This window comes from Triticum aestivum, chromosome 1D, assembly GCF_018294505.1.
Source record: "Triticum aestivum cultivar Chinese Spring chromosome 1D, IWGSC CS RefSeq v2.1, whole genome shotgun sequence".
NCBI classification, from domain to species: domain Eukaryota; kingdom Viridiplantae; phylum Streptophyta; class Magnoliopsida; order Poales; family Poaceae; genus Triticum; species Triticum aestivum.
Genome location: NC_057796.1, coordinates 426,480,064 through 426,552,152, shown reverse-complemented (window position 1 = coordinate 426,552,152; position 72,089 = coordinate 426,480,064).

Below are 72,089 nucleotides of genomic sequence, written 5' to 3'. Positions count from 1 at the left end.
TTCTCTGTTTCACCTCATCCCTCTCTCGATGTATGTGTCGAGTCTCAGCTCAAGAGATACCCAACGTCGCATTCCGTGAGTTGTTTGTCAGTTGCTCGATCTTTGAGAAGATCGATTCTTCTAGATTTCCCCTTTCTTCTCGTTGTCATGTTGGATGGAGTTCTCAAAGCAAGACGTCGGGACAAAGATGATGATCGAATCAATGTTCTTATGAAGTGCAACCTGGATCATGAAGATCGTGTTAGCTTTGTGTACCCTCTGTCTTCTTACCTCACGTCTTGAATCTTGGGACGAGATTCTTGTTTAGTGGGGGTGAGCTGTCACAGCCCCAGATCAGCCCTTGTTTGACTTTGCTTGTTCCTCATGTCATCATGTTTAATTTTCAAAGAAACTTGAAATGGGGATGTTGAAACCCTAGCACCAAATGCATTCAACTAGGTTCAAATAAACAATATTTTCAATGAACCCAAATGCCCTTTAGAAAAGTTCATGATTTTTGTTAAAGGTGAAAACCTCTGCCAAAAATGATGCACCTATTTCTAGGCCATCCTGGATTTTTGAATTAAATCTTATTGTATTTGACTTTTGGGCATTTAAATGCTATAAATAATTTAAATATTCAAATAATGTTGGAACTATTTTTGGGCCACTGAAATAATTCAGCAAGTGTCCATGAATATTTTCAGGATTTTAGGAAATGCCTTGGTATTTTTCCTAAGCTCAAAACAGAGGCAAATAATTAGAAAACAAAAACAAATTAGAAAACAGAAGAGAGTGAGAGCTTACCTGGGCCTTACCTGCTGCCCAAGTGGCTAGGCGAGCCCACCACTGTGGCGGCCCAGCCCAGCTAGCCCCCCTGTCGTCTTCCTCCCTGGACAGAAGGACGAGCGCGTGCTCGCCGCACGCTGGCCACGCGCCAGCCACCTCCTGCTTACCTGCTCGCCGCTGGAGGCACCCGAGGGCGCCACGCACTCCCGTCAACCCCTCGCTTCTCTCCCTCACTCGCTGCTCTCTCTCCCGACCTCTTCCCCCTCCTCTGCTCCCTCTTCCTCTCTGCCCGAGTGGAGCTCGTCGACGCCGCTCGCCGTTGCCGTGGCCACCGAGCCCCCCTCGCCTAGATACGATGCCCAGCAGCTCCACCGCTTCATCCTCGACCCCCACACCGAGCCGCGCGACGCCGGACGCCCCACAACGCCGCCTTTGCCCTCGTCTTCAACCTCAGGCACCGGAGATCGCCACCGCCGATTCGACACCTCCGAGCCGTCCCCGAGCGCGCTAAGCATCCCTACAGCCTCTATGTGAGCTCCTACGCCGTTTCCCTCTTACCCCGACGCCGTTCACGACCTGTAGCCGTTGATTCCGCGCTGACCGAACCCCGCCGTCGCCGCGCTCGTCGCCGGTGCTGCTCCGGTGACCATTTGGCCCCGGGCATGCGTCCATCATACTCACCGCACCACGTAGACGTCGTAGGTGCTAAACGCACATCGCCACGGCCACCGCAACCGCGTCCCCGCTCTCTGCCGACTCCGGCCGCCGCAAAGCTCGTCACCGGCGCCACTCCGGCCACTCCCCGGCCGCGCCACCCCCACGGTTGGATGCGGACGAGCGTCCGCATCCCGTAGCTGTGCTCCGCGCGCCAAACGGCGCCCCGTGGGGCAAACCCGTGGCTCGCCGCCGCGTCTGGGCTCGCCGGCGGCTAAACGCCGGCGAGTTGACCCCAGTTTGACTTCCCCTGAGTCACTGACGTGTGGGCCCATGCTCTTAACTAAACTAGATTAGTATTAGTTTAGCGCTAGTTAATCTGGATTAGTTAGGTTAGTCACTGACAGGCAGGTCCCACGGGTCAGGTTTGACCCTGGCCGGCCCGTTGACCTGCTGACGTCAGCATGATGTCATGCTGACGCAGTATTGGTTTTCTGGATTTAAAATAATTCAACAAATTCCAGAAAATAGTATAAACTTCTAAAATTCATAAAAATTCAACCGTAACTCGAAATGAAATAATTTATATATGAAAAATTATCAGAAAAATCCAATCTATCCATCTGCACTGGTTTCATGCATGATAAAGCAACTTAAACCTTCTGTTTATATCAAAACATGTTAATGCACTTTATAAAACTATAACTTGAGTTTGTATTTGAATCTTTGATTCAAATAAGCTCAAACCACCCTGGTTGTAGATGCATTAGCCCAACACACTCATCTTGCGCTGTAATATTCATGCATCATATTGTTGCATTGCAGTGATTGTGTCCTTCTCTGTTTGCCGGTAACCGTCCCCTCTCAGTAGCCGATGCTCCGATGACGTGATCGATGACACCGATGAAGAACTATAATGTCTTCAGAAGTGCCAGGCAAGCATAACCCCCTTGTTCATTCCGATACAATCCCACTCTCTCGCTCCTGCTCTCTTTTACTACATTAGGACAACAACGATTCAACTGTTACTTGTTGCGGTAGTTGAACCCCTTATCCTCTGCATGACCTGTCATTGCCACAGTAAATAGATGAAACCCACTAGCATGAGTAGGAGTTGTTTGAGCCCTGGTGTGCCTACTCATTCATGCTTGTTTGTCATGCCTGCTATTGCTTAGAGTTGTGTCAGGTTTGATTCATCGGGGATGAGTTGGAATGGTGATGAACATGTCCTACTATGTGTGAGCTAAGTGTGTGAACACGATTTGGTAAAGGTAGCGGTGAGAGGCCATGTAGGAGTACATGGTGGGTTGTCTCATTGCAGCCGTCCTCAGGAACTGAGTTCTGTGTTTGTGATCCATGATACAGTTACTACCACGCATTGGGCCCGAAACCAATGGACCCTCTCGGCTTCTTAATCACCCTTGTCCTCTGTCCAGGAGTTGCAAGTAGTTTCTGGTGTTTGTAGTATGCTGGAGGCCGTGGGCAGCGCTGACCGGAGGGGTGGGCTGTGATGCGGTAGGCACGTGGCCGGGCATGCCGGGCGCCCGTTTGGTGTCTCGGAACCCCGCACACATCGTTCGGGGCCGTATGTGGAAACCTCGGCCGGACTCCCTGCGGATGGAACCTGAATAGGCGATAAACCTGGACTAGAGACTTGAATGTTTAGGTACGATGTGGCCGACACCCTCGCTGGGCTTCCGCTTGAAGGTTGCCGAGTACATGTCGTGTAAACGGCGGTAAGTGGTGAGAGCGTGTGTGTCGAAGTACACCCCTGCAGGGTTAACATCATCTATTCGAATAGCCGTGTCCGCGGTAAAGGACTTCTGGGTTGCCTATAACAGTTCATAGACAAGTGAAAGTGGATACTCTAAAATGCGCAAGATAAGCGTGGGTGCTATGGATGGCGTTCTCGTAGGGAGACGGGAGCGGATCCATAGTGGTGTATTGGTATGGTGAATTTGTGGACTCGTGTGCGCCACCTCAAAAGAGTTACTTGCAGTCGTAGTTCAGGATAGCCACCGAGTCAAAGCTGGCTTGCTGCAGTCAAACTCCACCACCCCCCTTTTGTTGATACCGATGCATATGTAGCTAGTTCTGATGTAAGTCTTGCTGGGTACATTCGTACTCACGTTTGCCTATTTTATGTTTTTGCAGAGAGACTTCAGTCTCGCTAGTAGTACCGCTTGGACTTCGACGTTTAGCTTGATACCTCAGCTACGATCTTGTGCCCTCGGCAGGATCTAGTAAATAGTCAGGCTTCTCAGCCTTTTTCATTTATAGATGTCTGTACTCAGACATGTTAAGCTTCCGCATGTGCTTTGACTTGTATGCTCTGAATGTTGGGTCATGAGACCCATGTTTGTAATATCTGGCTCTTCGGGGCCTAATGAATAAATACTCTGAGTCGTAGAGTCTTGTTGTGATGCCATGTTGTATTTGCACATATCGAACATATTGTGTGTATGATTGAAATGCTTGGTATGTGTGGGATCCGACAACCTAGTTGTGTATCCTTGGTAGCCTCTCTTATGGGGAAATGTAGTCTTGTGCTCCATGAGCCATAGTAGTCCGCTACAGCCCGGTTCACCGGAGTCCTGCTAGCCCAGCACTACTGCTCTGGAACACTTGACTGGCCGGCATGTGATTCACTTCGTTCCTGTGTCTGTCCCTTCGGGGAAATGTCACGCGGTGACATCCGGAGTCCTGCTTAGCCTGCTACAGCCCGGGTTCCCGGAGTCCTGTTAGCCCAGTGCTACAGCCCGGATTCGCACTCTGCTGACCGACACGTTCGATGTTGATTCATGTATGCCTGTCCCCATACGTTAGTGCCGCTTTGGGTTCACGACTAGCCATGTCGGCCCGGGTTCTCTGTCATATGGATGCTAGCGACATTGTCATATACGCGAGCCAAAAGGCGCAAACGGTCCCGGGCCATGGTAAGGCGACACCCGTGGGAGTACCGTGCGTGAGGCCGCAAAGTGATATGAGGTGTTACAGGCTAGATCGGTGTGACTTGGAATCGGGGTCCCGACAGCTTGTTGAGACCGATGAATTGTGGGTTTATGATCATGTTTATCTATGAACAATATTTGAATCTTCTGAATTCTTTTATGTATGATTGGTTATCTTTGCAAGTCTCTTCGAATTATCAGTTTGGTTTGGCCTACTAGATTGATCTTTCTTGCAATGGGAGAAGTGCTTAGCTTTGGGTTCAATCTTGCGGTGTCCTTTCCCAGTGACAGTAGGGGCAGCAAGGCACGTATTGTATTGTTGCCATCGAGGATAACAAGATGGTTTTTTATCATATTGCATGAATTTATCCCTCTACATCATGTCATCTTGCTTAAAGCGTTACTCTGTTCTTATGAACTTAATACTCTAGATGCATGCTGGATAGCGGTCGATGTGTGGAGTAATAGTAGTAGGTGCAGGCAGGAGTCGGTCTACTTGTCTCGGACGTGATGCCTATATACATGATCATACCTAGATATTCTCATAACTATGCTCAATTCTGTCAATTGCTCAACAGTAATTTGTTCACCCACCGTAAAATACTTATGCTCTTGAGGGAAGCCACTAGTGAAACCTATGGCCCCGGGTCTATCTTCCATCATATTAATCTTCCAACACTTAGTTATTTCCGTTGCTTTTTATTTTGCTTTTATTTTACTTTGCATCTTTATCATAAAAATACCAAAAATATTATCTTATCATATCTATCAGATCTCACTCTCGTAAGTGACCGTGTAGGGATTGACAACCCCTTATCGCGTTGGTTGCGAGGATTTATTTGTTTGTGTAGGTGCGAGGGACTCGCGCGTAGCCTCCTACTGGATTGATACCTTGGTTCTCAAAAACTGAGGGAAATACTTACGCTACTTTGCTGCATCATCCTTTCCTCTTCAAGGAAAAACCAACGCAGTGCTCAAGAGGTAGCACCTGTACAGTTCATAGACAAGTGAAAGTGGATATTCTAAAACTCGCAAGATAAGCGTGAGTGCTATGGATGGCCTTCTGGTAGGGAGACAGGAGCGGATCCATAGTGGTGTATTGATATGGTGAATATGTGGACTCGTGTGCGCCACCTCAAAAGAGTTACTTGCAGTCATAGTTTAGGATAGCCACTGAGTCAAAGCTGGCTTGGTGCAGTCAAACTGCACCACCCCCATTGTTGATACTGATGCATATGTAGCTAGTTCTGATGTAAGTCTTGCTAGGTACATTTGTACTCACGTTTACCTATTTTATGTTTTGCAGAGAGACGTCAGTCTCGCTAGTAGTTCCGCGTGGACTTCGGCGTTTAGCTTGTTACCTCAGTTAGGATCTTGTACCCTTGGGAGGGTCATGTAGATAGTCAGGCTTCTCAGCCTTTTTCATTTGTAGTTGTCTGTACTCGGACATGTTTATGCTTCCGCTCGATGCTTGTATGCTCTGTATATTGGGTCATGAGACCATGATTGTAATACTTGGCTCCTCAGAGCCTAATGAATAAATACTTGAGTCGTAGAGTTATGTTATGATGCCATGCTGTATTTACACATATCGAACATATTGTGTGTATGATTGAAATGCTTGGTATGTGTGGGATCCGACAACCTAGTTGTTTATCCTTGGTAGCCTCTCTTATGGGGAAATATAGTCTTGTGCTTCCATGAGCCATAGTAGTCCGCTACAGCCCGGTTCACCGGAGTCCTGCTAGCCCAGCACTACTGCTCCGGAACACTTGACTGGCCGGCATGTGATTCACTTCGTTCATGTGTCTGTCCTTTCGGGGAAATATCACGCGGTGACATCCGGAGTCCTGCCTAGCCTGCTACAGCCCGGTTCACCGGAGTCCTATTAGCCCAGTGCTACAGCCTGGATTCCCACACTGCTGACCGACATGCTCGATGTTGATTCATGTATGCCTGTCCCCGTAAGTTAGTGCCACTTTGGGTTCACGACTAGCCATGTCGGTCCGGGTTCTCTGTCATATGGATGCTAGCGACACTATCATATACGTGAGCCAAAAGGCGCAAACGGTCCCGGGCCATGGTAAGGCGACACCCGTGGGCATACCGTGCGTGAGGCCGCAAAGTGATATGAGGTGTTACCGGCTAGATCGATGTGACTTGGAATCGGGGTCCTGACAGCTTTGGTATCAGAGCCTGACTGCCTGTAGGATTACCAAGCCAAACCTGTCGAAGTCGAGTCTAGAAATGCTTTAGTTATATAAGGGAATTGATTGTGGAAGGGAACATAAGGCTCTTTTTACTCCTTTACCTTATGCCCTTCTGATCTGAGTCAACCTCTTCTTTTCTACGGGGATTAAGAACTAGGCCTTCTCATCTCTCTATCAGGTTCACGTGTTACTAATCCGTAGAATTTTAGGTTTGTCGGTTCCAGGCCTCAGTTCAGTTTCTACTACATTTAGTATGTTGTCAGTTGAATCAGACCCTTGTTATGATGATGTTAAGTGGATATGCCACTATTTTGCAGGATATCCCAAATCTTTTGAGCATTTACAGCCGTTATGCTGTCCGAGTCATCCTAGGTCTCTAAACAATCTGATGCATTTGCAAAGCCTTCCTCCCCGTTCCCGATGTCCTTTTGGGCCAGATCAACCACACTAAACCAGTGAGTTGAGGTGCTTCACTTCCTCAGTATATAGGTTGGAGCTAGTACTATGACCCTAGGCATCGTAGAGGATCACCTAGTAATCTAGCCATGTTTTGTGTTCCCAGTGTGATGAATCTGGCCATCATTCCCGAAAGCATCCCGTGATGCTACTTAGTAGTAGGTATTCTACTCCTGGGTTTTTGAACCCGAGATTCACCCTACTTCATGTTTTTAGTATTTGCTAGTTCCCTTAAGATATTAGTAACCTTTGCGATAGTCCTCGAGGTCCGTGGTATTTCCTTCTTCCAAATACCATGAACCGCTTATGGCAGAAGTCACAACCAGAGTGCTCTTAATGAGTTCTCCATTCTACATTGTGAATCTGACAGTTCTACCGTTCTGCATGGGTTATCCGGAAGAAATGTTGAGCTTTGCTCGACATACTAATCTATGCATCCACAACTCAGAAAGTTATATGTTCCTTGAGTTGTTCTCTTTAGTTGTATTCTGACCCCCATCTATCATTTGATAGTCAAGAGTATGCGTGCATTCGCTGTCGATGCCTATTATTCTTGTGGTCTGTCAAGCCATTCTATTCCGGAATGACTAGGAGAAACAAACTCTAGTACCTCATCCATATCTAGGATTAGGTCAAAGCAATTGTACTTCGCAGATCAAAATGCCAATCCAGCTTTTGTTCTGTTCTACCCTGAGGTATTGCCCTCTTGATGTCAGGAATGTCATGAGAATTGCACCAACTCTTATGAATTCTTGATGCAGTGATACTTCTCGCCATCATCATTCGCTCCTCGGTTCCGTGTTGTTGCAACCGGAATACCGACAAGTGAACCCTGATGTGTGAAATCAATACTCCTAGCAACTAGTTGCTTGGTAGTAAATGGACAATATTCTCATTCTTAGCGTGTTGGTTATTGAATCATCATTCTAAGATAGATTGTGCTACCTAGTCCTTATTTCTGGTGCACTCTTTGATCTATGAGTTAGGATTATTCAATCCCTTGCTTATTTGATCATATCGTCTTGCTCTGAAAAGCAAGATTGTTCTCGAGCTTAGTAACATATCGGTGGTTCGTGATGTTCCGAATATCTTCTCAGAAGTATTACCAGGTTGTCACCTGACCGCTATGTTGAGTTCGTGATCATGTTGGTTTTCCTCCAAACCACCCATTCTCCAAGAATCTATGTTGGATACCCCTGAGCTAGTTGGTTAAGCTAAACAACAACTTGGAGAGTCGGAAGATGAAAGCTTGTCCGACTTAGTTCATCACTAAGGGATATCCTTATGTGTGTGTGTGTGTTGAAGAAAGATGATATCTTCATCGGTTGTTGCTCGTGATCAGTTGTTGAATCTATCATCCTGTCCAAACCTTGATTTGAGTGTGGGCTATCGTCAAATCAAGTCAGAACCAACGATGTTCGTAATGTTGTCTTATTTGTGGTTGATCCCTCGAGCATACACCATTATATCTTTTGGGTCTGACCAATGCTATCATCTTGTTCACCTAATTGTGGAATTCCACTTATATGGAAGCCTCGATGGATTGTTGTTGAGCCCATTGGCAACATTTTCATTTTGTCCATGATTCATGTTGAACATTAAGCTAGTGTTGTAAACTTGTGTAGGAATTTTCTTCATGTCCCATTCATGTAGGATATGTTGGATGAAAGAAGTGACTTCCTCTAATTCATGTGCATTAGATGCAAGTTGCCGCCGTGAATTCGAGAAAGTTTGTTTTACTTCCTCTGGAATCATCCCAAGTCAGTCATGCATATGTGCGAAGTATACTATGGTTTGGAGACTTGCAACCTTCATTCTATATGTATCCCTAGCACACCAAGCCACTAACTGATTTGTTCAAGGAGAAGAAGTTCCCTCATAAGAGCTAATCATATGACTTATGCAAGGACTTCGTTATCCGCGATGATGGTTCCCAACTAGAACTCGGTAGTGTTTTATTATAAGACTACCATGTGGTCATGCTTGCCTAGGATAGTGTGTGCACAGGTGTGTAGCAGAACCAGCTCATGTTTTGGAGCTTCCTATCGTAGTTCATCTCCCGAGAATCTCGCAACATCATCTCGTCGATTTGTGTTGCAAACTTTCATTTTTCTCTCTAGACTGGATGAGTCTGGACTATCCTGTCACCAACCAGATTTGAATCTCAGGCAGGTGTGATGGTTGGAACATTTCCCAAGAACTATAATATTGGTCTCTCTGTAACCCGGTAAAGTGGATGTCGTGGCCAACACACCCAGCCGAAAGACCCATTATTGTAGTATCTTGATTGAGAAAGTTGGCCACCTCCCCATAAGGATCTCGTAGAATTTATTCCAATAGTTGTTCCTTATGGATTTTTGTGTTCCCGAAGTCCGACCTTTTACTTGATGTTCTAGATATCAAACCATATCTATAAATGGGTTATGCTAGTACATCAAGGAGAACATTAGAAGCGGAGTGCTAAATGTCTCTAGGTCGATCATCCAGATTTTGTTTCCTTGGCCTCACTATGGTGAAATCTGAGAAGATGTTGTATTCCTTTGTATCTGCATTGTCCATCACTATTCATCATGGTAGTATGCTGTGCTTCCAGGTTCCTTGACACGGATGTTGGTAAAACCTTGATGAATATGGAAATGCTCAAGTTCTTGAGAGCACGCTCAGTCACTAGGTTATATCTTTGCTATCAACTGAAATGTGCCTTCCATTTGCCGATTTGTTCTATAACCGTAGTTTCCTTTCCAAACTGAGTATGCCATTCTTTCCAATTCCTTCAAACGATCGTTTGCGAATTGCCTTAGCCTGGTATAGAGAGTTTCAGTGATCTTTGTATCAAAAGTAATTCTTTTTGCCACTTGAGGGAATAATTCTACGAGTCACATTCCCTAAGGTGTCCCGTTATGGAATCATGGCAATTTTCCTCGCCACTTTGAGACCCTCATCAAATTGTTTCTTCCGTCCCTCCTGATGCATGTTTTGCCTCTCAGCTCCAGAGATGTTTCTATGTCCCATTCCGTGAGTTGATCTTGTGATCATTAAGATGATCCTAAGTTGCTCAAACCTCAAGAAGATTGATTCTTCTAGAATTCTCCCTTTCTACTAGTTGTCATGTTGGATGTAGTTCTCAAAGCAAGACGTCGAGATCAAGGTGATGCAATGAATCAACACCCTCGAGAAAGACATCTCGATCGTGAATATTGTGTTAGCTTGTGTCCCTTTGTCTTCTTACCTCACGACTTGAATCTCGGGACGGGATTCTTGTTTAGTGGGGGTGAGTTGTCACAGCCCTAGAATACCTGAGTGAAATAGTTGCAACTGCACTCATGCGTCATGTCTAAAATTTCTGAAAGTTGAATTGAGGTTTGTTGAAACCCTCAGAAATCAGTTCAAAAATAACCAACTTTAAAATCTTCTCAAATGAGTCCAAGAAAATGTTCCTGTTATGCTATAAAAATATTGGCAAGAGCTAAAATTCAAACCAATATTTTTAGGATCTCAGAAACATTTATTTTGGCCATTTGAATTAACCCAATAATTATTTGCTTTGGATTTATATTTAATATATATTAAATATAACTCCGATAATTCTGGAAGTTTGTGAGTGGCTTTGTATATATTTTAGCAAGCCATATAATAACCTACAGAATTTATTAAAATGATTTAGTGGCTAAACTAAATCAGAATAGAGGAAATAAAATAGAAATGAAAAACAGAATAAGAGAGAGAGAGACAGATAGTACCTGGCCACTTACCTGCCTGGCCCAACTCCTGTTCTGGCCTAGCCCACCACCGCAGCCCCCTCTGTCGTCTTCCCCCTCATGCCAGTAGGCAGGGCGCATGGTCGCCGCGCGCGCGCCAGCTCCTGCTTCCACCGCGACGCCCCGGCTCTTCTAGATGCGCCACGGAAACGGCCCCAACCACCCTCTCTCTCATCTCCCTCACTCGTTGCTCTCTCCCCCCTCCTCTGTCTCTCTCACACGCACGGCCGAACGCCACCATCACCGCCGCTTGCAGTTGCCGCGGCCAGAGCCACCTCCTCGCCCTCCGCCTGAGTCCAGAGCTCCTCCATGTCTCCCTAGACCACCTCCCGAGCTACGCAATGTCGAACGCCCCCGAACGCCGCCGACGCCGTCGTCTTCAACCTTCGGCTCTCCAGATCGCCGGAGATGCTCTGACGCTATCCGGCCTTCCCCGATCCCACCGACCTGCTCATCACATTCACTGTGAGCTCCTGCCCATTTCCCCTTCTTCATTTCGCTTGTTCTCGCACTGCAGCAACCGCGCCCGTGCGTCCCGAGCTCCGGCCGCTGCCCGGCTCGTCGTCGTCGCCGCTGCACGCCATCCCAGCACACACCGCGGCCACCTTTAGATGCGCCGCATCGCGGGCTTTCGAACGCGCCCGGCCACGCACCCAGCCGATGCTGGAGTTGGCCGGACGGGCATCGTCGCCGCGCTCCGTTCATCGCCGGAGTTAACCCGGTGACGTGGACGGATTAGACTAGTCTAATTACCATGATTAGTCTTTAAGCATAGCCACTGCCATGTGGGCCCCTGTACCTGTTTAGGTTAGTTTAATTTCTGTTTAGATTAGTGCTAATCTTGCGGACCCCACATGTCAGCTTTGACTTTGACCAAGTCAGCGTTGACTGGTCCCACATGTCATCTACCCAAACCAGCCCTGAGACACTAACGTGTGGGTCCCAGACATCAGGTTTGACCTGGGTCAACCCAGTTGACCTGCTGACGCAATGCTGTTGTCATGCTGACGCAGTAATGGTTTTCTAGATTTAAAATAATTCAGAAAATTCCAGAAATTGCAATAAACTTAGGAAAATCATAGAAATTAAACAGGAACTCCAAATGAAATAAATTATATATGAAAAATGATCGGAAAAATCCAATCTATCCATCTGTACCCTTTTCATGCATGTTAGAAAAACTTATAGCTTCTATTTAGGACAAATCAAATAAATGGCATTTGAATAATCACATGTGGAGTTGAATTTGAATCTTTGGTTCAAACCAACTTCATTTAATCTGGTTGCTAGTTGCCTTAGCTCAAACCATAGCATATTGCCATGTCATGATCATGCATCATATTGTTGCATTGCATTGATTGTGTTTCTTCTCTGTTGCCGGTGTTTTTCCCCCCTTTGTGCACGTAGTTCCGGCGATGAGTTTGATGACACCGATGAAGAGTTATGCTATCTTCGGAAGTATCAGGCAAGCAAAACCCCCTTGTTCATTCTGATACAATCCCTGTCTCTCGCTCCTGCACTCTTTTACTGCATTAGGACAACAACGATTCATCTGTTACTTCCTGCGGTAGTTGAACCCCTTATCCTCTGCATGACCTGCCATTGCCACAGTAAATAGATGAAACCCACTAGCATGAGTAGGAGTTGTTTGAGCCCTGATGTGCCTACTCATTCATGCTTGTTTTCCGTGCCTGCTATTGCTTAGAGTTGTGTCAGGTCTGATTCATCGGGGATGAATCGGAGGTGTGTGAACATGTCCTACTATTGAGAGCTAAGTGTGTGAACATGATTTGGTAAAGGTATCGGTGAGAGGCCATGTAGGAGTACATGGTGGGTTGTATCATTGAAGCCGTCCTCAGGAACTGTGTTTGTGATGCATGAACAGCTACTACCACATGTTGGGCCCTGAAATATGACCCCACTCGACTTATTAACCGCCCTTGTCCTCTGTCCAGGAGTTGCAACTAGTTTCTGGTGTTTGTAGGATATGTGTTGGAAGCCGTGCGTAGCGCTGACCCTAGGGGTGGGCTATGATGCGTTAGATACACCATGGCCCGGTGTACCGAGCGCCCGTTTGGTGTCTCGGGAACCCTGCACACATTGTTTGGGGCTGTGAACGAAACTGTTGAGGATATAACCGTCGGAGTCACCCGCCCAGGAGGGACCGGGTTACCCATGATGGTTACTACGCGAAGCCCAGTACCAAAGATGAAGACGGCGGGTCAATAACGGGCCCAAGACCCGGAGATGGCTTAAGGCCCGTAGCATTAGCCGCCGTTAGGGTAAAACTTGTAGTGTAAGGCAAGAATAGATAAGAGTCTGAGCCGGACACTGTTATGAGCCGTCCGGGACTCTGAGAGCCGCTGGGCGTCAATCTCTCTATATAAAGGGGCGACCCGGCGGCGGTTCAGGACGAGGAAGATCTCGTCGAGAGCCAGGCATAGCAGTTAAGCTCCCTGGTCATCGAAACCCTAATCAATACCACCTCAACTGGACGTAGGCTTTTACCTTCACCGTAAGGGGCCGAACCAGTATAACCCTCGTGTTCCTTGTCCCGCTTAACCCCTTTAAGCTTCCTAGTTGCGATGGCTCCACGACTAAGTCCTAGCTCGAGGACATCTGCCGTGACAATTCCACAACAGTTGGCGCCCACCATGGGGCCAGCGCACGGTGGATTTGAGTTCTTGAAGGGCAGCTTCGAAGGGCTCAAGGGATACGCTGTGGGCCGGATGACCAAGAGTCGTCGTGGCAAGCTCTACGTCGACGATGCAAACTGGGGCCCCGACGCCGACTCAATTGAGTACGTGTACCGGGTCCCCTTCGGCGGAATTCATGTCTTCATTGGCAAGATTGGTGAGCCGGGCCTTGAGCCGGATCTCTGCGCCGATCTCATCGAGACGGCTCAACGCGCATGACCCGCCCGGGCCCTGCCTGCCTTGAAGCATGTTTTTGTGGGATGTGTTCATGGAGGACTCTCTGAAGGGTCTGGATCTAGTGATGAGACGGCTGCCGGCTCTGACGGCGAGTCGGCTACGGATGAGTCAAACTCGTTGTACCAACTTCAAGATGGCAGGCTCAGGGGTTGTTCCGACGGCGACAGTATTCCGGACCCCTTTGAGCCGCCGAGCCGGGTTGGAATCTTCATGGCCGGTGCACAGCCTGTTCAAAACCTGCGGCCGGGTCAGGAAACCCGGTGCCCTCACTGGCTCAGGTGCTGATGGATCTCACGGACAAGATGACGGCCCTGTTGACCGCCACGGTTGACCCGGTGGATCAAGCTCAGCATGACGCGGAGGTGGCGCAGTTAAAGCTAGATCTAGTGAAATCCAAAGAGGATCTGGCGGTGGAAGGGATCAGGATGGCTGCGGAGAGGGCGGCTCTCGACGCCCAGACTCAGTTGATTCAGGCGCAGTCCTTCCGGCTGACGATGGATCAGAACGCGTCCAATGAGGTCATGAGAAGGAGGCATCAAAAGTTCCAATCTCGACTCCCTCCGGTCTACGATCCTCGAAACCTCTTCAACACGCCAGGTGCAGGGTCTAGTAACCCGCCGGGGGTCATAGTGCCCGGGGTTGGGACTCCTATTCAGCCACAAGTGATGGGGCCTCCCCGGGTGAACCCTGCCCCGCCTCAGTATGTGCCAATACCACTGGGTCATTATGCTAACCCGCTGGAAAACATGGTCGCCGCAGCAGCACGGCTGGCGGCTCTCCCAATAGACGGCGACTCTCCAACGGCTGTTGAAACCCGCCGGGTCAGAGAACTCCTTCAGACAGCGCTGGCGCAGCAAGAGGCGTACTCTTACAGCCGGGACAGCATACATTCAACCCCTCGTCCGGGCCGGAGCCCGAGTTATAGCAGACACATGGTTTCAGCGACCGGCTCAAGTAATGTCCGACGCCATGACTTGCCCCCTGGCCATGGTCCGGCTCATAACGGGGCCTTTCACGCAACAGACCAAGACAGAGCGCGGCAAGAGGCGGAGCAGGTGCCTCAGTTGACGGCTTACCAGACTCCCCCGGCTTATCGGACGACTTTCGTCGATGTGGGTATCCCTACGAGGACTGGAGGTGTCCCTTGTTTGGTGCCGGCTCTCCGCAATGAGCGTCTACCCAAGGATTTCAAAGGGCCTAGGAAGGTGCCTAATTACACGGCTGATTTACAACCCGGAGCTTGGATCGAGAGTTACGAGATGGCCATGGAATTGCTGGAGGTCAGTGAAGCGGCGATGGCCAAGTACTTCACCATGATGTTAGATGGGACTACCCGCACTTGGTTGAAAGGGCTGCCACCGAATTCCATCGGGTCTTGGGCTGAGCTGAAAGCCCGGTTCATCCAAAACTTCAAGGATACCTGTAGGCAGTCTATGTCAATTGTGGATTTGACTAACTGTAAACAGCAGGAGGGTGAGTCTACGAAACATTGGGTTCGCCGGGTCAAAGAGATCATACATTCATCTGATAAGATGGATGCCGGCTCTGCAGTCTTAATGTTGGAGCAGAATTGTCGTTTCCTGCCCCTGAAGATGAAACTCGGGCGGCTCAAGCGCGACTGCAATGATATGGGTACGCTGATGGCGGCTCTCGTCAAGTACGCCGACTCTGATAGTACCAAGGACCCCGCTTCAGATGATGAAAGGATAGGGAAGGGAAAGAAGAATGGCAATGGCAAGGGTCCTCAGCATAACCCGGGGAACCAGGGAGGTGGCAAGCGTAAGGCCGACGGCAGCCTAGAGTTCGTGGCCAACGCCAGCTCACAGGGTAATAACCGGCGACGCAAGGGGAGGCCACCTCCCCGAGCCGGCGGGTCAGGCCCGACGCTGGAGCAGCTGTTGAATGAGCCCTGTCCAAGGCATGGCTCTAGGGAGAAGCTAGCTACTCATCTATGGAAGGATTGCGCAATCATGAAGGCCTTTAAGAATTCCAATGCCTTTAATGGCAACAATGGCCCGGACGGCGGCTCAGGCGCGGGCGGCTTTCATGGCCCGGGCGGTGGCTCAAATTCTAATCCTCAGAACGGTCCAGGGGGCTTTAATCAGCAGTCTGGCCAGGGTCATCAACAGCAGCAGGGGGTTATCAGACCAATCCAAAGCAGCTTAACGGTGGACAGTATCATGTATTTACCACCAGTCTGTGTAAGCGAGATCAGAAGCTTCATAAGAGGGCTGTGAATGCTGTTGAGCCGGCGGTTCCACGCTATTTAAGATGGTCTGAGCAGTCTATCGTGTGGAGTAGGGAGGATGACCCTCCCCGGGTTGATAATCCGCGTCACTTGGCCTTGGTGGTGGCTCCTCAGGTGGGAGGATATAAGTTCACTAAGGTGCTCATGGATGGAGGCAGCAGCATCAACATCCTCTATTATGAGACTTTCCGTCTTATGGGGTTGATCGATAAGAACCTCAGCCAGTCAAACACTATTTTCCATGGTGTGGTGCCTGGTAAGTCGGCTTATCCAGTTGGCAAGATCGAGTTGGAAGTGGCCTTTGGAGACGAGTACAACTACAGGGTGGAAAAATTGACCTTTGAGGTGGTCAAGATAAGAAGCCCGTATCATGCCATATTTGGGCGGCCGGCCTACGCCAAGTTCATGGCACGGCCGTGTTACGTGTATTTACAGCTCAAGATGCCGGGTCACAATAGGACCATTACGGTTCATGGCAGCCGGAAGGTGGCCTTGGAGTGAGGAAGGCGATGCGGCTTACGCAGAATCTGTTTGTGCAACAGAGGAGTTGAAATTTTACAAGGACAATGTTGACCCAACAGATATGACCTCTCTGAAGAAGCCGACTACGGAGCATGAGTCGGCAATGAAATTTAAGTCGGCTGATGAGACTAAACTTGTTGATTTCGTTCCAGGTGATTCATCTCAGCAGTTTAGCATCAGTGCCAATCTGGATCCAAAATAGGAAAGCGCGCTCATCGAGTTCATCCGTGAGAATAGGGACATTTTTGCATGGAAACCTTCTGACATGCCAGGTGTACCTAGAGAACTCGCTGAGCACACTCTCAATGTTGATCCAAAATTTAAGCCGGTCAGGCAATTCCTTCGGCGGTTTAATGGAGAGAGGCGGAAAGCCATTGGTGAAGAGGTGGCCCGGCTCTTGGCGGCTGGGTTTATTGTTGAAGTCTTTCACCCAGAGTGGTTAGCTAACCCGGTGCTCGTGCTCAAGAAGAATGGCACCTGGCGGATGTGTGTGGACTACACGGACATAAACAAGGCATGTCCGGCTGATCCTTTTGCCCTTCCCCGTATTGATCAAATCATTGATGCTACGGCAGGTTGCGAGCGCTTAAGTTTCTTGGATGCTTATTCTGGATACCATCAGATTAAAATGGCAGTTAAGGACCAGGAGAAGACGGCGTTTATCACTCCCTTTGGAGCCTTCTGTTATGTGTCTATGCCTTTTGGTCTCAAGAGTGCACAGGCGACTTATCAGCGTTGCGTACAGAACTGTCTTCATAACCAGATTGGGCGCAATGTTCATGCCTATGTGGATGATATTGTGGTTAAGTCCAGGGAGGAGGAAGCCTTGATAGATGATCTGAGGGAAACCTTTGATAATCTCCGGGTCTACAAGATGATGCTTAACCCGGCCAAGTGTGTTTTTGGTGTTCCTGCAGGCAAGCTCTTGGGTTTTCTAGTTTCTAACAGAGGCATTGAAGCTAACCCGGAGAAAATCAAGGCAATCACCTCTCTGGCTAAGCCGGTGTGCATAAACGACATCCAGCGCCTGGCGGGTCGTATTGCTGCTTTAAGCCGGTTTATAAGCCGTCTGGGTGAGAAGGCCATGCCGTTGTACCAGTTGATGAAGAAAACTGATGACTTTGTCTGGAATGATGCTGCTAATACTGCTTTTGAGGATTTGAAGAGACAGCTGGCGGAGCCCCCAGTCCTTGCTGCTCCGGTTGACAAGGAGCCTTTATTACTGTATGTAGCTGCTAACACACAGGCCGTCAGTGTGGCTGTGGTGGTGGAGCGCAAGGAAGAGGGTAAGGAGCATCCGGTTCAGCGGCCGGTTTATTACGTCAGTGAAATGCTCATCGAGTCCAAACAGCGGTATCCACATTGGCAGAAGCTTGTTTATGGTGTGTTCATGGCAAGCCGGAAGCTTAAGCATTATTTCCAGGGTCACCCTATCACTGTGGTCAGTTCTGCCCCCTTGGAGATATCATTCAAAACAGAGAGGCCACAGGGAGAGTGGCTAAGTGGGCTATAGATCTCGGACCTCATGGTCTGAAATACGTACCACGCACTGCTGTTAAATCTCAAGCCTTGGTGGATTTCATCAACGATTGGACAGAGCTACAAGTGCCCGAAGAAAAGCCGGATAACACATATTGGACTATTCACTTCGATGGGTCCAGGCAATTGGAGGGCTCGGGGGCTGGAGTTGTATTGGCTTCCCCTAAAGGTGACAAGTTCCATTATGTGCTACGGTTGATGTTTCCTTATACTAACAATGCGGCTGAGTACGAGGCCTTGCTCCATGGTCTTCGGATGGCTAAGGAGATGAGCTTGAGCCGGGTAAGGTGTTTCGGCGACTCAAACTTAGTGGCTCAACAAGTGTCAGGCAAGTGGGATTCCAAGGACCCTCTCATGGCGGCTTATCGCCGTGAAGTTGATGCTATTGCTGGACACTTTCAGGGTTACCAAGTAGAGCACATCGATCGCAGGAAGAACGAGGCGGCTGATGCTTTAAGCCGGCTGGGCTCTCAGCGAAAACCGGTGCCGCCTAATACTTTCCTAGACGTCTTGCATAACCCTTCTGTTAAGTTGCCTACAGAGGAAGAATTGGCTGTCCCTGACCCGGAGGCACAATTGGTGGCGGCTCTTCACATCATCCCGGACTGGACAGTGCCCTATCTGGCTTACATGACCCGGGGAGATTTGCCTGAGGATGAAACTTTCGCCAGACAAATAACCCGGCGGTCTAAGTCAATGGTTGTTATCAATGGTGAGCTGCATCACCGCAGTGTTACGGGAGCGTTCCAACGTTGTGTCTCCCCTGAGGAAGGTCAAGAAATCTTGCGTGAGATTCATGAAGGGGATTGTGGCCATCATGCCGGCTCAAAATTTCTTGTGGCCAAGGCTTTTCGTCATGGTTTTTATTGGCTGACGGCTCATGCTGATGCGGAGGACTTGGTCAGTAAATGTGATGGTTGCCAGAGGTTCTCGTGATGGGCTCATGTGCCAGCTCAGGAGCTGAGGATGATCCCAATTACTTGGCCCATTGCGGTCTGGGGGCTTGACATGGTTGGGCCTTTTAAAAGGTCCAAGGATAAAAAGACCCACCTCTTGGTGGCAGTTGACAAATTCACAAAGTGGGTTGAAGCAGAGCCAATTAGCAAGTGTGATGCATCCACGGCGGTTCAGTTCATGAAAAGGGTGATATTTCATTTTGGCTTTCCACACAGCATTATAACTGACAATGGTACCAATCTGTCCAAGGGCGCCATGGAGGAGTTTTGTCAACGAGAGCATATTCGGCTTGATATTTCATCAGTGGCTCATCCTCAATCCAATGGTCAAGCTGAGAGGGCTAATCAGGAGATTCTGAAAGGCATCAAGCCCCGGCTTTTGGTCCCTTTGCAGCGGACGCTAGGTTGTTGGGTGGAGGAGTTACCCTCCGTGTTATGGAGCATCAATACTACTCCTAACAGGTCCACAGGTTTTACGCCTTTCTTCATGGTTTATGGAGCGGAAGCAGTCCTCCCCAGTGATATCCGTCATGACTCGCCTCGAGTGGCGGCTTACGTTGAGGTGGATAATGAACAGGCGCGCCAAGATGCTCTTGACTTTGTTGGACGAACAGCGTGATGTGGCAGCAGCTCGATCAGCGATTTACCAACAAGACCTGCGCCGTTATCACAGTCGCCGGGTTAAGTCCCGGGTCTTCCAGGCAGGTGATCTGGTGCTCCGGCTCATCCAAGATCAAACAGATGCGCACAAGCTATCCCCGCCTTGGGAAGGACCCTTTGTGGTCAGCAAGAACTTGCACAACGGGTCATATTACCTCATTGACATTCGGGAGCACAAAGATTCACGCAAGTCGGAGGAGGAGACCCGTCGGCCGTGGAACATAGCTCAGCTTCGGCCTTAGTACACTTGAGCCACCGGCTCTCATAATGTACATATTTCTATAAGCCATGTATATATTATGATAAGCAATAAAGCAGGACCTCTGTCCTTTTTCTCCTCCAAAGGTAAATGTGTTGTTTCCATTACAAGATCACATGGTAACTTGGAGGTGGATCCGGCTTATGATCGTATTCGAATCTAGCCGTACGCAATATAATCACTTGGGGGCTTCCTGTTCAAACATAGGTCGTATTCGAACCAAAGAGAACATAGCTATCGATACCCATTTGATTGGCAAAGTGCCGAGGTCATTGGGGAGTTTTCTTTGATTATATTTGAATCATAGCTCAACCCCCTTTGGGAACCGACGTGGATCGTATTCGAATCAGCGTCGTTAAACAACTCTTAAGGTCATTTGGGGGCTTCCTGTTCAAACATAGGTCGTATTCGAACCAAAGAGAACATAGCTGTCGGTACCCTCTTGATCGGCATCGGCAAACCCACTGGGGGCTATATGATCGCATTCGAATCTTAGCTTAACCCCTTTGGGACGGGTCTCTGGTCGTATTCGAACCGGAAGCCCCTAAGGTTTTGACTTTCTGATTTACAACAAGTTCTTCTGGTTGTATCAACAGTATACACGGCGGTTCTTGTTCCGCCGGCTTAACTTTGATTCACAGTGCTAGTCGCACACAATCAGCATTATCAAGACTGGTAAACCAGAGTTGAGGTACCAACCTTATTATCCGGGTTATATAAACCGGAAGTGTACTTGAAGGCCTGTAAGTGTGTTATTACGATTATATCAAGGACATAATTGAGGACCAGTCTTTCGTGACTTAGATTTATATTCCGGGTTATATGTATGAGACTATGATTCTCAGTGCGGTAAGCCGCCTAGAGACTTGTGATTTGTTTTTCTATGCAGGATAGTTAAAGACAACTATTTGAGTTTAAGGAAAATGAATGATCAATCATGACCCGGAGGAATATAAGGAAGCAACTTCAATGGAATTAAGCATTCAACACGTGCACGATGGCACGGCAAGGTTAAAATGTTGGTCCTATTCTATTACAAGACTCCCCGAGTCCAAAAGGGTGAAGCATTGTTTAACAAGCCGCCTAAAGAGTCAAGATGCTGGCCGGGTCGCAGCTTCCGGCTCATCCCTCTCCGCTCCTCCGGCTGTTCCCAAGACCTGGAAGGTTGACGATTTCCAGTCAATGCCGCTCAAAGCTTCAAATTGAGCTTCCTCGTCAATTAACCTGGCCGGGTCAATTTCCGGGGCAAAGGTGTGCTTACGAGTTGGCGGGACTAAGCTGATGGCTTCATAACGCGGAGTGGGGATCCTCTGATTCTCTACATCGTAGCCCGGCTGGTACTTGGTCAGATCAGTGTCATTCCCAATCAGGGTGGCCACCGGGCGCACGATCTTCACACAGGCAGCAAAGTCCTTTTGGTCGAAAGGGGTGCCGTCTTCCTTCAAGCTGGGGTAACCAAGTGCAATGTCCGCCGGGTCTAGTTCTGGAAGGAAAGCCTTGGCCCGGCTCAGAGCAGCTATGGCTCCGGCTCTTGCCGAGGCCCGTCGCAGCTCTTGGACACGCTGAGGAAGAACGGCCAGCCGGCGAAGTACTACCGCCAGGTGAGTCGGAACCTCATTGGATAGGGCCACCACGGCCAAAGCGCGCTGTGACCCGGTGTAGAGTTGCTCCACCAGGGTGTAGACGGCCTTCAGCTTGGTCAGCATGTTCTGATTGAGGTTGGCGCTTCTGGGACCTGTTTAACAAAGTAAGATAAGCCGTTCTCAATAATGGGAGTTATGAGATATAAAGGCTATAAAATTATCGAGAGCCGGCGGAATGACTTACCGAAGATGGCGGCGACCATCTCTGACACGTGGCGCTTTAAGCCGGAGAGTTCGGCGGTTCTCTCCATCAGAGCCTTCTCCGCCTGTTCGGCCCGGCTCACCAGAGTAGCCTTCTCTTCGGCCCAAGTCTTCCTTTCAGCTTCAAAGTTCTTCTTCAGTTTCTCTTGAGCAGCAATGCTGGATTCAAATTTGGCGTTGGCCTTCCGGGTCTCAGTTTCCTGCGTCCTCAGGCGGTTCTTCAGATCAGAGATATCAGCCTCAAACTTCTTGCAAGCAGCCTGCACAATTTCCGGGTTATAGTATGAATAGTTATTATGCAATTTTAAAGTCCCAAGCGCTTTCCAAGCAAAGACACTTGGCACTTGGGGGCTAATGCATGTCGAAAGTTTCTATCCACAAATTACCGGTTCATGGAAGTAAGCCGGAAATTAAGTCTACAACATATTCTATCATAAGTCGTAGACTTGGGGGCTAGTATGGTAAAGATGATTATGTAGTAAGCAGTAGAGTGGTACCTCAGACTTCTGCTGTATTTGCTTCAATATGTCAATCTCCAAGTCCCGGCTGCTGTGCACTTGATTGACATAGCCGGAGATGATTTCTCCAATGCTCAGGTTGGCATAGTTGGTGATGTCCAGCTTGGCCCGGCGGCGCTCTAGCAACTCTTCCTTCGCAGAGCACTTAGCCAGTGAAGTGGGTCTCCCTGGCTCGACAAACTCCGTCCGGGTCATCGGCCGGCTGAGCCGGGCTGGAGATGTCCGGGTTGGTGGAAGTCTCCATGGCCGGCTCGTCGGTTGGAGTGGCAGCTTCAGGAGCAGAGGCAGCTGGCGGCTCTTGGGCTGAAACCTCCGGCTCAGGCAAGACCGGCTCGTCGACCGGCTTATTCTTCTTCGCTCTCTTACTGAGCTTTGCTTGGGCACTGAAAAACAAAGGGTTAGCACAAGAGTATGAGTAAAGATAAGCACGACAAGAGATGATCGTCATTACCCGGGTACGGTCTTGAAAGCCGGCAGGTTTGATTGCATCGAGTCACTAGAGGAAGGTGAAGTTTCCTGATAGTTCGAATCAGAAGAGTTGAGCGGTTGACGTGTAACACCCGCCAAAGGATGAAAAGGATATAAGTTGGAGATAACCTCGGTCCGGCGCTTCCTCGACGCTTCAGGTAAACCGGAGGAGAGGTCAGCATCCTTGTTGGTCCGGGTGTGCCGCCGACTCTCATGAATCTGTCGCTTCAAAAGAAATTGAGGATCTTGATAAGCTAAAGGATGTGAAAATCTTACTTTCCGGGTTACTCTTCGGACTTTCAGCCTTGGCAAGGGCTCCGAGTCAGAGGAAAGTGTCATTACCTCTTCGGTCACCGGGTTACTTGCTCCGGTGTCATCCTGCTGATGATCAGTATCAATAAGGTGGACAGGAATAAACAAGAAATACAACAAGAGCTTACAGGTTCAGGAGTTACCTCTGACTCGGAGCTGTCACTTAATTGAAGCAGCTCTGAGGCAGTAGGCCTGCTTCCCTTCTTGCGGGGAGCGGCTCTCCTGGCGGCTTTCTTAGCCTTCCTGGCCTTCTTGGCCGCCTCATGGTCATACTTGACCTTCCAGAATTTATCATCAGCCTGAAAAATACAATGAAGATTTCTTAAGGTTCAGATGAAAACTATCTAAAGGAGAAAATAAGATGTTCAGATCAGCGGCTTACCGCTGGGGCCGGGTTGGTCTTGCAGAAGGGGCTTAAGCCGGTCCTCTCGCAGTCTGCCAAGCTCTCATTCAAGAGGGCCTTGGTCATATCTTCAACAACGTCTTCAGGAAGATCGTTGCGGCTATGTCGCAGGGGGTCATCTTTCCGGCCCGTGTAATCACACATTAAGCCGGGGCGGCGGCTCAAGGGGATCACCCGCCACGAGATCCAAACCCGGACCAGATCAATGCTGTTGAGGCCATTGCCCAGGAGAGCCTTGATCCTGTTGACGGTGGGGATCAGAGGTTGACGCTCCGCCTGAGATAGTTTCTCGGGCAGAGGGTGGTTTGGTTCCAGACGCACGGCACGAAAGCCGGGCAGAGGGCTCTCGTCAGCCGGAGACGTGTCCTGGCAGTAAAACCACGTCTGGTTCCAGTCCTTTGGATGGCTGGGCGGCTCAGCGTAAGGAAAGAGGCAGTCTCTCCGGCGTTGGATGGAGATTCCACCAAGTTCCAGGCTCGGTCCGTTGGCGCACTCATTCTGGCGGTTCAAATAGAATAGCTCTCTAAAGAGCAGAAGGCTGGGCTCTTCTCCAAGGTAGACTTCGCAGAATACTTGGAAGTTGCATATGTTTGACACGGAATTGGGACTATGTCTTGTGGCCGCAGATCAAAGAAACTCAGCACATCTCTAAAGAACTTTGAGCCGGGCGGTGCGAAGCCCCGGCTCATGTGATCCGCAAATATTACCACTTCACCATCCTTTGGTTGCGGTCTCACCTCTGACGGGTCAGGGGCACAGTAAGACATGACATCCTTTTTGGGCAGGTAACCCGTCTTCACAAAGTCCGCTAAGGTTTCATCAGTGACGTTGGACCTCATCCAGTTGCACGTGATGCGTGCTTTGGGAGCTTTGGGAGGCATGGTGAAAGTCGGAAGCCTATGATAAAAGAGAATGTTCGGTTCAATTATAAGCCGGAGGAAGTTTACAGTTCAATGTTTAAAGTGGCGGCTTATGAAGGGGCCTAATGACATATGGTTAAGTGTATCGGGTTATCTAAGCCATTGAAGGTAGCGAGAGTAATTCAAATTGTCTACAGCTTTATCATAAATAAGCCGGCAAATTTTACGGCGCATGGCTTCTTTTGAGCCGGAAAGTTTTACGGCGCGTGGCTTTTTTAAGCCAGAGATATGAGCCGCTATAGCTAAACAGATGAAATTTTGACTAAGTGTGGCGCAAACAGGTTTCACAGATCACAGTAATTATTCTGGATCAAACGATCGACTGGAAAGGAAAAGTTTCTAGACCTAAAACAGACGCAGAAGAAGTTCATCGGTTCGAACAGAGCCTTTACTCAATGAGAAGGGATCTATGTACATTGGGAATGGGTGTGAAACAACTACCGCAACAGTTCTATACAGTCTAAAGATCAGAAAGGGTGGTAATACTGAAATCTACCAAGAACTCGCGAGGAACGGCAAAGAACACGGGAAGAACTGCAAAGAACCTAATGTGGATCTACTCTATGGAGTGGCGAGGGTTTACGGGTGCAGGTGAGTCGCGGAGGTCGCCGCCATTTTCTCTGGACACAACAGGTTGATGCAGCGGCCGGAGTTGGTGAGGACGAGGAGATCCGCGGCGGCGGCGGCGGATCTCGGGCGACAGCACAGTAGGCGAGAGGAGGAAGAAGATAGAGGCGACGAGTGACCAGAGGCTCATGGGCCGGGCTATTTATAAGGTGAGGCTCATAAGTGGGCGCGAGAAACGAGGAGGCCACGACGTGGTTATCTCACCATATCAACGCCTCAATTTTTTGGACGGCAGTTAAGGATAAGATCCGTTGCGGATATGGTGGAGTAAAAAATGGACTTAATGGAAGATGACGTCACGGCGGGTTACCCGGAATCCAGAAGATGACGTCACGACGGGTTATAGCCTTCACACAATGGTAAGCCGGAGATTTTCTGTCGAAAGGATTGAAGATTGACATGAGCCGGCTCAAATCAATCTGGGGCCTAATGTTGAGGATATAACCGTCGGAGTCACCCGCCCAGGAGGGGCCGGGTTACCCATGATGGTTACTACGCGAAGCCCAGTACCAAAGATGAAGACGGCGGGTCAATAACGGGCCCAAGACCCGGAGATGGCTTAAGGCCCGTAGCATTAGCCGCCGTTAGGGTAAAACTTGTAGTGTAAGGCAAGAATAGAAAGAGTCCGAGCCGGACACTGTTATGAGCCGGCCGGGACTCTGAGAGCCGCTGGGCGTCAATCTCTCTATATAAAGGGGCGACCCGGCGGCGGTTCAGGACGAGGAAGATCTCGTCGAGAGCCAGGCATAGCAGTTAAGCTCCCTGGTCATCGAAACCCTAATCAATACCACCTCAACTGGACGTAGGCTTTTACCTTCACCGTAAGGGGCCGAACCAGTATAACCCTCGTGTTCCTTGTCCCGCTTAACCCCTTTAAGCTTCCTAGTTGCGATGGCTCCACGACTAAGTCCTAGCTCGAGGACATCTGCCGTGACAATTCCACGACAGAAACCCCGGCCGAATCTCCTCGCGGATGGAACATGAATAGGCGATAAACCTGGACTAGAGACTTATGTGGTTAGTTAGGTCGTGGTCTACACCCACGTCGGCTTTCGCTTGAAGTCTGCCGAGCACATGTCGTGTGCAGACGCTAAGTGGTGGAAACATGTGTGAAGAAGTACACCCCTGCAGGGTTATAAATGATCTATTCGAATAGCCGTGTCCGCGGTAAAGGACTTCTGGGTTGCCTGTAAATTTCATAGACAAGTGAAAGTGGATATTCTAAAACTCGCAAGATAAGCGTGAGTGCTATGGATGGCCTTCTCGTAGGGAGACGGGAGCGGATCCATAGTGGTGTATTGATATGGTGAATATGTGGACTTGTGTGCGCCACCTCAAAAGAGTTACTTGCAGTCATAGTTTAGGATAGCCACTGAGTCAAAGCTGGCTTGCTGCAGTCAAACTCCACCACCCCCTTTGTTGATACTGATGCATATGTAGCTAGTTCTGTTGTAAGTCTTGCTGGGTACATTTGTACTCACGTTTGCCTATTTTATGTTTTGCAGAGAGACGTCAGTCTCGCTAGTAGTTTCGCGTGGAATTCGGCGATTAGCTTGTTACCTTAGCTACGATCTTGTACCCTTGGGAGGGTCTTGTAGATAGTCAGGCTTCTCAGCCTTTTTCATTTGTAGTTGTCTGGACTTAGACATGTTTATGCTTCCGCTCGATGCTTGTATGCTCTGTATATTGGGTCATGAGACCATGATTGTAATACTTGGCTCCTTGGAGCCTAATGAATAAATACTTGAGTCGTAGAGTTATTTTATGATGCCATGTTGTATTTACACATATCGAGCATATTGTGTGTATGATTGAAATGCTTGGTATGTGTCGGATCCGACAACCTAGTTGTTTATCCTTGGTAGCCTCTCTTATGGGGAAATGTAGTCTTGTGCTTCCATGAGCCATAGTAGTCCGCTACAGCCCGGTTCACTTGAGTCCTGCTAGCCCAGCACTACTGCTCTGGAACACTTGACTGCCGACATGGGATTCACTTCGTTCCTGTGTCTGTCCCTTCAGGGAAATGTCTCTCGGTGACATCTGGAGTCCTGCCTAGCCTGCTACAGCCCGGTTCACCGGAGTCCTGTTAGCCCAGTGCTACAGCCCGGATTCGCACGCTGTTGACTGACATGCTCGATGTTGATTCATGTATGCCTGTCCCCGTAAGTTAGTGCCACTTTGGGTTCACGACTAGCCATGTCGGCCCGGGTTCTCTGTCATATGGATGCTAGCGACACTATCATATACGTGAGCCAAAAGGCGCAAACGGTCCGGGGCCATGGTAAGGCGACACCCGTGGGAATACCGTGCGTGAGGCCGCAAAGTGATATGAGGTGTTACCGGCTAGATCGATGTGACTTGGAATCGGGGTCCTGACAGCCCAGAGATACCTCTCCGACAATCAGAGTGACAAATCCTAATCTCGACCTATGCCAACTGAACAAACCCCATCTGAGACACCTGTAGAGCATATTTATAATCACCCAGTTACGTTGTGACGTTTGATAGCACACAAAGTGTTCCTCCGGTATTCGGGAGTTGCATAATCTCATAGGCATAGGAACATGTATAATTCATGAAGAAAGCAATAGCAACATACTAAACAATCAAGTGCTAAGCTAACGGAATGGGTCAAGTCAATCACATCATTCTCTAATGATGTGATCCCGTTAATCAAATGACAACTCATGTCTATGGCTAGGAAACTTAACCATCTTTGATTCAACGAGCTAGTCAAGTAGAGGCATACTGGTGACATTCTGTTTGTCTATGTATTCACACATGTACTAAGTTTCCGGTTAATGCAATTCTTGCATGAATAATAAACAATTATCATGATATAAGGAAATATAAATAACAACTTTATTATTGCCTCTAGGGCATATTTCCTTCAGTATTCCTCGGTGTCTCTCGAACAAACACGTTCTCTCGATGTCGACTCCTCTCACGCGCACACGCCTTCTCTTCCCTCTCTACGGGCCTTTTCTCTCTCGCACCCCCTCGTTGGTGGCCTCTGCCATACACATCAGCTCTCTACGATGAAGCCACGCACAGTTAAATTACTCTACAGAGCTCCCACTCACTTTCTTGTAAATACAGGCTTCTCTAAAAGTCTGTATAAAACCATATGCTTTGATCACACAATGAAAGTGTATATTTCAACTCCAAGATGCTTGCACCAGTCCATAAATGGATCGCTGGAGCTTACACACTTTGTTAGCACCTTTTGGATCGAAAAAACCTTCTGGTTGCATCATATACAACTCTTCTTTAAGATATCCATTAAGGAATGCAGTTTTGACATCCATTTGCCAAATTTCATAATCATAAAATGCGGCAATTGCTAACATGATTCAGACAGACTTAAGCATCGCTATGGGTGAGAAGGTCTCATAGTAATCAACTCCTTGAACTTGTCGAAAACCTTTTGCAACAAGTCGAGCTTTGTAGACAGTAATATTAACGTCAGCATCAGTCTTCTTCTTGAAGATCCATTCATTCTCTATGGCTTGCCGATCAACGGGCAAGTCAACCAAAGTCCACACTTTGTTCCCATACATGGATCCCATCTCAGATTTCATGGCCTCAAGCCATTTTGTGGAATCTAGGCTCATCATCGCTTCGTCATAGTTCGTAGGTTCGTCATGGTCGAGTAACATGACTTCCAGAACAAGATTACCGTACCACTCTGGTGTGGATCTTAATCTGGTTGACCTACGAGGTTCGGTAGTAACTTGATCAGAAGTTTCATGATCATCATCATTAGCTTCCTCACTTACTGGTGTAGGAATCACTGGAACTGATTTCTGTGATGAACTACTTTCCAATAAGGGAGTAGGTACAATTACCTCGTCAAGTCCTACTTTCCTCCCACTCACTTCTTTCGAAAGAAACTCCTTCTCTAGAAAGGATCCATTCTTAGCAACGAATATCTTGCCTTCGGATCTGTGATAGAAGGTGTACCCAACAGTCTCCTTTGGGTATCCTATAAAGACACATTTTTCCGATTTGGGTTCGAGCTTATCAGGTTGAAGCTTTTCACATAAGCATCGCAGCCCCAAACATTAAGAAACGACAACTTGGGTTTCTTGCCAAACCACATTTCATAAGGTGTCGTCTCAACGGATTTAGATGGTGCCCTATTTAACGTGAATGCAGCTGTCTCTAAAGCATAACCCCGAAACGATAGCGGTAAATTAGTAAGAGACAGCATAGATCGCACCATATCTAATAAAGTGCAGTTACGACATTTGGATACACGATTACGCTGTGGTGTTCCAGGTGGCGTGAGTTGCGAAACTATTCCGCATTATTTCAAATGAAGACCAAACTTGTACTCAAATATTCTCCTCCACGATCAGATCGCAGAAACTTTATTTTCTTGTTACGATGATTTTCCACTTCACTCTAAAATTCTTTAAACTTTTCAAATGTTTCAGACTTATATTTCATCAAGTAGATATACCCATATCTGCTCAAATCATCTGTGAAGGTAAGAAAATAACGATACCCGCCGCGAGCATCAACACTCTGTTGGAAATATGCCCTAGAGGCAATAATAAATGGTTATTATTATATTTCTTTGTTCATGGTAATTGTCTATTGTTCATGCTATAATTGTATTGTCCGGAAATCGTAATACATGTGTGAATACATAGATCACAACGTGTCCCTAGTAAGCCTCTAGTTGACTAGCTCGTTGATCAATAGATAGTCATGGTTTCCTGACTATGGACATGGGATGTCGTTGATAACGGGATCACATCATTAGGAGAATGATGTGATGGACAAGACCCAATCCTAAGCATAGCATAAAAGATCGTGTAGTTTCGTTTGCTAGAGCTTTTCCAATGTCAAGTATCTTTTCCTTAGACCATGAGATCGTGCAACTCCCGGATACCGTAGGAGTGCTTTGGGTGTGCCAAACGTCACAACGTAACTGGGTGACTATAAAGGTGCACTACGGGTATCTCCGAAAGTGTCTGTTGGGTTGGCACGGATCGAGACTGGGATTTGTCACTCCGTGTGACGGAGAGGTATCTCTGGGCCCACTCGGTAATGCATCATCATATTGAGCTCTATGTGACTAAGGCGTTAGTCACGGGATCATGCATTGCGGTACGAGTAAAGAGACTTGCCGGTAACGAGATTGAACAAGGTATTGGGATACCGACGATCGAATCTCGGGCAAGTAACATACCGATTGACAAAGGGAATTGCATACGGGATTGATTGAATCCTCGACACCGTGGTTCATCCGATGAGATCATCGTGGAACATGTGGGAGCCAACATGGGTATCCAGATCCCGCTGTTGGTTATTGACCGGAGAGGCGTCTCGGCCATGTCTGCATGTCTCCCGAACCCGTAGGGTCTACACACTTAAGGTTCGGTGACGCTAGGGTTGTAGAGATATATGTATGCGGAAACCCGAAAGTTGTTCGGAGTCCCAGATGAGATCTCGGACGTCACGAGAGGTTCCGGAATGGTCCGGAGGTGAAGAATTATATATAGGAAGTCCAGTTTCGGCCACCGGGAAAGTTTCTGGGGTTACCGGTATTGTACCGGGACCACCGGAAGGGTCCCGGGGGTCCACCGGGTGGGGCCACCTATCCCGGAGGGGCCCATGGGCTGAAAGTGGAAGGGAACCAGCCCCTAGTGGGCTGGGCGCCCCCCCATGGGCCTCCCCCCATGCGCCTAGGGTTGGGAACCCTAGGGTGGGGGGACTTCCCCCTTGCCTTGGGGGGCAAGGCAACCCCTTCCCCCCCTTTGGCCGCCGCCCCCCCTTGAGATCCCATCTCTAGGGCCGGCGCCCCCCCCAGGGGGCCTATATAAAGGGGGGAGGGAGGGCAGCAACCCACAGCCTTGGGCGCCTCCCTCCTCCCTTGCTACACCTCTCCGTCTCGCAGAAGCTCGGCGAAGCCCTGCCAAGACCCGTTACATCCACCACCACGCCGTCGTGCTGCTGGATCTCCATCAACCTCTCCTTCTCCCTTGCTGGATCAAGAAGGAGGAGACGTCGCTGCACTGTACGTGTGTTGAACGCGGAGGTGCCGTCCGTTCGGCACTCGGTCATCGGTGATTTGGATCACGGCGAGTACGACTCCGTCATCCACGTTCATTGGAACGCTTCCGCTCGCGATCTACAAGGGTATGTAGATGCACTCCTTTCCCCTCGTTGCTAGTATACTCCTAGATGCATCTTGGTGAGCATAGGAAAATTTTAAAATTATGCTACGATTCCCAACAGTGGCATCATGAGCCAGGCCTATGCGTAGTTACTATGCACGAGTAGAACACAAAGCAGTTGTGGGCGTTGAGTTTGCCAATTCTTCTTGCCGCTACTAGTCTTTTCTTGTTTCGGCGGCATTGTAGGATGAAGCGGCCCGGACCGACCTTACACGTACGCTTACGTGAGACAGGTTCCACCGACTGACATGCACTAGATGCATAAGGTGGCTAGCGGGTGTCTGTCTCTCCTACTTTAGTCGGAACGGATTTGATGAAAAGGGTCCTTATGAAGGGTAAATAGAAATTGGCAAATCACGTTGTGGTCATACGTAGGTAAGAAACGTTCTTGCTAGAAACCTACAAACCACGTAAAAACTTGCAACAACAATTAGAGGACGTCTAACTTGTTTTTGCAGCAAGTGCTATGTGATGTGATATGGCCAAAAGATGTGATGAATGATATATGTGATGTATGAGATTGATCATATTCTTGTAATAGGAATCACGACTTGCATGTCGATGAGTATGACAACCGGCAGGAGCCATAGGAGTTGTCTTTATTATTTTGCATGACCTGCGTGTCATTGAATAAACGCCATGTAAATTACTTTACTTTGTTGCTAAACGCGTTAGCCATAGAAGTAGAAGTAATCGTTGGCGTGACGACTTCATGAAGACACAATGATGGAGATCATGGTGTCATGCCGGTGACGAAGATGATCATGGTGCCCCGAAGATGGAGATTAAAGGAGCATAATGATATTGGCCATATCATGTCACTATTTGATTGCATGTGATGTTTATCATGTTTTTGCATCTTATTTGCTTAGAACGACGGTAGTAAGTAAGATGATCCCTTATGATAATTTCAAGAAAAGTGTTCCCCCTAACTGTGCACCGTTGCGAAGGTTCGTTGTTTCGAAGCACCACGTGATGATCGGGTGTGATAGATTCTAACGTTCGAATACAACGGGTGTTGACGAGCCTAGTATGTACAGACATGGCCTCGGAACACACGCAATACACTTAGGTTGACTTGACGAGCCTAGCATTTACAGACATGGCCTCGGAACACGGAGGACCGAAAGGTCGAGCATGAGTCGTATAGAAGATACGATCAACATGGAGATGTTCACCGATCTTGACTAGTCCGTCTCACGTGATGATCGGACACAGCCTAGTTAAACTCGGATCATGTTTCACTTAGATGACTAGAGGGATGTCTATCTAAGTGGGAGTTCATTAAATAATTTGATTAGATGAACTTAATTATCATGAACTTAGTCTAAAATCTTTACACTATGTCTTGTAGATCTAATGGCCAACGTTGTCCTCAATTTCAACGTGTTCCTAGAGAAAACCAAGCTGAAAGATGATGGCAGCAACTATACGGACTGGGTCCGGAACCTGAGGATCATCCTCATAGTAGCCAAGAAAGATTATGTCTTAGAAGCACCGCTAGGTGATGCACCAATCCCAGAAAACCAATATGTTATGAACGCTTGGCAGCAGCGTGCTGATGATTACTCCCTCGTTCAGTGCGGCATGCTTTATAGCTTAGAACCGGGTCTCCAAAAGCGTTTTGAGAAACATGGAGCATATGAGATGTTCGAGGAGCTGAAACTGGTTTTTCAAGCTCATGCCCGGGTCGAGAGATATGATGTCTCCGACAAGTTCTTCAGTTGTAAAATGGAGGAGAATAGTTCTGCTAGTGAGCACATACTCAGAATGTCTGGGTTACACAACCGCTTATCCCAGCTGGTAGTTAATCTCCCGGATGACGCGGTCATTGACAGAATCCTCCAGTCGCTTCCACCAAGCTACAAGAGCTTTGTGATGAACTACAATATGCAGGGGATGGAAAAGACCATTCCTGAGGTATATTCAATGCTGAAATCAGCGGAAGGGGAGATCAGAAAAGAACATCAAGTGTTGATGGTGAATAAAACCACTAAGTTCAAGAAGGGCAAGGGTAAGAAGAACTTCAAGAAGGACGGCAAGGGAGTTGCCGCGCCCGGTAAACCAGTTACCAGGAAGAAGTCAAAGAATGGACCCAAGCCCGAGACTGAGTGCTTTTATTGCAAGGGAAGTGGTCACTGGAAGCGGAACTGCCCCAAATACTTAGCGGACAAGAAGAAGGCCGGCAACACCAAAGGTATATGCGATATACATGTAATTGATGTGTACCTTACCAGTACTCGTAGTAGCTCCTGGGTATTTGATACCGGTGCGGTTGCTCATATTTGTAACTCAAAACAGGAACTACGGAATAAACGGAGACTGGCAAAGGACGAGGTGACGATGCGCGTCGGGAATGGTTCCAAAGTCGATGTGATCGCCGTCGGCACGCTACCTCTGCATCTCCCTACGGGATTAGTTTTAAACCTCAATAATTGTTATTTAGTGCCAGCTTTGAGCATGAGCATTGTATCTGGATCTCATTTAATTCGAGATGGCTACTCATTTAAATCCGAGAATAATGGTTGTTCTATTTATTTGAGAGATATGTTTTATGGTCATGCCCCGCTGGTCAATGGTTTATTTTTGATGAATCTCGAACGTGATGTTACACATGTTCATAGTGTGAATACCAAAAGATGTAAAGTTGATAACGATAGTCCCACATACTTGTGGCACTGCCGCCTTGGTCACATTGGTGTCAAGCGCATGAAGAAGCTCCATGCAGATGGACTTTTGGAGTCTCTTGATTACGAATCATTTGACACGTGCGAACCATGCCTCATGGGTAAGATGACCAAGACTCCGTTCTCCGGAACAATGGAGCGAGCAACCAACTTATTGGAAATCATACATACCGATGTGTGCGGTCCAATGAGTGTTGAGGCTCACGGAGGATATCGTTATGTTCTCACTCTCACTGATGATTTAAGTAGATATGGGTATATCTACCTAATGAAACACAAGTCTGAAACCTTTGAAAAGTTCAAGGAATTTCAGAGTGAAGTTGAGAATCAACGTGACAAGAAAATAAAATTCTTACGATCAGATCGTGGTGGAGAATATTTAAGTCACGAATTTGGTACACACTTAAGGAAATGTGGAATAGTTTCACAACTCACGCCGCCTGGAACACCTCAGAGAAACGGTGTGTCCGAACATCGTAATCGCACTCTATTGGATATGGTGCGATCTATGATGTCTCTTACCGATTTACCGCTCTCATTTTGGGGCTATGCTTTAGAGACTGCCGCATTCACTTTAAATAGGGCTCCGTCTAAATCCGTTGAGACGACACCGTATGAATTATGGTTTGGGAAGAAACCTAAGCTGTCGTTTCTAAAAGTTTGGGGATGCGATGCTTATGTCAAGAAACTTCAACCTGAAAAGCTCGAACCCAAGTCGGAAAAATGCGTCTTCATAGGATACCCTAAGGAAACTATTGGGTATACCTTCTACCTCAGATCCGAAGGCAAGATCTTCGTTGCCAAGAACGGGTCCTTTCTAGAGAAGGAGTTTCTCTCGAAAGAATTGAGTGGGAGGACAGTGGAACTTGATGAGGTGATAGTCACCCCTTCCGAACCGGAAAGTAGCGCAGCGAGGGAAAATGTTCCTGTGGTGCCTACACCGACTGGGGAGGAAGTTAATGATGATGATCATGAAGCTTCAGAACAAGTTACTGAACTTCGTAGGTCCACAAGGACACGTTCCGCACCAGAGTGGTACGGCAACCCTGTCCTGGAAATCATGTTGTTAGACAACGGTGAACCTTCGAACTATGAAGAAGCGATGGCGGGCCCGGATTCCGACAAATGGCTAGAAGCCATGAAATCCGAGATAGGATCCATGTATGATAACGAAGTATGGACGTTGACTGACTTGCCCGATGATCGGCGAACCATAGAAAATAAATGGATCTTTAAGAAGAAGACGGACGCAAATGGTAATGTGACCATCTACAAAGCTCGACTTGTCGCTAAGGGTTATCGACAAGTTCAAGGGGTTGACTACGATGAGACTTTCTCACCCGTAGCGAAGCTGAAGTCCGTCCGAATCATGTTAGCAATTGCCGCATACTATGATTATGAGATATGGCAGATGGACGTCAAAACGGCATTCCTTAACGGCTTCCTTAAGGAAGAGTTGTATATGATGCAGCCGGAAGGTTTTGTCGATCCTAAGAATGCTAACAAAGTATGCAAGCTCCAGCGCTCAATCTATGGGCTGGTGCAAGCATCTCGGAGTTGGAACATTCGCTTTGATGAGATGATCAAAGCGTTTGGGTTTACACAGACTTATGGAGAAGCCTGTGTTTACAAGAAAGTGAGTGGGAGCTCTGTAGCATTTCTCATATTATATGTGGATGACATACTATTGATGGGAAATGATATAGAATTCTTGGAAAGTATAAAGGCCTATTTGAATAAGTGTTTTTCAATGAAGGACCTTGGAGAAGCTGCTTATATATTAGGCATCAAGATCTATAGAGATAGATCAAGACGCCTCATTGGTCTTTCACAGAGTACATACCTTGACAAGATATTGAAGAAGTTCAATATGGATCAGTCCAAGAAGGGGTTCTTGCCTGTATTGCAAGGTGTGCAATTGAGCACAGCTCAATGTCCGACCACGGCAGAAGATATAGAAAAGATGAGTGTCATCCCCTATGCCTCGGCCATAGGGTCTATTATGTATGCCATGCTGTGTACCAAACCTGATGTAAACCTTGCCGTAAGTTTGGTAGGAAGGTACCAAAGTAATCCCGGCATGGAACACTGGACAGCGGTCAAGAATATCCTGAAGTACCTGAAGAGGACTAAGGATATGTTTCTCGTTTACGGAGGTGACGAAGAGCTCGTCGTAAAGGGTTACGTCGACGCTAGCTTCGACACAGATCTGGATGACTCGAAGTCACAAACCGGATACGTGTATATTTTGAATGGAGGAGCAGTAAGCTAGTGCAGTTGCAAGCAAAGCGTCGTGGCAGGATCTACATGTGAAGCGGAGTACATGGCAGCCTCAGAGGCAGCACAGGAAGCAGTCTGGATGAAGGAGTACATTACCGACCTAGGGGTGATTCCCAATGCGTCGGGCCCGATGACTCTCTTCTGTGACAACACTGGAGCTATTGCCCTTGCGAAGGAGCCCAGGTTTCACAGGAAGACCAGGCATATCAAGCGCCGCTTCAACTCCATTCGTGAAAGTGTTCAAAATGGAGACATAGATATTTATAAAGTACATACGGACCTGAATGTAGCAGATCCGTTGGCTAAACCTCTCCCTAGAGCAAAACATGATCAACACCAGGACGCAATGGGTGTTTGTTTCATCACAATGTAACTAGATTATTGACTCTAGTGCAAGTGGGAGACTGTTGGAAATATGCCCTAGAGGCAATAATAAATGGTTATTATTATATTTCTTTGTTCATGGTAATTGTCTATTGTTCATGCTATAATTGTATTGTCCGGAAATCGTAATACATGCATGAATACATAGATCACAACGTGTCCCTAGTAAGCCTCTAGTTGACTAGCTCGTTGATCAACAGATAGTCATGGTTTCCTGACTATGGACATGGGATGTCGTTGATAACGGGATCACATCATTAGGAGAATGATGTGATGGACAAGACCCAATCCTAAGCATAGCATAAAAGATCGTGTAGTTTCGTTTGCTAGAGCTTTTCCAATGTCAAGTATCTTTTCCTTAGACCATGAGATCGTGCAACTCCCGGATACCGTAGGAGTGCTTTGGGTGTGCCAAACGTCACAACGTAACTGGGTGACTATAAAGGTGCACTACGGGTATCTCCGAAAGTGTCTGTTGGGTTGGCACGGATCGAGACTGGGATTTTTCACTCCGTGTGAGGGAGAGGTATCTCTGGGCCCACTCGGTAATGCATCATCATATTGAGCTCTATGTGACTAAGGCGTTAGTCACGGGATCATGCATTGCGGTACGAGTAAAGAGACTTGCCGGTAACGAGATTGAACAAGGTATTGGGATACCGACGATCGAATCTCGGGCAAGTAACATACCGATTGACAAAGGAAATTGCATACGGGATTGATTGAATCCTCGACACCGTAGTTCATCCGATGAGATCATCGTGGAACATGTGGGAGCCAACATGGGTATCCAGATCCCGCTGTTGGTTATTGACCGGAGAGGCGTCTCGGTCATGTTTGCATGTCTCCCGAACCCGTAGGGTCTACACACTTAAGGTTCGGTGACGCTAGGGTTGTAGAGATATATGTATGCGGAAACCCAAAAGTTGTTCAGAGTCCCGGATGAGATCCCGGACGTCACGAGAGGTTCCGGAATGGTCCGGAGGTGAAGAATTATATATAGGAAGTCCAGTTTCGGCCACCGGGAAAGTTTCGGGGGTTACCGGTATTGTACCGGGACCACCGGAAGGGTCCCGGGGGTCCACCGGGTGGGGCCACCTATCCCGGAGGGGCCCATGGGCTGAAAGTGGAAGGGAACCAGCCCCTAGTGGGCTGGGCGCCCCCCATGGGCCTCCCCCCATGCGCCTAGGGTTGGGAACCCTAGGGTGGGGGGACTTCCCCCTTGCCTTGGGGGGCAAGGCAACCCCTTCCCCCCCTTTGGCCGCCGCCCCCCTTGAGATCCCATCTCTAGGGCCGGCGCCCCCCCAGGGGGCCTATCTAAAGTGGGGAGGGCAGCAACCCACAGCCTTGGGCGCCTCCCTCCTCCCTTGCTACACCTCTCTGTCTCGCAGAAGCTCGGCGAAGCCCTGCCAAGACCCGCTACATCCACCACCACGCCGTCGTGCTGCTGGATCTCCATCAACCTCTCCTTCCCCCTTGCTGGATCAAGAAGGAGGAGACGTCGCTTCACCGTACGTGTGTTGAACGCGGAGGTGCCGTCCGTTCGGCACTCGGTCATCGGTGATTTGGATCACGGCGAGTACGACTCCGTCATCCACGTTCATTGGAACGCTTCCGCTCGCGATCTACAAGGGTATGTAGATGCACTCCTTTCCCCTCGTTGCTAGTATACTCCATAGATGCATCTTGGTGAGCGTAGGAAAATTTGAAAATTATGCTACGATTCCCAACACACTCATCGGAGCGCATACGTCAGTATGTATTATTTCCAACAAGTCCGTTGCTCGCTCCATTTTTTCGGAGAACGGAGTCTTAGTCATCTTGCCCATGAGGCATGGTTCGCAAGCATCATGTGATCCATAATCAAGTGATTCCAAAAGCCCATCAGCATGGAGTTTCTTGATGCGCTTTACACCAATATGACCTAAACGGCAATGCCATAAATAAGTTGCACTATCATTATTAAACTTATATCTTTTGGCTTCAATACTATGAACATGTGTTTCACTACTATCAAGATTTAGTAAAAATAGACCACTCATCAAGGGTGCATGACCATAAAAGATATTACTCATATAAATAGAACAACCATTATTCTCTGATTTAAATGAATAACCGTCTCGCATCAAACAAGATCCAGATATAATGTTCATGCTCAACGCTGGCACCAAATAACAATTATTTAGGTCTAAAACTAATCCCAAAGGTAGATGTAGAGGTAGCGTGCCGACGGCGATCACATCGACTTTGGAACCATTTCCCACGCGCATCGTCACCTCGTCCTTAGCCAATCTTCGCTTAATCCGTAGCCCCTGTTTCGAGTTGCAAATATTAGCAACAGAACTAGTATCAAATACCCAGGCGCTACTGCGAGCATTAGTAAGGTATACATCAATAACATGTATATCAAATATACCTTTCACTTTGCCATCCTTCTTCTCCGCCAAATACTTGGGGCAGTTCTGCTTCTAGTGACCAGTCCCTTTGTAGTAGAAGCACTCAGTCTCAGGCTTAGGTCCAGACTTGGGCTTCTTCACTTGAGCAGCAACTTGCTTGCTGTTCTTCTTGAAGTTCCCCTTCTTCCCTTTACCCTTTTTCTTGAAACTGGTGGTCTTGTTGACCATCAACACTTGATGCTCCTTCTTGATTTCTACCTCCGTGGCCTTTAGCATTGCGAAGAGCTCGGGAATTGTCTTATCCATCCCTTGCATATTATAGTTCATCACAAAGCTCTTGTAGCTTGGTGGCAGTGATTGAAGAACTCTGTCAATGACACTATCATCAGGAAGATTAACTCCCAGTTGAGTCAAGTGGTTATGGTACCCAGACATTCTGAGTATATGTTCACTGACAGAACTATTCTCCTCCATTTTTCAGCTATAGAACTTATTGGAGACTTCATATCTCTCAATCCAGGCATTTGCTTGAAATATTAACTTCAACTCCTGGAACATCTCATATGCTCCATGACGTTCAAACGTCGTTGAAGTCCCAGTTCTAAGCCGTAAAGCATGGCACACTGAACTATCGAGTAGTCATCAGCTTTGCTCTGCCAGGATGTTCACAACATCTGGCGTTGCTCCTGCGGCGGGTTTGTCACCTAGCGGTGCTTCCAGGACGTAATTGTTCTGTAAAGCAATGAGGATAATCCTCAAGTTACGGACCCAGTCCGTGTAATTGCTACCATCATCTTTCAACTTTGCTTTCTCAAGGAACGCATTAAAATTCAATGGAACAACAGCACGGGCCATCTATCTACAACAACATAGACATGCAAAATACTATCAGGTACTAAGTTCATGATAAATTAAAGTTCAATTAATCAAATTACTTAAGAACTCCCACTTAGATAGACATCCCTCTAATCATCTAAGTGATCACGTGATCCATATCAACTAAACCATGTCCGATCATCACGTGAGATGGAGTAGTTTTCAATGGTGAACATCACTATGTTGATCATATCTACTATATGATTCACGCTTGACCTTTCGGTCTCAATGTTTCGAGGTCATATCTGCATATGCTAGGCTCGTCGAGTTTAACCGAGTATTTTTGCGTGTGCAAAACTGGCTTGCACCCGTTGTATATGAACGTAGAGCTTATCACACCCGATCATCACGTGGTGTCTCGGCTCGACGAACTGTAGCAACGGTGCATACTCAGGGAGAACACTTATACCTTGAAATTTAGTGAGAGATCATCTTATAATGCTACCGCCGAACTAAGCAAAATAAAACGCATAAAGGATAAACATCACATGCAATCAATATAAGTGATATGATATGGCCATCGTCATCATGTGCCTTTGATCTTCATCTCCAAAGCACCGTCATGATCACCATCGTCACCGGCTTGACACCTTGATCTCCATCGAAGCATCGTTGTCGTCTCGCCAACTATTGCTTCTACGACTATAGCTACTGCTTAGTGATAAAGTAAAGCAATTACATGGCGATTGCATTTCATACAATAAAGCAACAACCATACGGCTCCTACCAGTTGCCGATAACTGAGTTACAAAACATGATCATCATAAAATTTAGCATCATGTCTTGACCATATCACATCACAACATGCCCTGCAAAAACAAGTTAGACGTCCTCTACTTTGTTGTTGCAAGTTTTACGTGGCTGCTACGGGCTTCTAGCAAGAACCGTTCTTACCTACGCATCAAAACCACAACGTAGTATAGTGATTACTTTTTGATCTTCAGAAAGAACCATGTTCATTGAAACCGATTCAACTAAAGTTGGAGAAACAGACACCCACTAGCCACCTGTGTGCGAAGCACGTCGGTAGAACCAGTCTCGCGTAAGTGTACGTGTAATGTCGGTCCGAGCCTCTTCATCCAACAATACCGCCGAATCAAGAATCAACCAGTGACGGCAAGCAATATGTATATACTCACGCCCACAACTCCTGTGTTCTACTCATGCATATAACATCTACGCATAGACCTGGCTCGGATGCCACTGTTGGGGAACGCAGTAATTTCAAAAAAAATCCTACGCACATGCAAGATCCATCTAGGTGATGCATAGCAACGAGAGGGAAGAGTGTTGTCCACGTACCCTCGTAGACCGTAAGAGGAAGCGTTATGACTACGCGGTTGATGTAGTCGTACGTCTTCACGATCCGACCGATCCTAGCACCGAAGGTATGGCACCTCCGCGATCTGCACATGTTTAGCTCGTTGACATCCCACGAACTCTTGATCCAGCTGAGGTTGAGGGAGAGTTTTGTCAGCACGACGGCGTGATGACGGTGATGATGAAGCTACCGGCGCAGGGCTTCGCCTAAGCACCGCAATGATATGACCGAGGTGGAAATCTGTGGAGGGGGGCACCGCACACGGCTAAACAATCAACTTGTGTGTCTATGGGGTGCCCCCTCCCTCGTATATAATGGAGTGGAGGAGGGGAGGGCCGGCCCTCTCTATGGCGCTCCCTAGGGGGAGTCCTACTCCCACCGGGAGTAGGATCCCCCCCCTTCCCTAGTTGGAGTAGGAGAGGAAGGAAGGGGGAGAGAGGGAGAAGGAAAGGGGGGCGCCACCCCCTTCCCTAGTCCAATTCGGACCCAAGGGGGAGGGGGCGCACGGCCTGCCCTGGCTGCCCCTCTCTCTCTCCACTAAGGCCCTATAAGGCCCATACACTCCCAGGGGGTTCCGCTAACCCCCCGGTACTCCGGTAAATGGCCGAACTCACCCGGAACCATTCCGATGTCAAAACATAGGCTTCCAATATATCGATCTTTATGTCTCGACCATTACGAGACTCCTCGTCATGCTCGTGATCACATCCGGGACTCCGAACAACCTTCGGTACATCAAAACACAACTCATAATACCGATCATCATCGAACGTTAAGCGTGCGGACCCTACGGGTTCGAGAACTATGTAGACATGACGGAGACTCATCTCCGGTCAATAACCAATAGCGGAACTTGGATGTTCATATTGGTTCCTACACATTCTACGAATATCTTTATCGGTCAAACCGCATAACAACATACGTTGTTCCCTTTGTCATCGGTATGTTACTTGCCCAAGATTCGATCGTCGGTATCTCAATACCTAGTTCAATCTCATTACCGGCAAGTCTCTTTACTCGTTCCGTAATGCAACATCCTGTAACTAACTCATTAGTCACATTGCTTGCAAGGCTTATAGTGATGTGCATTACCGAGAGGGCCCACAGATACCTCTTCGATACACGGAGTGACAAATCCTAATCTCGATCTATGCCAACTCAACAAACACAATCGGAGACACCTGTAGAGCATCTTTATAGTCACCCAGTTACGTTGTGACGTTTGATAGCACACTAAGCGTTCCTCCGGTATTCGGGAGTTGCATAATCTCATAGTCATAGGAACATGTATAAGTTATGGAGAAAGCAATAGCAACAAACTAAACGATCATCGTGCTAAGCTAACGAATGGGTCAAGTCAATCACATCATTCTCTAATGATGTGATCCCGTTAATCAAATGACAACTCATGTCTATGGTTAGGAAACATAACCATCTTTGATTAACGAGCTAGTCAAGTAGAGGCATACTAGTGACACTCTGTTTGTCTATGTATTCACACATGTACTAAGTTTTCGATTAATACAATTCTAGCATGAATAATAAACATTTATCATGATATAAGGAAATATAAATAACAACTTTATTATTGCCTCTAGGGCATATTTCGTTCATGAAGAACACGTGGGACTGGAACTACGAGACGGACATGTACCCAGGAGTGGATGTACGAACCTGAGTAATGTAGCGCCGTAAGTGAAGTAGAAAGGCAAAAATAGTATGAACATGCGTGGCATATAGGCATTTGTCTCTTACTACGACTAAATGTTGTATGTGCAATGCACGGTGATGTTGTGATGTACATGCCTAAGTACTCTACTACTACTATATTAATTGGAGGCATGTATTAGGTTTTATATTTGTTTACGTGTATGCCCCGAGACCTTCCAATTAGACGTGTCTTTCTCTCCGGGTCGCACTTTGTATCATTCATACCACTAGTACTACTACGTGTGGTCTCCGACCTAGAAGTGGAAGAAGTGGAGACGCTCTACCACGTTGTTCATGTCCCACCCCTTTCGCTGACGTGGGGACATCCAGCACGTGTCGTGTTTGGCACTCCTTCATCGTAAGAGTTGAAACGCTAGCATTCATCAAAAATAAAAAATAAATATAAATCAGCAGTGATACTATACCACTCAGTTTCCTTGCTCCTCGATATCGAAAAGAATACTTCCGTTCGCCAACATGTGGGACGTCGACCATCCTGGTCCACTTGCCATGCACGCAGAACTCCAAGGGAGAGTCATCCCGGTCGTCGCGCCGCAATAAAAATAACTAATGAGCCGTCAAATCACAGGCCCAACCTTTCCCACTGTGAAGTTGCTCGGACGAATGAACCATCATGACTTCGTTGAATTCTGCTTCTTGATGAAAACTAATGTACCAGCAGTACTGCTAGCTACAGTAGTACTGTACTCCAGCAGAGGCCTCCTTTGGTTCATAGGATAGGAATTTTATAGGAATATGAAAATCATAGGAAGTGAGATGACATGTATCTCAATTCCTATAGAGAAAAAGATGTCATTTGATGAATAGGATAGGAATTTTTCCATTGATTCTAGGTTATTGTACTGCTAATTTGCTCTAAAAACTACAGTAGTAACTAGTACTGGTACATGCTCGTAATTAATCAAACAAACATACGGGCGACACAGACACAGACACACACACTAACTACTAGTACTACTACTTCTCACATGTTGGCCAGACGTTGTCGTTCTCCTTCCCGGCTTTGTCGGCGACACCCACCAAGCTTGGATCTCCACCGACCTCTCTGCAGCAGTGCGTGCGTCCTCTTCTTTCTTGCGGCGACGGGGCTCTCTTTTCTTGAGTGCTTTCTGCCTTTTCTGCTCCATTTGTGCGGATTTGGCCGCCTCTTCCTCTACCGCCCATTCGGCCTTGGCAGCTTCAAATTCCGCCCACCTAGGTGTGAGGTCACGAGCGGCGATGAACTCGGCACGACGGGATGCCATCTCTTCCCTACCATTTTGTGTGCGGTCGTGGGCGGCGAGGAACTCGGCGCGATGGGATGCCATCACTTCCTTACCGGTTAGTGTGCAGCGTGGTGGCATGAACGACGCTTGGTGAGAGCTCTGGGGTGGAGTGGCCGGACAACCGTATAGTGCATTGGTTTATCAAGAGCTCAAGGACAGAAGGAGAAGGAAATTTGGATTCCCCTTCAATCCTAGTCATTTATTACCGAGTAAAATGCATTGGTGGTAATTGAACTTGTCTTGATAACTCACTTTGATCATTGTATACGAGATATGGTGATTATATGGTCACTGGCTCAGTGTATAGCTCCGTATTTGTCTGGTTGACCAGTCAAATAGTCCGCATGCGCCTCATCAGCTTGTCTTCTGTATCTATGTATCTATGCGGGCCTACCTGTCAGTGGAGAAAGAAATAAAAACCAAAATTATGCGTATGTGAGGAATCAAACCACGGACTCGTCGCTGCAATGCACACTCCTCAGCCAAATGAAAATGAAATACTTTGCGTTAAATGCACAAACTGGTTTTTTTATATTATACGTGATGCACATATTAGCACACACCGTCCATAGAGTCAAGTAGCATGTACGCGTGCAGACACTCACGCTCATGCTATCAAACCATGCTAATGCATGCACGTCGCCCTCTCAATCAAAGTCTTGCTCATGGCGCAACGCAAACGGCGAGCCCGTCACCTGCGCGCCCCGGCGGTGCCTGACATTACTGTTTAGATGTTTGCTGGCGGCCTCCACGAACACCGAGCATGTATTCACCTGGCTCAACACCAACGGTCATACTCATGCTTGGGCGCCGAGCTGCTCGACATTAGCCATGGCTCTGCACACGACGTGACTCGGTGCCTTGCTCATGTATATCATCCATCACGACGACAATATATAAAACAGCCTAGCTAGAGAGGGTACTATGGTACCTATATATGTATTGTGAGCGATCGATCATAGTGCCACTAGACACGAGTGTGTGTTTGATGGATTCGTCCATTATTCGTAAGTTATGCATGGTTGTGTGGTGTCTAATGGTGGTCGTCGAAGCTAGCTGGCGACAAGAGCGGCTGCATGGATGCCTCGTTGTCAATACGTGCCGCATACGCTTCAAAGGCTCGTCATCCATGAGTTCACATTTTACCACCACGCCAGCATCTGACCGCCCTGGCCTACCGAAACCCCTTCCATCGCTAGCGCGCGCTTCCTGCCTGAAACGGTCACCGTCTCTCCAGAACGTCAATGCCGCATTCACGGGACTTAACTGCAGGTGCAGTTGGTGTGTCACTGGCATGCGGGCCAGATGCTTGTTGGGCCCACATGTTAGTGACCCAACTGCACATGCAGTTAAGTCACTGAAGCGGAGTCCGCATTCACGCCCGAGGTGACCTCTCACTGGCGCCGACATTGCAGCAGCGCGACGGCTGAGAGAGCGCCACCCGCACGGCATCCCGGTGCACGTGACTGCTCCGCGTTAACGACATCATAACCATCCTTCTGTCTGCTGCCCACATTAATGACACGCGGCTGCCGATGAACCTACTCCGGCGCCAGCCGTCCATCCGTCTGTCGCGGCTCATTGCCATTCGCCCGCTATATTAACTTGAGCTCCAGCTCCCAGCCATAGCCAAAGACCCACACTCATTCTTCTCCAGTCCCTTCCTTCTGTCGGCACCACTCCAACCATGGCCTCCTGGCGCTCCAAAGCTCTTTTGGATGTACTATCGCCGGAGCAGACGAAGGACATCGGCGGCTCCGCTCCGGGCACGCTCCAAAGCTCTCTTGGACGTACTGTCGCAGGAGCGGACGAAGGAGATCGCCGGCTCCCCCCCGGTTGCCCTCTGCCGCCACGACCACGAAGCCGGCACGCGTGCGCGGGCGTAACCGGCAGCAAGGAAGAGTAGTACACGGTAGGTCGACGCGGCTCTGGTCCCAGGAAGGCCACCGCTCCTCCACTCAGTCGACGCCAAGCTTGGTGCGGTAAACATCGGCGGCTGATTAGCCGCTTGACGGCGACGTGGAGGCGGAAATCTTCAGAACCTTGTGCTCCGGAGGAGGAGGTTATCAAGGCAGAGCTGGACAAAGCCGAGGCGGATGAGGAGGAGGCAAAGGCAATGGCCGACGTTCTCGGGGCTCATGGCCGGACATGGTGGTCGGCTGCCGGCGATCGTTTACATTAGGTTTGTAGTAGGTTTTAGTACGGTTTGTGCGAAATATGTAATGAATTTCGTCCGGTTTATAGAAGTTTTTGAAGTGTAATGAATTTCATCCGGTTAATTTGAAATTTGCTTTGTTTGCACGAATTTCGTCTGGTTAGTTCATATAGTTGTCGAAAGGTATGCAGGCAGCATTGGATGGCATCCTCTAGCATTAGTGTCCTCGGACAGATGCCGGTGTAAATTTTTGGGCTAGCGCTGGAGATGCCCTAACTATCATGCTATAATCGCTAACAGTGCTCCATTATTTCGTAGGGAACAGTTATCCCTCAATCAAAATCAGATCCGCCATGTTTCGCACTCCTCCCATGTAAGAGTATAGACTCTTGCTTACATAAAAATGGAGCAAGTGGACGGCAGTGTAGCACGTCATATCACTCAAACTAGCCCGCTAACGCGCGGGAAAGCCCCGCCCTCGTCATTGTGTTCTGGATTTCTATCAATCGATCGCACGGAAATGTTACGCTTTGCAAGTTCAAAAGGAAAAGGCGGCACACTTACGACTCATACGCGTCACGTTCGCATCGCACCCCTGACAGTCCGGCTCGCCCGCCGCTCACCAGAGGGGACAGGCGTTGTCTTGCATTTTCACTGACATGTGGGACTGCAATTGAATAAATCGTCGATAGCCGAAATCTAATCGCTCGACGGGCGTCGGCTGAGAAGAGAGAGGGGGGAGGGAGAAGAGATCGCCCGCCCGCCGCGCACGGACTCTAAGAAATATATGGTGGTAATGTGAGATGGGCCATGCGGGAGTCCGGACCGCTTCCAAGCTCGCTTCTGACCGCCCTGGCCCGCCAAAAAACCCCTCCCCCTCCCGCGCGCGCTCCCCCCTCAGACGCCAGCTGCGCGCATTCATAGCAAGTAGTACTAGTAAAATACTGGGCTACAAGACCACTTATGTGGAGGAGAGAGAGGCATTGACAAAGTCAAGGAGTGGGCTCTGCAAGAGCTCGTCTCTACACGTGCTCCTAGATATAAAAAACTAATTCTAAAAAAGAGGTATAAAAAACAATTGTGTCTAAAAAATGAACGGAATCAATAACTTCGAACGTGCCAGGTTTTAGCAAATCACTCTGAACGGACTCGTTGCCGTCCATCGTGGTGCACGAATTTTGAAGCTCTGGAGCTTGACAGGTCAGCAACCAAAGTCGTTCGGGGATTCTTTTGCTCAGACCGAACGTTTCTTCCTCCCACCAGACGTCTCTCTCCTTATCCACTCTCTTTCCTTGTCCACTCCCACAGCCACACCACTCGCTTTACTCGGCTGGAGAGTGAGGAGGAGGACGAGCGCCGCGCTTCTCGTAGACGCGAAGCTCTAGGACGGCGCACTTCGGGTCCCCGCCGACCGGCTCAAGCGGGGCGAGTGGCCGCGGCGGCCGTCGAGGCCGCCTCCGTCTGCGCGCACATCGACTGCTCGACCTGGCAGCCATCATCGAGGCTGGCACGCTCCGGGTCCGCGCTGACCGAATCAACGGGGCGACGTGGGCGGAGAGCGAGTGCCGCCTGCTTGCCCGCGCCGCCGCAGCGAGCGCGGATGTCGAGGCCGCCTCCGTCTGCGCGCACCTAGCCGCCGTCCATGGTCACTGTTGTGGCTACTCTAATCGCTCGGTGCGGCTATCACCTCCGATGCGGCTGGGCGTCCTTGCCACAGCCATAGCCAGGGGGGCGCACCTGATGGCTGCAAGATTGGGGAGGCGCACTACTCGGTGACGGGCGTGGCGGTCCTCCACATCATCTTTTGCTGCAAGGCTGCAGGGAGTCCATGCTCGTTGTTGTTCGCTAGGTGACGCCGCAGCCGTAGGTCGAGCTTGACCACCACGGCGGCGAACTGCAAAAGGCATTTGGATCCGTTTCCATTGCAGGTGGCAACATCCTCAACCCCCCTTCTTTTTTTTCATTTTTGTTAGTTTGATTATCTGCAAATTGATTTTCCATGACCCAGTAGAGGCACATCCGAATTTTGTGTTTAGATTTCTCACCCCAAATTGCATCCCATGACCCAGTAGACTAGTACAGATGACATGCCATGACCCAGTGCACTAGTAGATATGTCATGGCAATTTTCAACCCCATTTTGTACCATGGTATTTTTGTGATATGTTGTTTTAGATCTGGTTCAGAACTGGTAGGGATATTCTAGGGCAATTTCCAATATGTAGTGAACTGCAAATTTAGATTCGTTCCACCACAATTTTTCCATTTTGTTTTCTTAGGGAGAACCAAATTTTGCCGTGGCAAATTCATACGTTATGCCATCACTACATAGGAGTTCTTTTTTCCATGCCATAGTTTTGCCATCAAGTTTTACATTTATGTCATAGTTTTGACGTGTCAATCGCATTATTTCTTTGAGCAGATGCATTTTAATTTTTAATTTTATATAGCTAGCTGAGTAATGTTATGCCCTATGAAATTCGGTGACTTTCTAGCATTGCATTTCGATCACAGTAATTCCATTATTTTTTGTCACATGGCATATTCTATCATTTTTTATTTTCCTAGTCTTTTTGTTCATAACTTGGCAAATTGATTACTGGTCACATGGCAAATTCAGTTATGGTCACATGGGAAATAAATTAGAAAACTATTTAACATACATGACAAATTTCTTTTTATAAAGCATGGCAAATTTAGTTCATCGATCATGGCAAATTTTACAAATTCACCATGGCAAATTTATTTTATGCATCATGACATTTTTACTAATTCACCATGGCAAATTGTAGTTAGAGACAATAATTCTAAATTGTTAGAAAAAAGGTTGCCATGGCAAACTATAAAGAGAAAATAATTCTAGGTTAGTTATCAAGAAAGTTGCCATGGCAAAAAATTGTAGATAGAGACAGTAATTCTAAGTTGTTACCAAAAATTTGCCATGGAAAATTTGTAGATTGGTTTTTTTAAGTTGACATCGAAAGGTTGCCATGGCAAATTGTAGAGAGAAATAATTTGAAGTTAGTTATTAGAAAAGTTCCCATGGCAATTTTAAGATGTTAAAAACATGGCAACATTTAGATGTTCAAAAACATTCCAACTTGCCAAGGCAACGTTTTGTTGAAAAACATGGCAACTTAAGATGTTTAAAAACATGACAAACTTGCCATGGCAACTTAAGATGTTCAAAAATATGGCAAACATACGGATGTTCAAAAACATGTTAAACTTGCCATGTCATTTTAAAATGTTCAGAACCATTTGCAAACTTGCCACGACAAACTAAAGATGTGCAAAAACATGGCAAACTTTTTTTATTAAGTTCGTACATAAATATGGCAAACATGGCAAACTACTTTAACTAAGATGTTCAAAAACATGGCAAACTTGCCATGGCAACTTAAGAGCTTCCAAATCATGGCAACCTAATATGCTGAAAAATAATGGCAAACTTGCCATGGCAACTAAAATCACTATTTGTTTATAGTTGTGTTTTTTCCCACGACAACTTATATAGCCATGGGTAAACTAACTTTTAAATCCCATGGCAATTTTAAATTAACTTGTATAGCCATGGGCAATTAACTTTCAAAGTCCATGGCAAATTCACCATTTTATTGACATGGCAAATATACTTTTATTACAGCCACAACATTTTCTCAATTTTTTTTATTACCATGGCAAGTTTTTGTTTCTTATTTTTGGCATGGCAACTTTTATACTTTATTGCCATGGCATTATTACTTATGCATGCATGGCAATTTTTACTTATCATTCATGACAATTTTTACTTCTCATTCTCCATGGCAAATATACCTTAATTTTTTGCCATGGCAATTTTCAGTTAGTGGAAAAAATGCATAATTTTTCCATGTTTTTTGTGCACCGAATATGCATAAATTTGCCATCTCCTGGAATACATAAATTTGGCCATGTGACAAGTCTGAAAATTTCATAGTTTTGCCATGTGGCCAGGCATGGAACTTGCCATGCTATGAACAAATTCCATAAACTTGCTTTTTTGTGACTAGTACTCCAAAAAATACATTCAACATTTTCCATTATTCAGATTGTAGCATGGCATTTTCTAGTTTATTGGCACGGCAATTTTTCCTTTTCTTTTTTGTCATGGGAATTATTTTTTGCCATTGTATTTTTGAATTTTTTGCCATGGCAACTATCCCATGCTTTTCTTAGGAATCAAATATGTTGTAAACCTTGCTATTTGTAAAATTATATCATGGCAAATCATAAAATAGTTTGGTCAAACTCGAATGGCACTTTGAAATTCTCCCTGGCATTTTTCTGCTTCTAAAGTTGATGACATTTTTTTCTAGTATAGCAAAAACTAGTCTTTTTATTTGTCACAGAAAAAGTAAACAGAATCTGGGCTTCTTCTTTTGTTGTGCTATTGGGCTTTTTTTCGTTTTACATGAAAAAGGCCCGGGCCTGGGGAGGGTGTTCGTGATTTTGATGCTCTCCAAAAGCGTTCGTGAGGGGGTAGCCCTCGTACCGAACCGTTCGTTCGGTCTGGGAGGTCCCCACACCGAACATTCGAGAGATATCGGCATCCAAAAAGAAAGGTAAAAGACATTTGAGAGGAAACAGATAGAGAGAAAGTGAGAAAAAGTTGTAACCTTATAGCCAACCTTATAGTCAACACTATGGTAGTACATGAGGAAGGAGGGAGTTGTGCACATGCCAAGTTTACTGGGTTGCCGTGTTTCACACTCCTCCGTCGTAACAGTGGAGACAATAGCTTTCATAAAAAATAAACAATGAATACTCGTTGCTCGTCCTCTATATCGGAAAGAATACTTCATTCGCCGACATGTGGGACGTCGACCATCCTGGTCCACCTGCCATGCACAAAATTATCCTGGTCCACCCTGGTCGTAGCGCAGGCCCAACCTTTCCCACTGGAAGTTGGTCGGACAAAGGAACCATCATGACATCGTTGAATTCCGCTTCTTCAAGAAAACTTATTGTACCCGCAATACTGCTACCACGCGAAGACTGGACAACATTGTAGCACGTCATATCACTGAAACCCACTAGGCCAAACTAGCCCACCTCGGATTTGTACTCCCTCCATTTCAAAGTTAGTACAAAGTTGAGTCATCTATTTTGGAACAGAGGGAGTACGTCTCTGTACTGCTATGATTTTGTGTTCTCAAAAAATATCCTTTGTCAATCTAACGATTAGGAGTAGAAAGAGGGTCTTTCTCTCTCTCTGGATCTCTCTTCATCCCACAACCCCTCTAGCACACGTACACACTCTCTGTAGCCACTCTGAAAGTACGACGTCACTACACATTCACGCTTCCAACAAAAAAAATACACATTCATGCATGTTACAAGTACGTGCCAATTTTACTGGCTATTAATGTGAGGCCTCCTTTGGTTTAGAGGAATCTTGTAGGAATTTCATAGGATAGGATTTCTATAGGAAAAATTTCTGTTATGATAAATAGCTCGCACAGTAGCTAGCCTAGTAACACCAAGAACCATCAAACAAGCCCTCCTGATATGATAAATAGTTCAAACTTACATCTAAGCATGCCATATATTACATCAAAAGTTGGTGAGGATACATCTGTTTCCATAACTTGGAGAGTGTTCGCATGATTCACTATCAAACAAAAGTAGCAAGTACTACCCACACAAGACAGTGCACTAGCCCTAAGATGGTTTGATAACACGCATCATTTTGGTAATTAAACACAATGCAAACTACCCTGAAGGATTAGCAAGACCAACTATTTCTTGTCATTGATCTCTCGGGCAATGACCACAGCACGGACAGGGGCATGGGAATCGATCTCTGGGGCGATGTCCATAGAACGGACCGCAACATCGGAATCGATCTCTGGGGCGATGTCCACAGGATGGACAGTGGCATCGGAATCGATCTTCGGGACGATGTCCACAGGACGGACCGCGACATCGAAAATGATCCCTGGGGCGTTGTCCACAAGATGGACCGTGACATCGGAATCATCAAGGGCGTCCACGGCACCTGCACAACCCTAACATATTAGCAAGCACATTGCAAATAATCAAAAACCACAACTACGGTAAGCCATTATTTTTTACCTTGTGCAGCTCACCGGGGGATCCCATCCCTCCGGGGGCCTTCTCCTCGTCCTTGACGGGCGCCATCGCCTTGCAAGGGAAATACTGCTTCTCAATGGCGACTATCTCCTCAAAGTCGGCCTTGAGCCTCTCATAGGTGGCCATTACAGTTTCTGGGGTAGGCAGGGTGGGGCTCTTGCTGTTCTTCCAGCTTTCTTTGAGGAGTTCGTCCGCCAACGTCGTAAACTCTTTGGCCAGTGCTTGTTTCTTGGAGTTCTTCGTCTCCATGGGTTGGCCCGCCAACATGGTCAACTCGTTGGTCGGTGCTCACTTCCTAGAGATCTCTATCTCGAGTGGGTTGTCCGCCGGCAATTCTTTGCCTAGTGCTCCAGGATCCATCAATGAACTGACAAATAAAAAGCAATCGAAAGGAAACCACAATGGCAATGAAAACGGGAAAAGAATAGGCTGTGAGAATCGGTCGGTGCTTTGCAAAAAGAAGATTCTTAGAATGAAAATATAGTAGCATCACTGATTCGCCCAGCTTTCCTTCATAAGTACAGAAGAAAGATGGCAGAAGTGAGTAGCCTGGAGTGAGGTTTTCTTCATGAAAGGGGAGAAAGGGCTTCAACGAGCGTTCTAGTGGAATGATGGTTGCTTCGTCCAGTCCACCTTCGAGGCCACTTCAAGGCCACTTTACCACTGCTGGTAAAAGGTGTGGGTTTTGTTATATGACGGGTCATGACGACCACGCCGGGGTGACCAGTGAGTATCGACTGTAGCACCTCGTTGTGATTTGGTGGATGGAACGCGGGCCCAGATGCTTTGATGTCCCACATGTAGATAGAGCGGCTAGTCATATACTGTACAGTAGTAGTTTGGACGACAGGCGAGGAGCTCCGTCCTGGTTTATTGGTCCCTATGATAATATGTGCCAAATTTTGACTATAAATTTAACTAACCAAATGTTCATGCATGTCACAAAAAATTACATCATTGAAAACTATGTTCAAATATGAATCGAAGGATATAATTTTTGTTAACATGCACTAAAATTTTGTCAGTTAAATCTTTGGTGAAAATTTAGCACAAATTACAAAGGGGCCCAATAAATACTGTACTCTCACATTTTGTTTTGCAGATACTCCCACATAGAAAATATAAATAATAATGCATGTTGGGGCAGCCCACGTTTTCGATAATTTTAGCCGTGTACTTGTTCACAAATTTTACGAGGCGGTGGTCGTTCATTTAATAGAGGGTCTAGTACCAGACTTGCACGATACAAAGTGCGACCTGGCACACCGTAACACCACTTGGAATAAGTGGGTAGCTATCTCAAAAAACAATCAACAACTCAAAAAAAGACGACCTGGCACGTACACAATTTTAAACGATTGTTTTGATGGAGTGAAAAAAGAAAACTACCCCACTATACCTATATATATAGGCCGGAGCCTTTGCGCTTGCTTACTAGGGTTGCTCTATTCACACACTCTCATCCTCTCCAGATCTAAACAAGATAGCGGTGGTAACACTTTCTTTCTACCCTCACCGCTGGTTACAGATTCGGACGTATCCCCCTTAGCTGGTGAAGGGGAGCAGGGGCAGCGTTTAGGCCGTCGTCGACAGCGAGGGAGGAGACCCACTGCCATCCGCATAGTTATCTTTGGCCGAGCGCCGGCGTGGGAGGTCCTCCGATCCCTTCGTCGTTGCCCTAGTGTAGGCTGATCCGGCCTCCCTCCGCCCACCTATCTATTGGGGAACGTAGTAATTTCAAAAAAATTCATACGCACACGCAAGATCATGGTGATGCATAGCAACGAGAGGGGAGAGTGTTGTCCACGTACCCTCGTAGACCAAAAGCGGAAGCGCTATATCAACGCGGTTGATGTAGCCGTACGTCTTCAAGATCCGACCGATCCAAGTACCGAACGCACGGCACCTCCGAGTTCAGCACACGTTCAGCTCGATGATGTCCCACGAACTCCGATCCAGCAGAGCTTTGCGGGAGAGTTTCGTCAGCATGACGGCGTGATAACGATGATGATGTTGCTACCGACGCAGGGCTTCGCCTAAGCACCGCTACGATATGACTGAGGTGGATTATGGTGGAGGGGGGCACTGCACAGGGCTTGGAACAATCAACTTGTGTATCCTAGGGTGCCCCCCTGCCCCCGTGTATAAAGGAGCAAGGGGAAGGCCGGCCGGCCCTTGGTGCGCGCCAAGGAGGGGGGAGTCCTCCTCCTAGTAGGAGTAGGATTCCCCTTTCCTAGTCCAACTAGGAAGAGGGAAGGGGGAAGGAAAGAGAGGGAGAGGGAGAGGGCAAGAGGGGCCGTGCCCCCCTCCCCTAGTCCAATTCGGACTCCTCATGGGAGGGGGCGCGCCACCTCCTGGGCTGCTGCCCTCTCTCTCCCTTCAGGCCCACTAAGGTCCAATACTTCCCCGGGGGGTTCCGGTAACCCCTCCGGCACTCCGCTTTTCTCCGAAACCACCCGGAACACTTCCGGTGTCCGAATATAGCCGTCCAATATATAGATCTTTACGTCTCGACCATTTCGAGACTCCTCGTCATGTCCGTGATCCAATCCGGGACCCCGAACTATCTTCGGTATATCAAATCACATAAACTCATAATACCGATCGTCATCGAACGTTAAGCGTGTGGACCCTACAGGTTCGAGAACTATGCAGACATGACCGAGACTCATCTCCGGTCAATAACCAATAGCAGAAACTGGATGCTCATATTGGTTCCTACATATTCTACGAAGATCTTTATCGGTCAAACCGCATAACAACATACATTGTTTCCTTTGTCATCGGTATGTTACTTGCCCGAGATTCGATCGTCGATATCCTCATACCTAGCTCAATCTCGTTACCGGCAAGTCTCTTTACTCATTCCGTAATGTATCATCCCGCAACTAACTCATTAGTCACATTGCTTGCAAGGCTTATAGTGATGTGCATTACCGAGAGGGCCCAGAGATACCTCTCCGACAATCGGAGAGACAAATCCTAGTCTCGATCTATGCCAACTCAACAAGTTCCATCGGAGACACCTGTAGAGCACTTTTATAATCACCCAGTTATGTTGTGATGTTTGGTAGCACACAAAGTGTTCCTCCGGAAATCGGGAGTTGCATAATCTCATAGTCACAGGAACATGTATAAGTCATGAAGAAAGCAATAGTAGTAAACTAAAACGATCAAGTGCTAAGCTAACGGAATGGGTCCAGTCAATCACATCATTCTCCTAATAATGTGATCCCGTTTATCAAATGACAACTCATGTCTATGGTTAGGAAACTTAACCATCTTTGACAAACGAGCTAGTCAAGTAGAGGCATACTAGTGACACTCTGTTTGTCTATGTATTCACACATGTATTATGTTTCCGGTTAATACAATTCTAGCATGAATAATAAACATTTATCATGACATAAGGAAATAAATAATAACTTTATTATTGCCTATAGGGCATATTTCCTTCAGTCTCCCACTTGCACTAGAGTCAATAATCTAGATTACACAGTAAAGATTCTAACACCCATGGAGTCTTGGTGCTGATCATGTTTTGCTCGTGAGAGAGGCTTAGTCAACGGGTCTGCAACATCCAGATCCGTATGTATCTTGCAAATCTCTATGTCTCCCACCTGGACTTGATCGCGGATGGAATTGAGGCATCTCTTGATGTGCTTGGTTCTTTTGTGAAATCTGGATTACTTTGCCAAGGCAATTGCACCAGTATTGTCACAAAAGATTTTCATTGGACCCGATGCACTAGGTATGACACCTAGATCAGATATGAACTCCTGCATCCAGACTCCTTCATTTGCTGCTTCCGAAGCAGCTATGTACTCCGCTTCACACGTAGATCCCGCCACGACGCTTTGCTTAGAACTGCACCAACTGACAGCTCCACCATTCAATAAAAACATGTATCCGGTTTGCGATTTAGAATCGTCCGGATCAGTGTCAAAGCTTGCATCGACGTAACCATTTACGACGAGCTCTTTGTCACCTCCATAAACGAGAAACATATCCTTAGTCCTTTTCAGGTATTTCAGGATGTTCTTGACCGCTGTCCAGTGATCCACTCCTGGATTACTTTGGTACCTCCCTGCTAAACTAATAGCAAGGCACACATCAGGTCTGGTACACAGCATTGCATACATGATAGAGCCTGTGGCTGAAGCATAGGGAACATCTTTCATTTTCTCTCTATCTTCTGAAGTGGTCGGGCATTGAATTTGACTCAACTTCACACCTTGTAACACTGGCAAGAACCCTTTCTTTGCTTGATCCATTTTGAACTTCTTCAAAACTTTATCAAGGTATGTGCTTTGTGAAAGTCCAATTAAGCGTCTTGATCTATCTCTATAGATCTTGATGCCCAATATATAAGCAGCTTCACCGAGGTCTTTCATCGAAAAACTCTTATTCAAGTATCCTTTTATGTCATCCACATATAATATTAGAAATGCTAGAGAGCTCCCACTCACTTTATTGTAAATAAAGGCTTCTCCAAAAGTCTGTATAAAACCATATGCTTTGATCACACTATCAAAACGTTTATTCCAACTCCGAGATGCTTGCACCAGTCCATAGATGGATCACTGGAGCTTGCACACTTTGTTAGCATCCTTTGGATTGATAAAACCTTCAGGTTGCATCATATACAACTCTTGTTCCAGAAATCCATTCAGGAATGCAGTCTTTACATCCATTTGCCAAATTTCATAATCATAAAATGCGGCAATTCCTAACATGATTCGGACGGACTTAAGCATCGCTGCGGGTGAGAAGGTCTCATCGTAGTCAACTCCTTGAACTTGTCGAAAACCTTTTGCAACAAGTCGAGCTTTGTAGATAGTAACATTACTGTCAGCGTCAGTCTTCTTCTTGAAGATCCATTTATTCTCGATGGCTTGCCGGTCATAGAGCAAGTCAACCAAAGTCCACACTTTGTTCTCATACACGGATCCCATCTCATATTTCATGGCCTCAAGCCATTTTGCGGAATCTGGGCTCATCATCGCTTCCTCATAGTTCGTAGGTTCGTCATGGTCAAGTAACATGACCTCCAGAACAGGATTACCGAACCACTTTGGTGCGGATCTTGCTCTGGTTGACCTACGAGGTTCGGTAGTAGCTTGATCTGAAGTTTCATGATCATCATCATTAGCTTCCTCACTAATTGGTGTAGGAGTCACAGGAACAGTTTTCTGTGATGAGCTACTTTCCAATAAGGGAGCAAGTAGAGTTACCTCATCAAGTTCTACTTTCCTCTTACTCACTTCTTTCGAGAGAAACTCCTTCTCTAGAAAGGATCCATTCTTAGCAAGGAATGTCTTGCCTTCGGATCTATGATAGAAGGTGTACCCAACAGTCTTCTTTGGGTATCCTATGAAGACACATTTCTCCGATTTAGGTTCGACCTTATAAGGTTGAAGCTTTTTCACATAAGCATCGCAGCCCCAAACTTGAAGAAATGACAACTTTGGTTTCTTGCCAAACCACAGTTCATAAGGCGTCGTCTCAACGGATTTAGATGGTGCCCTATTTAACGTGAATGCAACCGTCTCTAAAGCATAACTCCAAAATGATAGCGCTAAATCAGTAAGAGACATCATAGATCGCACCATATCTAGTAAAGTACGATTACGACGTTCAGACTCACCATTACGCTGTGGTGTTCTGGGTGGCGTGAATTGCGAAACTATTCCGCATTGTTTCAAATGAAGACCAAACTAGTAACTCAAATATTCTCCTCCACGATCAGATCGTAGAAACTTTATTTTCTTGTTACGATGATTTTCCACTTCACTCTGAAAATCTTTGAACTTTTCAAATGTTTCAGACTTATGTTTCATCAAGTAGATATACCCATATCTGCTCAAATCATCTATGAAGGTGAGAAAATAATGATACCCGCCGCGAGCTTCAACATTCATCGGACCACATACATCAGTATGTATGATTTCCAACAAATCTATTGCTCGCTCCATTGTTTCGAAGAACAGCGTTTTAGTCATCTTGCCCATGAGGCATGGTTCGCAAGTACCAAGTGATTCATAATCAAGTGATTCAAAAAGTCGATCAGAATGGAGTTTCTTCATGCGCTTTACACCAATATGACCTAAATGGCAGTGCCACAAATAAGTTGCACTATCACTATCAACTCTGCATCTTTTGCCTTCAACATTATGAATATGTGTATTACTACTATCGAGATTCATCAAAAATAGACCACTCTTCAAGGGTGCATGACCATAAAAGATATTACTCATATAAATAGAACAACCATTATTCTCAAATTTAAATGAATAACCGTCTCGCATCAAACAAGATCCAAATATAATGTTCATGCTCAACGCTGGAACCAAATAACAATTATTCAGGTCTAAAACTAACCCTGAAGGTAGATGTAGAGGTAGCATGCCGACGGCGATCACATCGACTTTGGAACCATTTCCCACACGCATCGTCACCTCGTCCTTAGCCAATCTTCGCTTAATCCGTAGTCCCTATTTCGAGTTGCAAATATTAGCAACAGAACCAGTATCAAATACTCAGGTGCTACTGCGAGCTTTAGTAAGGTACACATCAATAACATGTATATCACATATACCTTTGTTCATCTTGCCATCCTTCTTATCCGCCAAATACTTTGGGCAGTTCTGCTTCCAGTGGCCAGTTCCTTTGCAGTAGAAGCACTCAGTCTCAGGCTTAGGTCCAGACATGGGTTTCTTCTCCTGAGCAGCAACTTGTTTGCCGTTCTTCTTGAAGTTCCCCTTCTTTTTCCCTTTACCCTTTTCTTGAAACTGGTGGTCTTGTTGACCATCAACACTTGATGCTCCTTCTTGATTTCTACCTCCGCAGCCTTTAGCATCGCGAAGAGCTCAGGAATTGTCTTATCCATCCCTTGCATGTAGTTCATCACGAAGCTTTTGTAGCTTGGTGGCAGTGATTGAAGAATTCTGTCAATTAGACTATCATCTGGAAGATTAACTCCCAGTTGAATCAAGTGATTGTTATACCCAGACATTTTGAGTATATGCTCACTGACAGAACTATTCTCCTCCATCTTGCAGCTGTAGAACTTATTGGAGACTTCGTATCTCTCAATCCGGGCATTTGCTTGAAATATTAAGTTCAACTCCTGGAACATCTCATATGCTCCATGACGTTTAAAACGTCGTTGAAGTCCCGTTTCTAAGCCGTAAAGCATGGCACACTGAACTATCGAGTAGTCATCAGCTTTGCTCTGCCAGACGTTCATAACATCTGGCGTTGCTCCTGCAGCGGGTTTGGCACCCAGCGGTGCTTTCAGGACGTAATTCTTCTGTGTAGCAATGAGGATAATCCTCAAGTTACGGACCCAGTCCGTGTAATTGCTACCATCATCTTTCAACTTTGCTTTCTCAAGGAACGCATTAAAATTCAACGGAACAACAGCACGGGCCATCTATCTACAACAACATAGACATGCAAAATACTATCAGGTACTAAGTTCATGATAAATTAAAGTTCAATTAATCAAATTACTTAAGAACTCCCACTTAGATAGACATCCCTCTAATCATCTAAGTGATCACGTGATCCATATCAACTAAACCATGTCCGATCATCACGTGAGATGGAGTAGTTTTCAATGGTGAACATCACTATGTTGATCATATCTACTATATGATTCACGCTTGACCTTTCGGTCTCAATGTTTCGAGGTCATATCTGCATATGCTAGGCTCGTCGAGTTTAACCCGAGTATTTTTGCGTGTGCAAAACTGGCTTGCACCCGTTGTATATGAACGTAGATCTTATCACACCCGATCATCACGTGGTGTCTCGGCAGGACGAATGATAACCCACAAGTATAGGGGATCGCAACAGTTTTCGAGGGTAGAGTATTCAACCCAAATTTATTGATTCGACACAAGGGGAGCTGTCGGGGATATACCCCGCAGCGTAAACTGGCCGGGAATATGACCCGGCCGGACTTGGCGGTTTACTTGAGACCCGATTGACACTTGGCGATTCACTGGCGACCTGCCCTGACCAGACGGTTTACAAGCAACCTGCCTGGACATTATAACTCACTGGTAACCCGGCGGGCAGGGACAGACGGATGACAAGGCCCAAGGCCCAGAGGGCCGGTTTATATTAATGGTGGGCCGGTTTAAGAGGAAGGCGTGAAGAATATTACCTTACAAGGAGTTAAGGACCCGGACTTGTATCCGGTTTGTATTAGAAGGTAGACTAGTCCTAATCCTAATAGGACTCCACATGTAACCCGCCCCTCTAACTTATATAAGGAGGGGCAGGGCTCCCCAAAAGAGGGACAATCAAGAAGAAACAATCTCTAGGGCTAGACACAAAGAGCCGGTTTACCGGCGACTCCCTCGTGAGCATAATGAGACCTAGCCACAAACAGCACATAGGGCTATTACCGGATGATGTTTCCCGAGGCCCGAAGCTGTCTAAACCCTTGTCTTGTGTTGCGTTTCTCGATTCCGATCAACCCCTCTCAAGCTACCACATAGATGCGTTGGCCTCACGACTAAGTCCTCACACTAGGACATCTGCCGTGACAATTCCACGACAGTTGGCGCCCACCGTGGGGCTTTCACACGGTGGTGTTGAGTTCTTGGAGGGATCTCTTCTAGGGTTCGAGAAGCTCGTAAAATTCCGGATGAAAAAGAGCCGGCGCAGAAGGATCTACATCGGCTACGAGTTCACCAGTTGATTAAAAATTTTGGTGCTATCAGCCCGGCATGGATGCAGTCGACTCGGGAGAAAAAAAAAATACCATCTGACTTATATATGGAAGGGGAGACGATCTGCTCAACTCAGGAAAAATCAAATCTCCGCAATTTGCAATCCAAGGAAGACAAAACAGGGCAACACTGCGTTCAACTTCGTGGGTTCACACGACCGGCTACTACAGCCCCATGACAAAGTCAGCTCGTGGTGGAGACATCAAACATCAGTCAAGATTACAATTATCGCAGTCTGTACATGAAGACAATAAAAAAAGAGCATTGATCTTGCAATGCTAAAGTGGACAAAATCGATCAAGGTCACATCTGACCGAAAGTTGCTGCAGCTTTTGATGAACTTCCAGATGTATTAAGGAAAATACTATTGAAGAAAAAGAGTTGGTAGTTGTTTCAGACCAAGGCAGACTCGGACGGGTGTAACAGCTCAATCAAAGATGAATACTACTTTGACTCAAATATGGATCTAAGGAAAAAAGCAAGGAGTCAATTGCTAGTGTGCTACGTGGAAGCCAAATCCGAGTGGCCAGGGATCATCATGTGAGGCGTGCTAGTCATATAAGGAGTATGTATCCGTACATATTGTAAAAAACAGAGGAAAAGAAGCGATCTGTCAGACGAGTAGCAGTCGCCTGTTCTCTGTGTTGGAAATACGCCCTAGAGGCAATAATAAAATGGTTATTATTGTATTTCCTTGTTCATGATAATTGTCTATTGTTCATGCTATAATTGTATTAACTGGAAACCGTAATACATGTGTGAATACATAGACCACAACATGTCCCTAGTAAGCCTCTAGTTGACTAGCTCGTTGATCAATAAATGGTTATGGTTTCCTGACCATGGACATTGGATGTCATTGATAACGGGATCACATCATTAGGAGAATGATGTGATGGACAAGACCCAATCCTAAGCATAGCACAAGATCGTGTAGTTCGTTTGCTAAGAGCTTTTCTAATGTCAAGTATCATTTCCTTAGACCATGAGATTGTGCAACTCCCGGATACCGTAGGAATGCTTTGGGTGTACCAAACGTCACAACGTAACTGGGTGGCTATAAAGGTGCACTACAGGTATCTTCGAAAGTGTCTGTTGGGTTGGCACGAATCGAGACTGGGATTTTTCACTCCGTATGACGGAGAGGTATCTCTGGGCCCACTCGGTAATGCATCATCATAATGAGCTCAATGTGACTAAGGAGTTAGCCACGGGATCATGCGTTACGGAACGAGTAAAGAGACTTGCCGGTAACGAGATTGAACGAGGTATTGGGATACCGACGATCGAATCTCGGGCAAGTAACATACCGGTGGACAAAGGGAATTGTATACGGGATTGATTGAATCCCCGACATCGTGGTTCGTCCGATGAGATCACCGTGGAACATGTGGGAGCCAATATGGGTATCCAGATCCCGCTATTGGTTTTTGGCCAGAGAGGTGTCTCAGTCATGTCTGCATGGTTCCCGAACCCGTAGGGTCTACACACTTAAGGTTCGGTGACGCTAGAGTTGTTATGGGAAATAGTATGTGGTTACCGAAGGTTGTTCGGAGTCCCGGATGAGATCCCGGACATGACGAGGAGCTCCGGAATGGTCCGGAGGTGAAGATCGGTATATTGGACGAAAGGTATTGGAGTCCGGAATTGTTCCGGGGGTACCAGGCTATGGCCAGCATGTCCGAAAGGGGTTTCGGAGGCCCCGGCAAGCGTTGGGGGGCCTTATGGGCCAAGGGGAAGGGGCAAACCCGCCAACTGAGGGGCTGTGCGCCCCTCCCAACCCCTCTCACGTAACCAGGAGAGGTGGGGGCTCCACCCCTAGGGCAGCCGCCCTCCCGGCTTGGGGGCAAGTTTCCTAGGGGGTGGGGGCGCCCAAACCCATCTAGGGTTTCCCCTGGCCGCCGCCTCCTCCTCTAGATCCATCTAGAGGGGCCGGCCCCCTCTCCCCTTCCCCCTATATATAGTGAGGGGGTGGGAGGGCAGCCACACCCTTCCCTTGGCGCAGCCCTCTCCTCCTCCAACTCCTCCTCCTCCTCCGCAGTGCTTAGCGAAGCTCTGCCGGAGAACCACGAGCTCCATTGCTACCACGCCGTCGTGCTGCTGGAGTTCTCCCTCAACTTCTCCTCTCCCCTTGCTGGATCAAGAAGGAGGAGACGTCCCCGGGCTGTACGTGTGTTGAACGCGGAGGCGCCGTACGTTCGGCGCTAGATCGGATCTTCCGTGATTTGAATCGCCGTGAGTACGACTCCATCAACCGCGTTCTTGTAACGCTTCCGCTTAGCGATCTTCAAGGGTATGAAGATGCACTCCCTCTCTCTCGTTGCTAGCATCTCCTAGATTGATCTTGGTGACACGTAGGAAAATTTCGAATTATTACTACGTTCCCCAACAGTGGTATCAGAGCCAGGTTTATGCGTAGATTCTATGCACGAGTAGAACACAAAGTAGTTGTGGGCGATGATTTGTTCAATTTGCTTGTCGTTAGTAGTCTTATCTTGATTCGGCGGCATTGTGGGATGAAGCGGCCCGGACCGACCTTACACGTACACTTACGTGAGACAGGTTCCACCGACTGACATGCACTTGATGCATAAGGTGGCTAGCGGGTGTCTGTCTCTCCCACTTTAGCCAGATCGGATTCGATGAAGAGGGTCCTTATGAAGGGTAAATAGCAATTGGCATATCACCGTTGTGGCTTTTGCGTAGGTAAGAAACGTTCTTGCTAGAAACCCATAGCAGCCACGTAAAACATGCAACAACAATTAGAGGACATCTAACTTGTTTTTGCAGGGTATGCTATGTGATGTGATATGGCCAAAAGGATGTGATGAATTATATATATGTGATGTATGAGATTGATGATGTTCTTGTAATAGGAATCACGACTTGCATGTCAATGAGTATGACAACCGGCAGGAGCCATAGGAGTTGTCTTAATTTATTGTATGACCTGCGTGTCAATGAAAAACGCCATGTAATTACTTTACTTTATTGCTAACCGTTAGCCATAGTAGTAGAAGTAATAGTTGGCGAGACAACTTCATGAAGACACGATGATGGAGATGTCAGGACCCCGATTCTAAGTCACACTGATCTAGCCTGTAAAACCTCATATCACTTTGCGGCCTCACGCACGGTATTCCCACGGGTGTCGCCTTACCATGGCCCGGGACCGTTTGCGCCTTTTGGCTCACGTATATGATAGTGTCGCTAGCATCCATATGACAGAGAACCCGGGCCGACATGGCTAGTCGTGAACCCAAAGTGGCACTAACTTACGGGGACAGGCATACATGAATCAACATCGAGCATGTCGGTCAGCAGCGTGTGAATCCGGGCTGTAGCACTGGGCTAACAGGACTCCAGGAACCCGGGCTGTAGCAGGCTAGGTAGGACTCCGGATGTCACCGCGTGACATTTCCCCGAAGGGACAGACACATGAACGAAGTGAAACACATGCCGGCCAGTCAAGTGTTCCGGAGCAGTAGTGCTGGGCTAGCAGGACTCCGGTGAACCGGGCTGTAGCGGACTACTATGGCTCATGGAAGCACAAGACTACATTTCCCCATAAGAGAGGCTACCAAGGATAAACAACTAGGTTGTCGGATCCCACACATACCAAGCATTTCAATCATACACACAATATGCTCGATATGTGTAAATACAACATGGCATCACAACATAACTCTACGACTCAAGTATTTATTCATTAGGCTCCGAGGAGCGAGATATTACAAACATAGGTCTCATGACCCAACATTCAGAGCATACAAGTCAAAGCACATGCGGAAGCTTAACATGTCTGAGTACAGACATCTACAAATGAAAAAGGCTGAGAAGCCTGACTATCTACCAGATCCTGCCGAGGGCACAAGATCGTAGCTGAGGTATCAAGCTAAACGTCGAAGTCCACACGGAACTACTAGCGAGACTGACGTCTCTCTGCAAAACATAAAATAAGCGAACGTGAGTACAAATGTACCCAGCAAGACTTACATCAGAACTATCTACATATGCATCGGTATCAACAAAGGGGGTGGTGGAGTTTGACTGCAGCAAGCCAGCTTTGACTCGGTGGCTATCCTAACTACGACTGCAAGTAACTCTTTTGAGGTGGCGCACACGAGTCCACATATTCACCATATCAATAAACCACTATGGATTCGCTCCCGTCTCCCTACGAGGACGCCATCCATAGCACTCACGCTTATCTTGCGCATTTTAGAGTATCCACTTTCACTTGTCTATGAACTGTTATAGGCAACCCAGAAGTCCTTTACTGCGGACACGGCTATTCGAATAGATGATGTTAACCCTACAGGGGTGTACTTTGTCACACACGCTCTCACCACTTACCGCCGTTTACACGACATGTACTCGGCAACCTTCAAGCGGAAGCCCAGCGAGGGTGTCGGCCACAGCCTACCTAAACACTCAAGTCTCTAGTCCAGGTTTATCGCTTATTCAGGTTCCATCCGCAGGGAGTCCGGCCGAGGTTTCCACATACGGCCCCGAACGATGTGTGCAGGGTTCCCGAGACACCAAATGGGCGACTCGGTACACCGGGCCACGAGCCTACCGCGTCACAGCCCACCCCTCGGGTCAGCACTGTCCATGGCCTCCAGCTTACTACAAACACCAGAAACTACGTGCAACTCCTGGACAGAGGACAAGGGTGATTAAGAAGCCGAGAGGGTCCATTGGTTTTGGGCCCAATGCGTGGTAGTAACTGTATCATGGATCACAAACACAGAACTCAGTTCCTGAGGATGGCTTCAATGAGACAACCCACCATGTACTCCTACATGGCCTCTCACCGCTACCTTTACCAAATCGTGTTCACACACTTAGCTCACACACAGTAGGACATGTTCATCACCATTCCAATTCATCCCCGATGAATCAGACCTGACACAACTCTAAGCATAGCAGGCATGAAAAACAATCATGAATGAGTAGGCACATTAGGGCTCAAACAACTCCTACTCATGCTAGTGGGTTTCATCTATTTACTGTGGCAATGACAGGTCATGCAGAGGATAAAGGGGTTCAACTACCGCAACAAGTAACAGATGTGAGACGCTCGTCCGCATCCAACCGTGGGGGTGGCGCGGCCGGGGAGTGGCCGGAGTGGCGCCGGCGACGAGCTCGGCGGTGGCGCGTTCGGACGTCCGTGGAACAGCGTCTACGGCGTACCGGGTAGGAAACGGAGAGTGGGGTTAGATGGAGAGGCTCACCGTGAGTGCAGCGGTGGCCTCGTCGAGCTCGGGGAGGGGCTGGTGACGACGAAAGGTCGCCGGCGATCTCGGCGACCGAGAGGTTGAAGACGACGCGGTGACGATGGAGCAGGGCTTCCGGCGAGGTGTGAGTTGACGGAGGGAACGTGGGAAGCGTGGCGATGCTCGTGGACACGTCGGGGAGGCGAGGGGAGCACGGTGGGCGCGACTACGTCGGCGTGACGGCTTCGGCCATGGCGAGGAGAGGGCGAGAGAGAGAAGCAGGGGGAATGAGGTGTCGGGGCGGTTGAGCGGGCGACGTGGGCGTCGTCCAGATCCTCCAGAGGCACGGGCGGCAAGCAGGTGACGCCGTGGCGCCCGCGGCAGCGTCGCGGTGTCCCTCCTCTGCCTACTGGCAGAGGTGGGGGATGACTGGCACGGCCGGGTGGGCTGGGCCTCTGCTGGGCCGCGGGTGGGCGCCTGGTAAGTGGCCTCTGGCCTTTCTCTCTCTCTTTTTTTCTTATTTAAATTGTTTTTCTAGTTTTCTGTAAGTTTGTTGCATTATTAAAATACTTAGGCATCTCCTAAAATCACCAAAATGCACATGGCCACTGTTTAGAATTTATATGGCATGGAACATTTTAGTTTGGAATTATTTGAGCACTTGAAATGTTTTATATTATTTAAATGCCCAAAATCAAATAGCTAATGGATTAATCCAGTGACCTTAAGATGTCCTAGAAATTTGTGCATTACTTTTGGCTGTGGTTTAAGACCAAGGCAGAGATGATGAACATTTTAGAAGGGCATTTCAGGTTCATTGAAATTATTTTTAGTAAACCCTAGTTGTTAACAGGGGGGTGCTGGGGTTTCTGTCTTCCCCATTTCAAGTTTCTGGAAAAAAGAAACATGATGCAACACTCTAATGCATGAACTAGCTAGGATGTGACAACTCACCCCCACTAAACAAGAATCTCGTCCCGAGATTCAAGACGTGAGGTAAGAAGACAGAGGGGACACAAACTAACACAATCTTCATGATCCAATTTCTCTTCTCGAAGATGTTGATTCATTGCATCACCTTGATCTCGACGTCTTGCTTTGAGAACTACATCCAACATAACAACGAATAGAGAGAGAGAATTTTAGAAGAACCGATCTTTCTGAGATTCGAGCAACTTAGGATCATCTTAATGACCACAAGATCAATTCACGGAATGAGATAGAAACATCTCTGGAGCTGAGAGGCAAAACATGCATCAGGAGGGGCGGAAGAAACAATTTGATGAGGGTTTCAAAGCAGCAAGGAAAATTGCCATGATTCCATAACGGGGCACCTTGGGAAAGGTGACTTGTAGAATTATTACCTTAAGTGGCAAAAAGAATTACCTTTGATATAGATATCATTGAGAATCTTTATATCAGCCTAAGGCAAATCACAGCAATCGTTTGGCGGAGTTCGAAGGAATGGCATACTCGGACTAGAATGGATGATGTGAACTACCTTGTTGAAGACAACGCAAGGGATGATTTGCTTGCGCGTGCTCTCAAGAACTTGAGCATTTCCATATTCATCAAGGTTCTACCAACATCCGTGTCCAGGATCCTGGCAACACAACATACTACGATGATGAATAGTGATGGATGATGCAGATGTAAAGGAAGATAACACCTTCTCGGATTTCACCTTAGCGAGGCCAAGGGGACGAAATCTGAATGATCGACCGAGAGACATTTAGCACTCCGCTTCTAATGTTCTCCTTGATGTGCTAGTGCAACCCATTTATTAAAATGGTTTGGTACATAGAACATCAAGTAAAAGGTCGGACTTCGGGAGCACAAGAATCCATAAGGAATAACTACGGAAGTAGAATCCTACGAAATCCTTATGGGAAGGTGGCCAACTTTAGCAATCAAGATACTATAATAATAGATCTTCCGGCTGGGTGTGCTGGCCACGACATCCACCTTACTGGGTTATAGAGAGACCAATATTATAGTTCTTGGGAAACGCTCCAACCATCATGTCTGCCTGAGATTCAGATCTGGTTGGTGTCAGGATATTCCAGACTCATCAAGTCTAGAAGGAAAAATGAAAGTTTGCAACACAAATCGACGAGATGATGTTGCGAGATTCTCAGGGGATGAACTACGATAGCAAGCTCCAAAACATGAGCTGGTTGTGCTACATACATGTGAGCACGTTGTCCCAGACAAGCATGATCACATGGTAGTCTTATAATAAAACACTACCGAGTTCAGGAGGGGAACCATCATCGCAGATAACGAAGTCCTTGCATAAGTCATATGATTAGCTCTTATGAAGGAACTTCTTCTCCTTGAACAAATCAGTTGGTGGCTTGGTGTGCTAGGGATTCATATAGAATGGAGGTTGCTAGTCTCCAGACCACAGAATACTTCGCACGTATGCATGACTGACTTGGGATGATTCCAGAGGAAGCAAAACAAACTTTCTCGAATTCACGGCGGCAACTTGCATCTAATGCACATGAATTAGAGGAAGTCACTTCTTTCATCCAACATATGCTTCATGAATGGAACACGAAGATAATGCTTATAAAGTTTCCAATACTAGTTGGATGTTCAAAACGAGTCATGGAGAAGGTAGCAGTGTTGCTGATGGGCTCAACAACAACTCATCCAGGTTTCCATTGAGATGGAATTCCATATTTATGTGAACAAGTGATAGGATTGGTCAGACCCAAGGATGTAATGGTGTATGCTCTAGGGATCAACCACGAGTAAGACAACATTATGCATATCGTTGGTTCTGACTTGATTTGATGATAGCCCATACGCAAATCAAAGATTTGGGTAAGACAATAGATCCAATCAATTGACACGAGGATCAGTCAATAAAGATATCATCTTTCTTCAACACACTCACAAAAAGATATCCCTTAAAATGAGCTAAGCCAGGCAAGCTTTTATCTTCTAACTCTCCAAGTTGTTGTTTGGCTTAACCAACTAGCTCAAGGGTATCCAACACAGATTCTTGGAGAAGGGGTGGTTACAGAAAACCAACTTACTCACAACTCAACATAGCGGCCAGGTGACGACCTGGTGATACTTCCGAGAAGATATTCGGGAAATCACGATCCACCGGTATGTTACTAAGCTCGAGAACAATCTTGCTTTTAAGGGCAGGACGATATGATCGAATAAACAAGGGATTCAATCCTAACTCAATGATCGAAGAGTGCACCAGAATAAGAACAAGGTAGCATGATCAGTCCTAGTATAGTGATTCAATAACCAACACGCTAAGAATGATATTAATGTCCATTAGCTACCAAGCAACACGGTTGCTAGGAGTATTGATTTCACACATCATGGTTCACTTGTCGGCATTCCGGTTGCAACAACACGGGACCAAGAAATGAATGATGATGGCGAGGAGTATCACTGCATCAAGAATGCATAAGAGTTGGTGCAATTTTCATGACATTCCTGACATCAAGAGGGCAATACTTCGGGGTAGAACAGAATCAAAAGCTGGATTGGCATTTTGATCCGTGAGATACAACTACTTTGACCAGTCCAAGAAATGGATGAGGTACTGGAGTTTGTTTCTCCTAGTCATTCCGGATTAGAATGGCTTGACAGACCACAAGAATAATAGGCACCGATAACACGAATGCACGACTGCTCCTGACTACAAATTGATAGTCGAAGGTCAGAGAACAACTAATGAGGGACAACTCAAAGAACATATGATTTTCTAAGCTGTGGATGCATAGATTAATATGTCCAACCAAGTTCAACAGGTTTCTTCCAGATAACCCATGCAGAAAGGTGGAACTGGCAGAATCACAATTATGAATGGAGAACTCCTCAAGAGTACTCTGATTGTGAGATTGGCTCAAAGAACTTCTGCCTTAATGGTTCATGGTATTTGGAAGAAGGAAATACCACGGACCTTGAGGACTAATGCAAAGGTTACTAATAACCTAAAGGAACGAGCAAACACTATCTACACGAGTTAAGTAGAGTGAATCTTGGGTTCAAGAACCCAGAAATAGAATGTCTACTAACTAAATGGCATCACGGGATGCTTTCGAGAATAATGGCCAGAATCATCACACTGGGGATACAAAGCATTGCTAGATTACTGAGTGGTTCTCTAAAACACATAGGGTCATAATAATAACTCCAACATATATGTCAAGGCAACAGAGTACCTCAACTCAACGATTAGTGTGGTTAATTTGGCCCAAAGGAACATCGAGAACGGAAAGAAGGGATTTGCAAATGCATCAGATTATTTAGAAGCCTGGGATGACTCGGATAGCATAACGGCTGTAAATGCTCAAAGGATTTGAGACATCCTGAAAAAATGGTGGCATAACCACTTAGAAGCACAATATCAAGGTTCCGAGACCAACTATGAACACACGGAAATAGTAGAAACTAAACTGGGGCTTGTAACCAACAATCCTATAAGTTACTACGGATTAGTAACACGTGATCCTGATAGAAGATGAGTAACCTAGTTCTTAATCCCCGCAGAAAAGAAGAGGGTGACTCAGATCAGAAGGGCATAAGGTAAAGGAGTAAAAAGAGCCTTACGTTCCCTTCCACAATCAATTCCCTTATATAACTAAAGCATTTCTAGACTCAACTTCGACCAGTTTGGCTTGGTAATCCTACAGGCAGTCAGGCTCTGATACCAACGCTGTCAGGACCCCGATTCTAAGTCACACCGATCTAGCCTGTAACACCTCATATCACATTGCGGCCTCACGCACGGTATTCCCATGGGTGTCGCCTTACCATGGCCCGGGACCGTTTGCGCCTTTTGGCTCACGTATATGATAGTGTCGCTAGCATCCATATGACAGAGAACCCGGACCGACATGGCTAGTCGTGAACCCAAAGTGGCACTAACTTATGGGGACAGGCATACATGAATCAACATCGACCATGTCGGTCAGCAGCATGTGAATCCGGGCTGTAGCACTGGGCTAACATGACTCAGGGAACCCGGGCTGTAGCAGGCTAGGCAGGACTCCGGATGTCACCGCGTGACATTTCCCCGAAGGGACAGACACAGGAAGGAAGTGAAACACATGCCGGCCAGTCAAGTGTTCCGGAGCAGTAGTGCTGGGCTAGCAGGACTCCGGTGAACCGGGCTGTAGCGGACTACTATGGCTCATGGAAGCACAAGACTACATTTCCCCATAAGAGAGGCTACCAAGGATAAACAACTAGGTTGTCGGATCCCACACATACCAAGCATTTCAATCATACACACAATATGCTCGATATGTGTAAATACAACATGGCATCACAACATAACTCTACGACTCAAGTATTTATTCATTAGGCTCCGAGGAGCGAGATATTACAAACATAGGTCTCATGACCCAACATTCAGAGCATACAAGTCAAAGCACATGCGGAAGCTTAACATGTCTGAGTACAGACATCTACAAATGAAAAAGGCTGAGAAGCCTGACTATCTACCAGATCCTGTCGAGGGCACAAGATCGTAGCTGAGGTATCAAGCTAAACGTCGAAGTCCACACGGAACTACTAGCGAGACTGACGTCTCTCTGCAAAACATAAAATAAGCGAACGTGAGTACAAATGTACCCAGCAAGACTTACATCAGAACTATCTACATATGCATCGGTATCAACAAAGGGGGTGGTGGAGTTTGACTGCAGCAAGCCAGCTTTGACTCGGTGGCTATCCTAACTACG